The sequence below is a fragment of the Rhyacophila brunnea genome, unplaced genomic scaffold (assembly GCF_057557595.1).
Source record: "Rhyacophila brunnea isolate RB1 unplaced genomic scaffold, BYU_Rbru_1.0 scaffold_24, whole genome shotgun sequence".
Taxonomy (NCBI): Eukaryota; Metazoa; Arthropoda; class Insecta; order Trichoptera; family Rhyacophilidae; genus Rhyacophila; species Rhyacophila brunnea.
This window is the reverse complement of record NW_028232904.1, coordinates 12,649,935-12,722,023: the sequence shown is the minus strand read 5'-3', so window position 1 is coordinate 12,722,023 and position 72,089 is coordinate 12,649,935. Positions and strand designations below refer to the sequence as shown.

At 36.3% G+C, this 72,089-nt stretch overlaps 3 protein-coding genes and 1 pseudogene across 4 annotated transcripts; 2 read left to right on the top strand and 2 right to left on the bottom strand.

The window, feature by feature from the left end:
* Positions 1-640: 640 nt before the first annotated feature.
* LOC147069065 (cuticle protein 19-like) lies at positions 641-9,896 on the top strand. The gene is made up of 3 exons (XM_085951596.1): positions 641-676; positions 9,089-9,185; positions 9,754-9,896. The coding sequence occupies exons 1-3, from the start codon at positions 641-643 to the stop codon at positions 9,894-9,896; spliced, it is 276 nt and encodes a 91-aa protein (XP_085807722.1).
* A 17,482-nt stretch (positions 9,897-27,378) lies between these two features.
* LOC147069064 (4'-phosphopantetheine phosphatase) lies at positions 27,379-34,967 on the bottom strand. The gene is made up of 5 exons (XM_085951525.1): positions 34,397-34,967; positions 31,026-31,231; positions 30,759-30,901; positions 29,754-30,042; positions 27,379-28,438 (listed from the first exon to the last, which is right to left on the bottom strand). Exons 1-5 carry the CDS (start codon positions 34,636-34,638, stop codon positions 28,248-28,250), a joined length of 1,071 nt encoding a protein of 356 aa, XP_085807651.1. The 5' UTR covers positions 34,639-34,967; the 3' UTR covers positions 27,379-28,247.
* Positions 34,968-51,085: 16,118 nt separating this feature from the next.
* On the bottom strand, positions 51,086-63,200 carry ebi (transducin beta like ebi). The gene is made up of 8 exons (XM_085951647.1): positions 63,035-63,200; positions 61,188-61,337; positions 59,474-59,835; positions 58,896-59,026; positions 57,352-57,472; positions 56,278-56,430; positions 55,478-55,669; positions 51,086-53,443 (listed from the first exon to the last, which is right to left on the bottom strand). The coding sequence occupies exons 1-8, from the start codon at positions 63,090-63,092 to the stop codon at positions 52,943-52,945; spliced, it is 1,668 nt and encodes a 555-aa protein (XP_085807773.1). The 5' UTR covers positions 63,093-63,200; the 3' UTR covers positions 51,086-52,942.
* A 2,124-nt stretch (positions 63,201-65,324) lies between these two features.
* LOC147069062 (TAR DNA-binding protein 43 pseudogene) lies at positions 65,325-67,811 on the top strand (annotated as a pseudogene). The gene is made up of 2 exons (XR_015071273.1): positions 65,325-65,484; positions 65,589-67,811. The product of XR_015071273.1 is annotated as a TAR DNA-binding protein 43 pseudogene (transcript).
* Positions 67,812-72,089: the final 4,278 nt, after the last annotated feature.

Below are 72,089 nucleotides of genomic sequence, written 5' to 3'. Positions count from 1 at the left end.
TAGCGATTTTATTGTATTTTTACATATTTTAAAATGTTAATATGCAACTACTTAAATAACGCGCAGGTGACTTTTTCTTTACTATTGGAGCAAATTTACGGTGTGTGTTTATTTCAGTTATCTAGTCAACTAGTCAACCCGTCACGCGTTGACACTATAGTTTTTTAAATACAGCAAAAACATAGTTACATTGCGAAGCAGGATTAATCATCCAAAACATACCATTCTTTTTAAATCAACATAATTTTAAAGACTTGTACACGAAACAGCTTTGACAAATGTAAAATATAATTAACTATTTCTTTTATTCAACGAATAATTCACAAGATTTAAGAATATATCATTCTGATTATTGAACATATATTATTTTGAAAAAAACACTTTCTGATATAGTATTCGCAGCATGGTTTTCGACTTAGGCGGTCCACAGTAACAAATCTTATAGTGTATAATAATTTTATTTCAAATTCCATGGATAAGTCAATTCAAGTTGATTCTGTGTACACAGATATTTCCAAGGCATTTGATCGTGTTGATCACGATATTTTATTACAAAAGCTTTGTACATTTGGCGCGTCATATAGTATAATATGTTTTTTTGCTTCTTATTTGAAAAATCGCCGTCAATTTGTTGATTACCATGGGAATGAATCGCGGATTTTTAGAACAAACTCTGGTGTTCCTCAAGGTTCAAATCTTGGCCCAATTTTGTTTTTAATATTTTTTGATGATATTGTCAAAGTTATAACCAATTCTTCTTGTTTGCTATTCGCAGATGATCTTAAACTTTTTCGAACTATTGAAACCCCATTATGCTGTGCGATGTTGCAGTCTGACCTAGATGCTATCTCGCAATGGTCTATCTTAAATAAACTTGAATTCGCTACCTCCAAATGTAATATTATTTCATTCAATCGTTCAAGGCACACCTTATTGTTCCCATACACATTGTCTGGTATAATATTGAGTAGGGTAACGGAGATAAAAGATTTGGGAGTATTGTATGATACAAAGTTCACTTTCAATCAGCATATTCTTAACATCAGTACTAGATCTAGCAAAATGCTTGGTTTTGTTATGAGGGTTTCAAAATCATTCGAAAACGTCCGAGTGCTACGTACATTATACGTATCATTTGTGTTGAGCATTCTTGAATATGCCAGCATTATTTGGAGTCCTAATAGGTTCATGCACACAATTAAGCTGGATCGAGTCCACAATAGATTTCTTAGATTTCTCTACTTAAGAACATACGGGTTCTTTCCTTATGATAATGACAATAAAATGAATTTCCCGACTCGTTTTCTTCTGGGTATGCTATCAATGCAATCCCTGTCTACCCGAAGAGTGATTGTTCTTTTAAAGCATTTCTTTTTACTTCTTCGTGGGTTCATTTACAATCCGCATATACTGGCAAATATTAATTTTCATGTTCCCACCAATATCACTCGCAGCTCCACGGTCTTCAAGATACCTCGTCGCAGGACAGATGTTATGTTTCATGATGCTGTGTATCGTGCAATTAGCTTATTTGATGGCACCATAAAGGTTGATTTGTTTTTTATTAATTATATAATGTTTGTAGACGTTTTAAATAGGATAAATTTATAATTGTATATATTATCATATTTCTTTAATATTTACACATGCTGTCTTTTCCTATTTCTTGTCATATTAGTTGTTATTTGTAATTAAGATATTTTTATATATTTGTATGTATTATGTATTATGGCGCATTGGCCAAAAGCTGTAATGCCGTAATACTCTTTTTTATAAATAAATAAATAAATAAATAAATAAATAAATATATAATAACCAATAGAAAAAATCTTTTTTTGAAAAAAGTAAGTCACCCCGACGGGGAATCGAACCCTGTATCTCCCGAGTATACGCCTCATCCGTCGCATTACCATTATGCTACGGTGTGACATACTAATAGCGAACAAATTTTAACTATTGGTCAATTACTATACCTACCCATCAGCGTTCCTTCCAAATCAGCTACTTTGCCAATCGATTTTTGTTTCTTAAATCAAAGTAGGTATATATTACTATTACTTTTTGATTACTAACCGACGTCGTGGAATTTCTCCAATATTTTATAGATGTAGCTACTTGCACTTGCTAATAATTTATAATTAACTATTTCTTTTATTCAACGAATAATTCACAAGATTTAAGAATATATCATTCTGATTATTGAACATATATTATTTTGAAAAAACACTTTCTGATATATCTAGTATATAATAACCAATAGAAAAAATCTTTTTTTGAAAAAAGTAAGTCACCCCGACGGGGAATCGAGCCCTGTATCTCCCGAGTATACACGGATGAGGCGTATACTCGGGAGATACAGGGTTCGATTCCCCGTCGGGGTGACTTACTTTTTTCAAAAAAAGATTTTTTCTATTGGTTATTATATACTATATCAGAAAGTGTTTTTTTCAAAATAATATATGTTCAAATGTAAAATAGTTTTTTTTATCAAGGACGAAGCATATTCACAGAAGAATGAACCCGAGACAGTAGCAACCGTGGGTTTCACAATGGCTTTGCATTCAGGCATCCATTTGCCACTCATGATTTATGACATCCATCTGAAGGAAGTTCTTTCTCACACTCTTCAACCTGTCCAAATACCACGAATTTTTCCATGGCATCTATCTCCCCGGTGAAGCCAAAAATTACAGCGCCCGGCACAGTCAAACGAATGTCTGGTCTCATAATTTCATCCAACTCGAAGACTTTCAACATCCATTCCGCGTCCTGACACCACACTTCAAATACGTCAAGTCTTCGCCTTTCTGTCGCTTTTACAGCACTAGGTTCAAAAACAAATTATAATATTAATGTATATATTAGTGACCAATAAGCTTTTTTATGTTTTTTTTAATATATTACAAGATAACATTACTATTTCATTACGTGTGACAATCAAAAAATGTCACGAGAAGAAAAATCATTGTAAAAAAAATAATATTTGAAAAAAGAAACTATTCTTTAGAGCAGTATTGCCAATTTTAAAAGTGTCATAAACAAATTAATTATCAATGTCTTTTCATCAACTATTAATATATGAATTGGAGAGACAACGATAATGAAATTGTTAATATATTACTGAATGTGTTTCAGCCGTTTTGGTGAAATATTTACCGATTTATATAAATTAGTTGCATTTTAGACATACCTACAAAAGAAGAAGAAATAATACTGTTTGATAATAGATGCATGTACAGACCTACAAACTTATCTGAAGAATGTGATGGGGGAGCCACTGTCGAAAACTACCCAATCAAGACTCGTAACTGGACAGAACCTAACATCCGAATGACGTTTTCAAAATGGCGTCCATATGATAGTCCGTAGATCCATTTTTGGCCATTCTCCAGATAAGTTTGTAGTCTGTAAAATGCAATCGCTGGAATCTGAACTAACAATAAATTACTAGCAAGTATTGACAGGCGACAAAACCATCTATCAACATTATCATAATTGAACGTAGTTATGCAGAATGTAGCTAAAATTGTAAATAGTATTTTATTTCAAGAATATTTTTTTTGTGGCTTGACTATTTTCAGCAGTACGTAGAGAAAACCTTCTTGCATCTGATCTATATCATATCTCATTTTTTATTTTTTGTGGACTGGCTACTTTCTGCATAACCATGTCCAATTAAGGTTTCGTTAAGTTTCCCTAAGTTTTCAATATAACTATCGATAATATTTTTTGGTGGAATGATCACTGTGTGAATAAGTATGTAAGTAAATAGGCAAGTATTATGCAATTAATGTTTTATTTGTACAATTATTATGCTTCCATAATTTAGGACGTTTATGATAATATTATGTATGCAGGAATTCCGTCGACCTTTTGCAGCCAATTAAAACTGCAACTAAATATGCCTTTCTTCCTGCGCCAATATCGTTCGAACAAAATAATACCTTTTAGTAATAATTATATAAGTAATAATATCACTCAAATATTCGGTTAAGTACGTCCTTCAGAGTCGATTATAATTTCTGATTTTAAATCGTGTTAAATGATACTTAGCAATTCTAATTGTGCATGTAAAAAGTGAAAATTAGTTCACACATATGCGTTTAATTAACGGATGCAATATTATTACACTTTATTCGATCATTGGATACCTACCTATATAAACAAATAAAATCAATCTAATTTTATCAGTAGTTCAACATTTTTGGTGGAATACAGTCATCATTGGTTACCTAATCAAAAATCTACAATGGTGTTAATCGTGGTAAATAGAGATATAACTTTATGTATAGCATTTATTTTTTAATATATCTTTACAGAGTATTTATTTAACTCGTTCGACGCAGACGATACGGCTGCAGTGTCCCCGTTAAACGGCCATTAGATGCAACTAGCATGTTATTTAAATGTGGTAATTAAAAATTAATTATAAGGTAGGTACGCAGAGATTGTGCTTTAATTATGTGGGATTGCTGCCAAAAGTTATTAAGTCGATAATTTATGTATCTATAGTAGTTAACAATAGATTATGTGTTTATATATAAATATCAGTAGCGAAGTGGCTGTTTCGACATAAATAGTGCACACTTCACTTTGTCAGTAATACGTATTTGTTTTCATTGAACTAATACTGGTATATTATGTCGATAGTATTAATTGTTAGTTTATTTAAATTCAATTATACCCTGCCTAATCCAAACCGTAGTAGGTAATAGTCAAAAGTATTCGTGTATCTATAAAATATTTAAAATTATGACATTAAAACATCCATACTTTAAAATATTTTATAATTAGAAAAATATTTTTTATCAATTATGGTATACAGGGTTTAATGAATCAAAAAAACTAACCAACAACATTTATGTAATATTATGTATTCTTAATTCAACGGAAACAAATAAGTATGACTGAAAAAGTGTGCACGATGTTTGTCAGATTACCCATAGCTAGAGTTGGGTTTCGGGAATTTCCCGACGGGAATCCTCGAGAAATTTTCGAACTTTTCTATCCCGAGTCTCGAGAATTGTAATTTTTAACATTTCGGGAAATCCCGGATCTCGAGAATCTTTTCTCGCGATTCGGGATTTCTTTATTATCAATTATTAATTGAAAAAATGATTTTCTATATGAAAAAAGTGGACAGAAACTCAAAACATTCAAAGACTGATCGGGGCATTTAACACAATTAAGCGAACGTCGACTCAAAATGAGCGCAATTTTTGCAACATCAGGGAATTTTGTGTCTCAAAAGCGTACGCAATTGTCAGACGCAGCGATTGACAGTCTGTGTTTTTTCAATTCTATTTTAATAAGTAATGTTTAGAATTATTTTTGTTTTCCTACTTCTATTTTGTTTGTCTTCTTACATAAATACAAAAAAACATAGTGTTTTGAAATTTGTCTGGTTTTTACACTGATTTTAGGATTTTTACAGGTTTCTTTTAAATTTCTCGATATCTCGAGAATTCTCGAGAACTCTTTTTTGGAAATCCCGAATCTCGAGATTGAGATTTTCTCGGGAAATACCCAACTCTACCCATAGCATACCTAAATTATTATGATTGGTTGAGGCAGAGTTTAATTGAATTTTAAAAACTAACCGGCACAATCTGCAAATTGTATTTTTAGTTTATTGAAAACAAATAAATATGACTGAAAAATTTTAGTGTGCACTTTTATATCAAATCTTAACAGTCCAACCTTCGCCACTGATAATTATGTAGGTATGCCAGAAAAAAAGTCATTGTCATCTAATATATAGAACATGCGGAAGAAATTAGCATTAAGCCTGATTTTAGAGAAATCATAACATGATTTCGAAACTTACCAACTGTTGGCAGTAATCCTACGAATTTAGCTTTACAATCCAGCAAGGATCTTGACGGTTCCCTAATATTATTTAATTAATATTCTCTCATAAGTCTCATAAATATGTTTTGCTAAATTTAACAGGTGTCTCTCTGCGTAGTGGCATTAGCCGCAATGTCCAACGGCCACGCAGTTGCAGTATCGCATAGTAACATTGTACGAGGACACGTTGGCCACCATTCACTAGGACTCATAAAAAATCATTTATCGGCCTACGGCGGTTTAGGATACAGCGACCTTGCATACAACAACATCGGGTACAGTGGACTGGGACATAACGGATTAGGTTACAATGGACTGGGATACAACGGCTTAGGTTACAATGGACTGGGGTACAACGGCTTAAGTCTTAATGGATTGGGATATGGAGGACTAGGATATGGCGCCGTTGGACATGCGTACGGAAAATATGGATTATATGGAGGAGATCACTATGTGAGTAGTCTACGTCTTATAACCAGACTTATAGATATCTCCAAAACTATATTTTAAAAAATAAAATGCTACATTCAATCCTAAGCGAAGCAATGCGAAACACATTATCTCCTTGCACTGAATCAAATATATATTAAAAAACAACATGCATTTTTGACCAGCCCAAGGCTGACTATATGTATATACAACCCGTGACACTGAATTGCGAATTACGATTACTTACATATTTTGTTCAAATTATTATCATTTATTTCAATATGCAACAATAATCTTTTTTTTACAAAACATTGCATTCGAAATATGAGCAATAACTAGTTCTACCATTGATGTTTATTATAGTGGGTGGATCAGCTGCGGCGTCTAATACTCAACCCATGGCTTTGTATTTACACAAATACGGCTGCCACTCTAGGCACTAGTGTTTCCCAACCTTATTTGTGCCATACCCCACCCTACTTCAATGCTTCAAAAATCTCCATGCGCCCCCGCCTATCGAAATTTCATAGTTAACTAAATTCTGAAAAAAATGAATAGCGTCAAATAAAAAATGCACATAGGCAATGCTATTTTATTACAACGTTTTTCTTGGCTCGTATTCTTATTTGTCCGGTACAAATCTTGCAATCGATTTTTAACTAACTTCCCGACTAGCTAGACTTTTGAAACTTTTATAATATATTAGAACACGATGCCAATGCATTTTTTAATACTTTTAGCTATTGTCTTCTTTATATCTATGAGTAGAATTGATTTCATTTTCAGTTAATTCTGTTTTGTATGAAAAGTTATTTTGGAAGAAATCCGTAAAAAGTTAAACTATTATTGGTTGCTAAGTGGATCCTAGCAACTAAATTTTATCAACTTTTTCAAATCTTACTTTTCGCATCGCTGTCAATATGTGGAGTATGCAAGGTGTAGATCCGACGTCTTTCAAACTTATTCAGGTGTTCCCCAAGGATCAAATCTTGGTCCAATTATGTTTCTTATATTCATCAATGACATTGTCAATGTTATAAATGGAATCCAGTTTTTACTCTTTGCAGACGATTTAAAATTATATGCGTCAATTCACAGTGAATTAGAATGTCACATATTACAAAATAATCTCAACCCAATTGAAATTTGGGCGAAAAAAAAATAAACTCGAATTTAATACTGATAAATGTGTGTGTATTAGCTTTTCGAAATCAAGATCTCCAATTATTTTCAACTACAGTATGTCAAATAGATTACTGAACCGTCAATCAGAAATTAAAGACCTTGGCATATTGTTTGACTCACGTTTATCATTTCGCTCGCACATCACTTCTACGGCATTGCGTGCGAGCAAGCTTCTAGGATTCGTCATGAGACAAGCCAAGTCATTCAAGAATCCAACTGTTTTACGTACACTCTATGTGTCGTTAGTACGGAGTATTCTTGAGTATGGCTCCATCATCTGGAGTCCTTATGAAGTTTCCTATAAGCTTGTTTTAGAGCGTGTTCAGAAAAAAATTCTTCGTCATCTCTATTTTAAAGTTTATAATTATTTTCCTTTTGACACCTTCTCAAACGAGTATTTTCCGACTAACTTTCTTCAAGGCATGCTCGCCTTTCATTCTCTTGAAGCTCGTAGGTCACTTCTGCTCTTAAAGCATTTTTCCCTGCTCTCACGTGGTATCATTTTCAATCCCGATATTCTAGAAAATTTAAATTTTTACACACCCGTCAATTACATGCGTGGTCGCAGCCATGACCTATTTTGGGTGAAAGCTGTTTCCTCATGTCAGGCTCACCAGGCACCAATAGCGAGGGCTGTGCGGTTGGTCAATGCACTCCCTAGAGATGTAGATATTTTTGGCGATCCATTATATATTCTGTTTTTTAAATTCTATTTTATTGTTTAATTTGTACTTTTTGAATCATTGTTGTTTTCTTAAATTTTATTTCTTTTGTATACAACTATTTTTGCTTTCTTTTTTTCCTCCACTTTGTTTTTTCTGATTTTCCTAACTGATTACTTGTAATTTTTATTCTAAATGTCATGTTGTGAACGTCCTGAATTAATAATTTGTTATGTACTCAACGTGTCTTTTTCAAATAAATAAATAAATAAATTATTAATATTAATATATACGTGCGTTACTATGGAAATCAATATGACATTTCAGTATTATTTCTATCAAGTACATTTTTTTTTTTGATCGATTAAGCTAGTCAAGTCAAGTTTATATGATTCAACAGAAAATTTAGAAACGTTGTATTTAAAAAGTTCTTTTTATCTTGTACTTATTTAATTTTACTTTTATAAGTAAAGTACCTACGTACATTAAGTATATTATTAGATGTAGGTATAACTCTCAACAAAATTAGTGCGATCCTTATGCTTGATGTTGGGTGCAAAGAGTTTTTCAAGCCATATGTGTCAATATCAATGTGAAGTACTAATTTGGTCAATTTTAATCTTAAATCTCCACAGCTTGTGATATTATATATCAAAATGATTTCTTTTTTTCAGTAACAAATCATTTACAGCGCTAAAGCGCCGCATTAATCTATATATTATGATGCGAATAACAACAGTAATTTTCTCGGAAAGTCATGGTTGCAACATCAAAAAAATATTTTAGAAAATGCGTTTTTCAACAAAAATAGGACCAAATATTAATGATTGCACATTTCCCCCCGTAACATTCAAATTGCCCCACATTGGGACACACTGCACTAGAACAATATGGGTGCATATTTGCCGTGTAATAGGTAGTATTATTAATAAGTTATTAATTACAATTGTTTTATATTACAGGCTCACCCAAAATACGCGTACAACTATGGAGTAAAAGACACCCAGACGGGAGATATCAAATCACAACAAGAAGTCAGAGATGGAGACGTCGTAAAAGGTAAACAAGTTATATGAACAAAAACAATGCATGCATTTAACAGTGCAAGTGTAACTTTTTCTTTTTAGCCGCTGCTCATAATAGGGATGGAATGCATGCTTAGCTCAAACCTGTCTCTTGATGCTCTTGGGCCAAGGTGTTTAATTTATTATTCCATTGAATAATATGCATATGTTGATATATCTCGAGATGCTTCATGATGCTCTGGCCATTTATTTGGTCTTTTTCATCCTCGAGATCACCTCAACATCCATTACGTTTTTTTTCCAGTTCGAACTGTTTTTTTACCGTTGTTTCTTGAAAGTGTCCACGCCTCCACTACATATAATAAAACCAAAAAGTCATATAATCTCACCGTCCTTAGTCTCAAATTTAGGTTGTAGCTACATAGTATTTTCCTCAGTAGTATAAAAGCAGCTCTGGCTTTCTCGATTCGGCATTTCAGTTCAATAGTAGGTATGGTCCCAATTACAATCCCGAGTGCTCTCTTCGAAGACACTCGATTAACTTCGCAGAAATTAACATACCAATCGATGTAATAATCAACTTTCTATTATTCCATCTGCAGGTCAGTACTCCTTGGTGGAGCCAGACGGTTCAGTTCGCGTCGTAGATTACACCGCTGATGATGTCCATGGCTTCAATGCCGTCGTCAAGAAAAGTGGACCAACAATCCACGCTGTGCCACATAGACACTATGGATATTATTAAAAACAAATAATAAACGCATTATAAGTACTCGACGATCGATGGAAAACTCATACCATTGACTAGGATAATTTCACTGTAAATGATTATCATATTGTATGTATTAAACTACTAAGTAGCAATATCTGTAAATTATATATGATAACAAATAAATAAATATATCGCTATGATTTTAAATAATGTTTTTTAATGTTATGTTAAATTGGTGAAGTCATTCAAACCCTCTGAACTTTCAGGCTTGCTAATCCTATGATCTAAATATTACTTGCTATCATCACAAAATGCATAGCAGGAGATGGCCATTGTCTCAACCAACCTCTCTATTTGGAACAGGGCTCGAAATGGACCGGAACGCACCGGAGCGCCGTTCCGGTTCGTGACATCGATAAAATAATCGCTCCGTCTCGTGGAAAATATATTTTGACCGTCTGAGCTAGATAGGCCATGTAATAGAAAATGTAACACATTTATTTTTATGAAGTAGGTACACATAAAATTTGGTAACTATGTAATATCTTTAGAAAATTCTCGAGCGCTCCGGTTCGTGAACTTTTCCATTTCGAGCGCTGATTTGGAACAGTGGCGGTTTGATTAAAACGTAAGAGGCGCTCGCTTCATAATAAAGTTAAAAAAAATCTTTTAATCTCAAATCAATTTGAGATTTTGAAATGTAAAAAAAATCCTTGTAGAACATCCCTATTACTTGTTACACAGTGGTGACTAGGGAATCCAATCCCGAGCCAAAATTCTGATCCCGGGATTTCGGGATTACAGTTTGACAATCCCGGGATTGGCATTTTTTCCATTGTTAATATAAAATTTTTATATTTACAAACATTGGCGGCTACTCCCTTAGGTCAATTGGTCATTGACCCTCCAAAAATAAATATCTTACAATCTATGTAGGTTATAATCTAAGATGTAGGTACAATGTCTAATAATTATCGGCTAACTCGGGACGCACGCTAACCGTGTGTATAAAATTTAAACAGAAGTAATCACGATCGGTTGCTGTATAGTGTATACCTTGGGTCATTTCAGAATCTGCCGTGATAAAATATTTATAAATATTTCTCTTTCTCTCTCATTTTTCCTATGTCAGACGAAGAGAAGAACAGAACCTTTTTCTTTTTCTTCATATTATTTTGTCGCCGTATTAGGCGTCACTTAGGTCATTGCCAGAAATGAAAGAGATGTACATTTTCAATGTGTTAAAATGAAACAGGTATAAAATGAGCGAGCGTGTTTTGTTTTGGTGAACCTTTTTATACTTATTTGCTATCGCTTCCTATTGTTTGAAATTTTCATATGCAATTTCAATGTTTGTATGCAGTTTAGTTTAAATCCAACCTTTGACTAATACGCATTGATTGCATTCATTGTGTTAAACCATTGTATACAAGTTGTCGATTAAAATGTCATCTGCTATATTTATCATAAAATTTACCTTCTAATAAAATCAGTGGAAATATAAAAAGTGTTTTATATATATAAATGATCCCGCCGTTCCATAACAGTAGGTACACAACACTTTTTCTGACAGTGACAGTTATATGAAAAATGAAGCTAAAAAGCTACGGTGTTTTTATTAAATGTGTTTGATTGTTTGATGTGAAATGGACATTTTTTGAAGGGTAAGTAGGTACCTATCTATAACAATTTCTACCACTTTTTTTATAATGTTTAAAAACCCAATTTGCAATACCTACGTTTTTTAAGTATACAGCGAAAAGCCAAGTTCCAATAATATTATTACTTATTTAAAAATGACCCCCTAAGTGTTCAAGCCTAGGGCCGCCAATGTTTACAAATAACATTGATAAAATCGGTCAAAAATAATTCTAGTATAGTAATAATTTATACTATTTAAGACATTTATTGTTAATATTGTATACGTTCAATTTTGGAAATACATGAGATTGCTGTTTTTGATAGAAAAGACTTCATGAATGGGTTAGCGAGACTTAAAATAGTAAAGAAAATCATGGTGTACTTATGGCCTTTTCGCTTCATAAATCTAATTAGTCAGCCAAATATGAAACTGCCGTAAAACGTATGAGATTAGTGCGAAGCATTGTTTTTTACCAATCTTTCTCATTTTTATTAATGTATGTGAAAAAATAAAATGAATCGGCAATGGGTATAAATCAAGCTTCATTAAAACTCAGTTTATTTCTAATGTAGTTATTTGTTATTAAAAGTATTTTTTTCTGTTATATTTTCGTTTTTATTTTATTTTCCATAAAAATTGATCAACTGAGAAAAGAAAAAAATCAATCCAGAAAGTTTCGGGATTATGTTTATCAATCCCGGGATTCATAGGTATCGAAAATAGCTCGGGATCCCGGGATTGGAATACCCAGTGGTGACTTATCACAAATAAAAAATAGCAATAGAGACTCCAAACCTGTCATAAAATACGATCAAATAATTCAAGTAGTATATTATAATAACTACTATAATAAATTTTGAAAAAAAAATACTACGCCGAACGGGGCTCGAACCTACATCCGTCAGATTCCGGATAATGTACTTTGCTAATTGAGATTAAGCTACCTCAGCGCCATCTTTAGATTAATAAAGCCTGAGTATATCTTTTTGCACAAGCAACGAGTGATCCACTGTTCAGCTGTCAAAATCAGATCCCAAATTGCTTGACATATTGATTCGCCCTTTCTCGTTTCAAATTGAATATGTAAATAGAAATATTGAAATAGAAGATAAATACAGACAGCCAAGAAGTTTTCACACATCGTTCAGAATGTTGAATAAATCGTCTGAAAACGATCTTCTGATATTCGAACAAAAAATCCTGAGACCGATTACCATGAAGGAATTTGGTCAGTCGAACAGTCGCTTTCGCTGTCCGGTGCAAGCAGGTGGCTTCTTTGTATCGTTTTTTTTACTGCTTTGGCTCTCTTTTCCCATCTTCAGGCCATGTCCTTTGGTGAATTAGGGCTCTTCGGCGAAAGCGTATGCGAAACCGTATACGAATGCCAGAGACAGCGTTTGCATTATACGATAGCTGTTCTCTTGAATGGTATGTCATGTCCCCACAAGGGGGGCTGATAGGGCTCTAGCCTAGGGGCCCGGGCTCAGGAAGGGCCCGGCGTGACGAGTCGACCAGATGAGTGAGATATACACAGACCACAAATTTCCTCTAATAGTAAAAAAAAAAGTCGCCTGCGCCGCTATTTTACTTTAATAATTAAAATATTTGATTGTACGATGCAATTTTTAACTGTGTGCCGATACTTGACAACTCCATAATTCAAATGGATGTACATATTAAAAATACAAAAAATCGCTAAAAATACACCTTAATTTTACCGCGTAAACCATGGAAAACACTAATGTGGCGCGTCACACTGCTTTTACCTTTTGTGATAGGTAGGGGGGGCCGCCAAATATCATAGCCTGGGGGCCCGCTTCAGGATGTGGGGGCCATGGCATAAGTATTTATATGCCTTTAATACCAATATCTGAACGGTTGGTAAGTTGTTGAGGTAGCAATTTTAGTATAAGAGTACTTAGTTTTTCCGGAGTGAAGGCCGCAATATTCTATTAAACACACGGCATTGCTGTTGAATGTAGAATGATGTGCGTCGACGCAGGTCTTATTTGATTCCAGTTACATCCAATTAGAATCACCAATTAGATAAACGAAATCTAACTGGTAATTCTAATCGGATACAATTGGAATCAAATAAGACACTGCGCCGACGCACATCATTCTACAGCAATGCCGTGTGTCTGCAGCCGAGTAGATTTGATCCCTACTTGTCAAACAGACTATAGATTTGGTTTATCTGGGATGTTGAGGTTGAGGATACGGAGGTACCTACGCCTAATTAATCAGTAATAGGCAATGTTGCTTAGATAAAAACGTTTTAAAACTGTCATGTCCTTACAGTGTTGCCTACCGTAGTATAATTATAGTATTTGTACTATAATTTTCGTCTGCGTACACATATAAAAATACTATAATTTTGAAAATTCGGAAAAAAGTTGGCAATAGATAAAAAAAAAAATAGCGCTAAAGCTGTTCGGGAGAACTAAAATACTTTCTGTCCAACAAGTTCTTCTTGGCTAAGTGTTAAAACTGTGAACTAACAAGCTCCTCCCACATTCGATTAAAGCGCTTTCCGGTTATCCACATCTTAAAATTGTGAACTAAACAAGCTCCTCCTATTTAGTCGACGACAGCGACTTCCGGCTTGTGCCTAAATCTTCTTGTTAGAGTGTTAGACAGTAACTTTTGAATATTTGTCTAAAAAAGGAGACGTTAATTACTATCCATTTGAATTTTTGCCTAAAAAAAGATGACGTTAATTACTTAATACGTAATTTTTTTGAAAATGCATAAAACATTGGTAATGACCAAAATTGAATGCAACGAATTGAATGAAATGAGTTGAATGCAACACGTACTATATTTTTTGCCGAAATACTATAATTTTGGAGCCTCGGTACTATAATTCCACTTTGAAAATATGGCAGCACTATGACCTCATCACTTAACAAAAATCACAGTGAACTCAAGTCAGTAAGCAGGCAAGGGTCTAGAAGAAAAGTGGGAACGAAAACATTAAGAACGCCCGGTCAAAAAATGAAGAGGGTAAGTATTTGAATGAAGAATCAAACAGAGCTAGGGGAGCGTATTGAAACATGTCAATTTGCAGTGCGCGTAAGTACTATTCTAGCTAGATTGACTGACATCAGATTCTTCTGGTAGTGCAGGCAACTCATTTAGGTGTCGGTATCGTTGTATCGATACTTTGAAATGACATCAACACCGTTCCAATGTGATTTCATCGTGGCCGCAATGCCAGAAGAATCGGTCCTTCCTCTACAACACTAATTCCGGAATCACTCACATCGACATTACCCACTGACTCCGTTGCAAAACGGATCAGCAGTTGGAAGATTTATGAGGACGCTTCCATGGCTGACCACCGGTTGATGACTTGACCTGAACATCGACTCACGTTCACATGTTTTATCTCAGCTGCCTCTCGACTGACTGCAGATGTTACCTCACTCAGAAGCTGTAAGCCCTAGCCTCCTGGCCAGTTGCCATGGTGGACGCAGCATCTCTCAGACATGCGCACACTCTTCCAAAAAGTTCACAAAGACCGCCAGAACGCACGCTGCACCTAGCAACCACCTGCCTCAATTGAACTTCTCGCAGCTATGCATGTTTCTGCACGATATACAAACTTACAAAAAAGGAATCACTCCAAGCCAAAGGGACTACTGGCGGAACTTCGTTACTAACAAGAGGGCTCTGACCCCTGGGGTCCTCTATACCGAGCAATTAAGCTGGGACACCCAATAGCGTTGTGTGCAGCATTGATGTTATAACATCATCCGTGCATTAACATGTCCGGAAATTTTATACATATGCAGTTCGCCGTAGCACACTTCACCTTGAAATGTCGTATCGGAAATATAATATGGTCGCACATTAAAGGCCGTCCAACCTCTTTGGGTCGTATAGTCATCATCATCATCATCATCAGGGGCGCGACAACCCGGTGTGGGTCCTGGCCTCCTCCAACAGCTCCCTCCACCTGTCCCTATCCAGTGTGGCCGCTTTCCAATTTGGTACCCCTAGAATACGGCAGTCACTGGCAGCTCCATCTAACCAGCGAATCTTTGGCCTCCCTCTTCTTCTATGTCTTATTGGATTGCTGGACATCACTCTCTTTGCCGGTTCAATGTCATTCATACGGTGCACATGACCTAGCCATCGCAGTCTCCCAATCTTACTTGATTGAACTGCGCTGCAATCTTCGTACAGCCCGTAGAGCTCAGCATTATATCTTCTCCTCCAATTGGTGCCATCCCTGATCGGTTCATATATACGGCGGAGAATTTTTCTTTCAAAGATGTTCAGGGCTCGTTCATTTCGCAGAGTTAATGTCCAGGTTTCCGATGCGTAGGTGAGCACTGGCTTTACAAGTGTCTTGTAAAGAGTGCTTTTAGTTCGGCGAGATAGTAAGCGAGACTTAAAATGTCTTAACAGACCAAAGTAGCATTTATTCGCAGACATGATTCTCTTGTTGATTTCTTCTGTAATATCATTATGTACTAAATACATGCCTGTCTATGTCATACCACAAGAAGTGGCTCCAAAGTTAGATATTGGTGCATACAAGTTTGATACGGTCGACAGTTTCATATACCTTGGATCTCTTGGGTCGTATATTACTGAAATAAAATTTATGTCTAAATAAACACGGTTCTTGTCGGTTTACAGGAAGCCAGTGGCAAACAAATTTTAAAAATAGCCTATATACTGAATTATTTGTTAGGTTAGGTTAGGTTTTCATTCTTGAAAACCGACTTGTACCTAAAACAACTTACAAAATATGTAATAAAAACTACCAAAATCGATGACCGTATAGTATACAGTCATCTCTTTCCGATAAAAAAGCTCACGGTGAAATGTAATACGTACAATTTACATTAAAAGTCCATTAAAACCTGTCCTTGTCAAGAGCGCTTGGGCCCTTGTCGCGCCAGACATGACAAACCTCTTCAGTGACTACATCAAGAGCGACACATTCCCCGACTGCTGAAAGCGAGGACTTATGATTTTTTTACGGCTTTGATTTTACCACTGGTTTTTAAAAACAATCACACAAGGAAAGAATAAAAGGGAATTAGTAAAATGCTGTTTATTTTATAAATATTTTCTTACAATAACATAACATAATATACCCATATATTTATTTATGTTACCCAACATAAAATAATTAAGTATGTTAATCTAATGGTACGTTTACATTTGACACTAATATCGTCATATTTATGTATGACACCATATTCACTTAGTGTAAACAGTAATTATATTTGTATCAGCCACTTACTTTGCGTGTGTAAATGTAAACACCGCATATACGACAAGTCCGAACTTGCAGCGATATATCACCGAAGTTGAGCTGCCGTCTACTTTTATGTCAAGCATCTGACACATTATTCGTAGTTTGACAGCTGGTGAAGTTGATATTATTTCGGAAACAGTATGCAATAAATTATTATCCATGAAGAATGATAAAAAGAAAGTAAAAGACAGATAGACAGATATTGACGAATTAATTGATCGATATTATTTAATATTATTAGACTTCACAGTAAAAGTGCACTATTCGGAACGGCCCTCAAAAATCAACTTTTTTAAAAGTAACTGCTATAAACACTAGATATATGGATAGAATGACATTTTGGCGCTTTATAAATATACTCAATTCATAAGGAATAAGCATCAATTTCACGTAGAAATATAGTTTCTCCAAGTGGACTCATCAAAGTGATTGATTTTTGAGGGCCGTTCCAAATAATGCACTTTTATCGACTTCACATTTAAAGTTAATTTAAGTGGGTAGGTAGGTATGTAAAACTATCGATTTCAAAAACTATACCTAATTTATTAGTTTTTTTTTAATTTTATATGTAGTAGGTAAGTACCTATAATATTTTATATTGCCAAGATAACTCTCCTTGAGAACTGTCAAAATATTCCCAAAATTCTTCTCGTACATCTTTTGCATCCAAGGAATAATTAATTAATACTTCCTTGCTATTCTAGAGGTAATAGGTTATGTGTTGATTCCTCATTTCGCCAACTTCCATTTTCTATTTCACCTGTTTTGATATTCTCTTTATCAAAAAATATTGATAAGAGAATACAACTGACAATGTTTTTGAGAAGTATACGAAATAAATGTCCGAATAAGTTACAATGCCATATGTAAACACCGCATATATTTATTCCAATGTTGCCATTGAATAAAGTGTCGAGACTTTATTTCAACGAGAAGTATACGAAAATTTTATGTCAGATCCATGCAGGTGTAAACAGTAAGTGAAATTTTATGTCAGACACATAAAATAAGTATAACGGTATAAGTGTCAGATGTAAACGTACCATAATAATATATTACAAGAGATGTCTGAATTAGACCGAAATATAACATAAATAATCACATTGAAATTTATCCTCCAAACAAAACAATATAATATAATTAATTACATTTTTTATATATACATTCACACTACTGTGATTCATTACAACATTGAATATCAGTTTGACTAAAACACGGCCGTGACTTAAGTCAGACATGTCCAACACGTTGATACAGGGGCCTTATGTTAGAACTTGCGAGTTGAAGTCGCCCGGTCGAAATGACGTCATATGACATCATTGTGACGTACTACCGGAGTGATAATAAATTAACGCTACTAAAATACTGGCTTTACCCATTGTCCCCATACACAAATAGGTGTTTCAGCATAATAATATCTATGGTGAGCAGTGTGCGTTGGCCGGCTTGCCTCGAGCGTGTATTGGCTTACGTCACAATTACGTCATGTCGTCGGGTGACGTCATATCACCAGTTATAACATAGGCCTGCTGGTCGATCACATCATAGAAATTGATTCGTGAAAATGTACAAAGCGTGTACACTCAGTTGTAATATCGTGGGGGGTAATTTCAATTTGAAGTTTGGCATGCCCTCTAAAATCAGGCATAACGCTAATTTCTTTGTACTTTATATGCATGTTGTATAATATATCGGATGATATTGAATTGTTTTTCTAGCATACATATTTATATCTAACTAATTTATCGACTTTTTTTGGCAGCAACTGAATATGAGTCGCTTAGTTGCCAGACTTGCTCTGGGCGATTTTTCAATAAAATTAGTTTTGAATGTAAGTATGTGCTATAGGTCTACTTGCCTATAGAGGTGAGTTTTAAATTACGCCCTGTTTCGTCAAAAAATTTTAATTAATATTGACTTAAATTGCCAAATCCGCTCTAGGATAAATAACAGGTCACTGAATCCGTTCTACATAACCAACCAATCAGACGTCGCGATTCAAATCATGATTATTAGCATACGTTTAAATCGTTATATAAACGTCACCACTACTAGCATCAACATCATCGTAAATGCATAAAACAAACATTTTTCGTGATTTACTCAAAACTCAAAAAACTTTCAGTGCATCTATTCTATACACAAGGCTCCTATCGGCGGCTATCGAGGGTAGTTTTGCATATTTTTGTATTGAAATATTATAATAATTGTTACAATAAGTGCTATGTTTTAACAGCACCTCTCTTGGCTGGGCTAACTTTTAGAGTGAGATACAGTTTTGACTGTTTAGACCAGGGGTAGTCAACCTTTTTATACCTACCGCCCACTTTTGTATCTCTGTTAGTAGTGAAATGTTCTAACCACCCACCGGTTCCACAGTAATGGTGATTTATGAAGTAGGGAAGTAACTTTACTTAACACAATTTATAACGCAGAGTTACAGCAAGTTAAAGCATATAATAATAATTACTTACCAAATACTATATGTCAGACTTTCACTAAGTTTGGCAGAATAAATCTTTATAAAACAACTTACTTTAGTTAAATCTATCTTTTTATTTATACTTTGCATACATATAAGGATGAAGTCTGATGAAATTACATTTAATTAATTAAATTTAAAATCAATTAAAAACATAATGAAAATGTTTTTAAAACCCCTACCGCCCACCATGAAAGCTGGAACGCCCACTAGTGGGCGGTAGGGACCAGGTTAACTACCCCTGGTTTAGACGGCTAACTTATAACAATTATAATACCTCAATACAAACATTTGATAAACTACCCTTGATAACCGCCGATAGCAGTCTTGTGTATAGAATAGATGCGTAGATGCAGGTTTAGCGACTAAGCGACTCATATAATATGATCACATTGAGATTTCGAAAGGGAAGAATTCTGTGGTTACAGGGTTCTTAAGTCGCATTTTTAGGAGATTAAGATTTTAATGTCAATGTGTGTAAAGAATTGTGCTCTTTTTTGTATATCATAGATTTTGTCACATGTAATGAAATAATTGATATTTTAATTTGTAAAAATAGCTCAAATTAAGAAAATCATTTTCAACTCTAAAATTACACCCGATCCTCTTTTTGCACGGTTTCATTATTTTTTATTTACACTGCTTTTTTTGCTTTAACACGGTTTAAAAAAACTATAAATAAATAATAAATATAAATACGTATGTATGTACATATTTATGAAAAAATTGCGTTACAATGGACCGCACACCACTGGTGCATACATATGTGAGTGACAACATGCCGCCCAGATATATATACGTACATACATGGCGCCACTAGTCAGTCACTTCGGGTTTGATAAGAGAGACGCGCCGCGTGCATCAGCGTCAGCGTCATTAAATATTTCCAGCAATGAGAGTGATTTCTCGCCAGTGAAAAACAGCAGTAAACGGGCACTTATATTGTCAAATAGCGACACTGAATGAATATAATAGTTCTCTCTACTAAATTTATTTTAAATGGAAAACTATGTATTTTTATGTATAAATAATAAATAAATTCGATTTATTTTTGAGTTGAAGAATTTCGTATTTTGAGTTGATTTTAAGTAATGGAACCTATCTACCATTTTTGTATGGGCACCTAATCTTTTTTTACACGATTTTGTTTTCACGGTAGTCTTTGGAACGTATCCCCCGTGCAAACAGAGGATCGGGTGTACTTATTCAAAACATTGAATATAACACAATATCAAAAATAAAAAGAAATAAAAAAAGATACCTACACCAATTAACTTCTAAACAAGAGTATTTTGAAAACTGTGATTTATTTCAAAACCGATTATCTCAGCTGCAATCAAACTGACTTAAGCACTTTTACACTGAAACCACAGAATTAACCATGAGTAAGCCCGCGTGACGTTGTCGGATCACTTAATTCATATTGCATCACTTGCGGTATACCGCAGGAGTGAGATAAAGAGAAGATGTGAATCTCTATGTTTTTAACTGAGGTATAGTTCACCTTACAGTCACGTAGTAGGCTATTTGTACAATATCATAATATTTTGACAATGAGTGCCCAAAATAGGACAACGACAGATGGGAAATTAAGTATTTCTTTGTGATGATGAAACACTTCAGTGTCAAACAAATATAATACGTTTGTTCAAGTTGAAGAATAAAGAATGTTTTTAAGCTGAATAGTAGCTGATCCTTCTTGAATTGGACACGCCTCCAATATACCAATATTATATTTTACATCATTCATTAAGTTAGGGCATACGTTCAGACCTTGGATTGCGAGCATAATTCATTCCGGATACGTTTTTGTAATCCAAAGTTAATTTCCCCATAAAGTTCTGACCAAATTGAGATGCATGTCGCGTACTGTCACGGCGACAAAATTAGTCTATGGTTTCATCATTTTGCAGAATATTTTGAACGAACATGATATCTGTATTCAGCGATGAAGTAACCTAGTAACGAGTCTTTGTAAATTCAATAATATTTTGAACGGAACCCAACCCGCAGACCATAGACAATATACAACACTCTTATAGAAAATACATAGTGGCAATCGCTAAAAACAAAAAACACGCGATTTTCACATGATTCGAAAATGTGTAGGCATGTGAAAGTGATAAAAAACGTTCAAAAGGTCATGCAGGTGTCGATGCAGTGCAGTACAACGTGAGGTAACCTCATTGTTGTTTTGGTGATTTCGGCGGATTTTGCTAACTTACAATGTTCGTTTAAAAGTTCAAAATGTGCTATGGGATGGGAGCATTCGTCATTAACATTTTAAACACCAAGAAAAACGACATGGCACACTTTTTTCCTGTAGCGGCAGCTTACTATGACGTCACGTGATAGTCCGCGACATGCACCATAATGGAAACTCAAATGATTCGTTCCAAAACCCAAAAATGATTAAATACAAAACATCTTTTTACATTTTTATTATCTACATTATTATTATAAAATAATCGAATTTATTAATTATTGTGTACGATGACTTTCACTCTCGCCAACAGAATCACTGCTATGTTACGGCTAACTAGATTTTTTTTCTTTTTGTGTGACTTTAATAAGGACCCTATCCAATGACACTTCATTTTGCCTCCTCTTCAGTTCGGCATACAAAACGTATTCTTCTTTTTTTCTTTCGACCATGTCCGATCTTAATAGGATCATATGGGCCTCCACAGAGTAGAGGTTTGTATTGACAGATTTTGTTTTTTACGAGAAATGGATCTCAGCCACTTGCTCAACCTATTAAGTCCATACCCTGACACACACAAATTGAAAAACAATATGTGTACTTGCCAGACCCAGGATTCGAACCTGGCACCCACGGCGTTATAGTCCAACGCTTAAGCCGCACGGCGACCGTGGGCGTACAAAACGTATATCAAGTTACTTGTAATCCAAGGTTTTACTGTACTTTTAAAGTGAAACCGATACCGACATATTTTACCTTAATAATCCGTGAATAATCTTTGCACATTACGATATTAAAGTCATTTACAATTAGTCAGATCTAGAACGGGCAGCCATATGCATTTTCATCTTTTCTAGGGTTTAAAGAAATACGGGATAAGACATACTCCTCTTAAATAAGAATGGCTGTTCACGCTAGAGGTGAGTTAGAAATACTGTCACCAGTTTGCGTACTCAAGTCTCGGCATGTTCTACCCATACGCAGTACGTGCATTAATTTGATCACAAATTATGTGTGAAGCGGTTTTAGCGACCATATTTACACCTTTCACCATATTTATAACAGTAATGCAGCAGATGTATTAATTGTCCACAGATGCATCGACACTAATTCCGAACATGTATTGTCTGGCATTTGGGCTGTTACCGTGTCAGCGGCGAAGAGTAGAGGTAGGCTGTGGAGATCTGACAAAAATAATCAACATTGTCAGTCATACTTATTTGTTTTAACTAAAAATTATTTAAACCCTGCCTAACCATAATAGTGTAAGTAGGAGGCGGAAATCAAAAAATAATAGTGTACTTTGTCAATTGTAGTACTTGTTTTCATTGAACTAAGAATTCAAACTAGAGATGTTGTTGGTTAGTTTTTAAATTTAATTAAGCCCTGCCTAAACCAAACCATAATACAGTAGAACCCCGTTAATAAGAACATGGATAATTCGAAATTCGCCGTAATTCAAAATTTTCGCGAAAAAAAAGTCCCTTGAACATTATTTTCATATAAAACCATGCCTTTAATTCAAATTTCATAATTCAAAATTATTTCAGAATCCTGGCATATAAAAATATTCAATAAATCGTAATAAAGTACACTATTTCATGAGCTAGTCATTGAAAATTGTGACAGACTTTTCGTAAAACATCATAAATTACTTATTTTAAGGTAATAAAAATAATCCTGACATTTTATGACCCATTAACACACATGGCACCGGAAATTTGGTAGGCACATCTATGATTGTAAACAATATTGATGAAAATCAAAAAAAAAAAAAAATTTTAATTTTAATATATTTCCCCCATACATTTCATAATTCGTAATTCGAATTTTTTTTCGATTTTCGGTCCCATGGAATTCGTATTAACAAGGTTTTACTGTAGACAACAAATATTCTGTTATTTATAAAATATCTAAAATCATGACATTAAATCATACATAATTTTTAGAGAATTTATAGATTTATGTTTTATGTATTATGGTTTGGTTTAGGCGGGGGTTTAAATGAATTTTAAAAACAAACTAACACGATTTGCAATCTGTATTTTTACTTAAATGAACACAGCCTACCTCCACCCTCCGCCACTTAACCATATAGACCAATAACCTGTGTATAGTTTAGTACAGTAGCTTAATTTATAATACAACCAAACCTCGTGTATACATCACAATCCGGATGGTGAACTTTACCGATTAAGCTACTGAAACATTTACTTAAGGCCATGCATTAGTTGAGGCACGGTCTAAAAAGATCGTAGCTAGGCGATGTGCGGATTGCGGGTCGCGGGTGCAAAAGACGCCTGTCAAACGAAATATTATTTCTCATATAAATCCAACATACGTCCATTTTATGTTCTGTTTATTATTCTATTAGTAACAATAATAATATATTCATTGTCATGTTTTCTTTTTAAAGTAAATGGGTAACGTTTTTAGTCATCTTTACACGATTTTAGAATTAATTGGCCCGTCGCCATCACGCAGCAAAGTGACGTATGTCTGACTCGACGTTCTCTCAATGAATGCGAAACGAGTACAAAATTTCGTCGCGCGTACAGTTGAAAATTATTTGGCGTTTCACTGATGCGTCACCTTAAATGTGAAAATTTCTATACATTTATGGTATTATTTGAAGTGAAGTGAGGATATCATTGGGACACGTCGGTACGGCGAACAGACGATAGAATGAAAAAAACTTCTGCAGAAACAACTCTACAATGAAGTCGAAACCGAAAAAATAAGCACAGTGCCATACCAATCACCAAATAAAATGAACTTGAGCGAGAAATCAGCAGAGCCGTTTTTATAGCCTGACATACACGGCGAGTTTTGCCTTTGGGTTTAGCACATGACAGGCCTACAGATAAATACAGCAACGAATGCGAATTTGTTATGTACCGCGATAGTTTTTCGTCCAGCACTCGTTTTGACATGTGCCACATGCCAGAAATCATCATATTGTGTGCAATTATGTGGTGTTACCAAAAGAAAAAGGAAGGCCCTGGTGCCCGACAGTTTCGAATTCCAGATCAACAATTTAACAACAAAAATATCCAGCTCCCCTGAAGAATGTTTAGAACCTCTGACTTACACGAAAATATTACAAATAACATTTCGTAAACGGTCATTCACAAAGATGCATTTTATTACCCAGCCCGAGAGTAGAAGCGGACCGTCGCAAATGTTTGTCCCGTTAGTCGGTGACCTGCCCCTTTCTCTTCCCCTCCGTAGAATAGCCCCCGCCAAAATTAAAAGATGCCTTTTAAAATAGCGTCAGTTCAGATCTACCCTACAATGAAGTGATAACATAAAACAAGTGTTACGCGTAAATCGTATAATCAACCGTGTTTCTAGCCAATTACTAAATCAATTTTTAATTATCAATAAATATTGCGATGAATGTCAAAGTGTTCGCGTAATTAAATTAAGTGTTACGTAAATACGTCCCCGTGGAGAAAACAATACTGTGTAACGCGCCACAAACCAACCTGCCCTTGAATGTCGGCGCCGTGCGAGGTGAAAGCTCTCGGCATCCTATTGAAAAATGTTTATCCTTTTGTAATGTAATCGATGTCTGTATAATTTAGTGTAAATAAATCCAGCCTGCGCAGAGCTGATAAATCAAAAATATGTGTTATCTATAATTATATCTCGCGATGTCACACTCCCAATCGAAGTGATGCTTATGAAGAATTCTGCCAGTCCACATGTGAGTCCCTCCATCTCCATTCTTCTCGGTATTAGTGGGTATGATCTTTCTTGCTCGCTCACATATAATAAAGTTACGAACACGAGCGAAACAAAATGAAAGAATGACGTAACATTCTATTTATTTAGTATTTTCGTAATATATTACATTAAATTGTTTCTTTTGTTTAATTCCCTGTAGGTCACTTCCGTGATCGGTTACCCATAGTTTGGAGATGGATTTTTGAATAAATCATAATTTTAAAGTGTTTTATGTTTAACAGGTTCGCTGCCGCCCTATATAATATAGAATTGACCCCATGTGTCAATCCACGAAAACGTAAAAATTAGGTCAAGGTAGACGAAAATAAGTCATGACTATATTTTTTATTAGTCGATAACATGTAAATACGTCAGTAAAATATAATGTCACCGCTCGGAGCAGCCGGCACTGCCACTTGCACTTGAAAGTGAACTGTATTTGTTATAAATAAGTTATGTCATAACAAGTTATAAATTATAAAAAATTTCACAGTAGCTACACATTGAAAACATTCAAGTGGGTTTTGTGAATGCTGCCCTTGTAAATTGCTCCAAAATATTATGTTATGCAATTTTGTTTTATGGTTTTTTTACGGCCTCTCAGATAAAACAAAATTAATTGATTCCTTAATTGCTTTTATGGGATTTGGTGCTCAACATGTTATGAAAACTATCAAATTTCAAAGCAATCCATTTGAGTAACACTAATATGAAGACCAATTAATATTTTCTTTGCACAGTGGCGTGCTTGACTAAAAAACTTTTTATCTTTATAAAGTCATATTGAAAAATAATCTAAATAACCTAATCCTGCCACTGCTGAACATGTGATAAATGATAATGATAAGTGGTAGGTAGGTAGGACCTTATAAAACACAGGTGCCGAAAAATGTCTATAAAAAATCTAATTATGATGCAAAATAAAAACCGACTAGCGAAAAATATCGGTAACGTATTCAACTACGATGCCAGCTAAGAAATAAACCACTCAATGGTAGTGCCAATGAAAGAATGACATCTTCGTGATTAGTATACAGGTGGCTCCGATCGGATACGGCGGCACTGACTCTGAGTGGCTACGCGGCTCCGATAGACGCCGGCGGCAGCGAACCTTTTAACTTAAAAACATCAGTTTTTCTAAAAAATAAAAATTTGATTAACTTGAAATCCTCGTCATTTATATCGAATCGAGCTTCGGTATGAACCCAACACCATAAAATACGATCTACTTTAAAAAAGGCTGTTCAACAAACGCATATTACATTCAGGTTTTTTTAAATCGCAGTGCAACCCGATTTTACATACCCGTAATTCATTTTTTCCCGCTACTTGGGTGCAGGTCTATAGTCCTGTTTTGTTTTAGTACATTTTAGTAAATATTTAATTCCCATTTTTACGTTTTCACTGACCACAATTTACATCTGAAATATTCAAAATTCATTAAAATTGAATTAAAAACCCAATTGGTTTATTCAATTCAATCATTGAAATACTTTTTTTTAAATAAGTACATCCAATTTAACCCTTTTACTCCCATTCGGCCGATATTTCGGCCCACCATACCTATGCGAAAACTCCATCGGCCGAAAGTTTGGAACCAAATTTACGATTTATACCAAATTTTTTCCCGTCATATTTCGTCTGGTGTAGACAGAGCACTATATTCACTCTGTGTTGGGTGTGACTAATATTTATTTTAGTGTCTGCACTTGTTTATAATTATGTCATACCCTAATAACTCACAAGTCATAATTTTATTGCTCTGCTGTCAAACTCATGACCAAAGAGGGTCATAAAAATAATAAAACATTATTTTTATGACACATTTTAAATTCTGATATTTTTTTTAGTTGTTTTATGATTCATATATCACATTACAAAATGAATTTTGTAATTTTTATGAACTGACTGAACAAACAATGGATGCCCACTGTACTTTTGGTAGGATGGTGAAAAAATACATGAATAAATATTATTATAAATGATTTAGTGCTTTGAAACTTATTTTTTGAAATTACTTCATTCCCATATCAGTTAGTTTTCGATACTGTATCGAATTCTCGTGCGATTTCGTGAATTGAATAATATTCTTGAATACCTTGACACTATACGATTTTTTTTTGATTACTTTATAAAAATTCTATTTCATAGAGAAATAATATGTTTATTTTTTTTTCTGTTATAGATAAGAATAGATTATATTATAAAATTTGATACATCAATTATAAATAAAAAAATGTCACACTTGTTTTGTAGTTCAAATATAGTTTTATCCGTTCATTTCTAAATAAATATTGATACATTATTTTTTTCTTTTGTTTTATTGATGTAAACTATCAATATTATTGCTCTATACACCATTGAGAACAAACAAAAAAGTTTCAAATTTTTAAAACATGTGTAGAATTATTTATTTAAAAAAAACTAAATCAACGATTTTTTGGCAAAAAACGCTTGGGAGTTTTCACATACGCTAGGCTAAATCAGCTGGGAGTAAAAGGGTTAAACTAAATCCCCTTATTTATGTTTTTTTTGTCAGTGCCTTCAAAAACGTAGAATCGGGATTCCACTGTATCTGCAAATCTTTCGAATTTAATAAATATTTTTTTTTATATTTTGAAGTATGTACCTATTGACGTATAATGAAAACATTTTAAAATTCTAATTGAAAGAAAATTATACTAAATTTAATACTTCCTATTCTGTTGCTAGATACCGCTAGTAGCGTTACACTCCCCCTTGAGGTGGCTTAACTTCATGCGCAAGTCGAAAGATTATTAATAAACCGCATCCATTAATTTAACAATCTTTCTGCATATTTTACTGTCCTAAACGAAACCTTGAGATATATATATATTATAAAACTCATCATGTATGCCGGACTTTACAACTCAAAATTATTTTCATTTCTTACGTCACACGGTACGTAATCTATAATTGTACACTCACTTTTATGAGTTGCGTCATCTACGGGCGATGATGGATCAACCAATGGAACGTCATTCACAGACTAACAAATTTACAACGGATGGCGGTTGAATCGCTCTGTCTCACGTCTCGTACTGACATATGACGGAGAATATGGCTCCGCCCAATCTGTCTGCCAGCCACTGGTTCTTCACGACGGCCATTTTGAGGGATTCGCACTTGAATTTGGCTTTCAGGTTCGTGTGCAGCGCCCGGCCCATGCCTTCGATTATTACTAAATCTACTTCTCGTTTGCGAATTGTCGAGCACAGTTCTGGAACAAAGGAATAAAATAGATAAGATACTTTAAACTTTTAATTAACTAACATTTCTCAGTAGCACAGCACTGCTCATTATGAAAAGACTTACACCAACTGTCAATCAATATCGCACAGTGCTTCACGATTAATAATTATTACCTTAGTAATATAAATGTGTATAACTTGAAATCCTTTTTATTTATATCAAATTTTATTTATGTATGGTCCTAATATTGCAGCTTAGGTGCAAACCCTGCAGTATAGAGTGCGGTCCGATTCAACAAATTCACATTTTATTACATTTTTTACAATTGTAAGTTTATCTTTGACTTAAAATAAAAAATATTTTTCTTTTTAATATTTTCAGATACATAATATTTATTCATTAATACAGTTGAAATTGTAAATTATCAAAAAAACGTCTCAAATTGCAAGCTTCGTATTTTTCCGCTAGGTGCCTCTTTAAAAAAGGCTCAGTGAAGACTTCGCCTTAAGCTGTAAAGCTATAAATTTATTAATGTAAAGCAAAGATGCAACAGCAGGTTTCGCATTAGTTCGTTGAAAAAAACCCATTGTTTTTGTTAAATTTTAATTGTATCAGACTGTTATAAGTATGTATATTTGTTAGTTATAGTTATGTCCATCTGTCACAATATAAGATTAAGAAAATATTATGTAAAAAACCATTTTTATTTCAGTATTAGTGGTCCGTGAAAATTTTTTCCTTATTTTTACCGGTCCGCAGGTGTAAAAAGGTTGGGGAACACTGCTCTAAGTAATTCGTAATTCCTTGCACGACATTGCCTGATATTATATTTGGCAAATTGTATTGTTTGTGCGCATTTTGTCAAATTAATTATCTAATTGTTTTCGAAGCGTGCACGCACACCAGAGAATAATATTATGAAATGCAATTGACTAATCGCAGTATAGTAAATATGTATCTATTTGCTTCAAATTATAAAATGACAATGATTGGCAGATGGATGATTGACACTCATGAATAATTAGTGCAATTATCTGGGGCAGCCAATGTTTGCCCTAATATTCTGATGCGGCATGTCAAAAAGACAAAACAGCGAGGACAACACAAACGGACATAACCATTTGTGGATGTGACAGATCGCAATAACTCATAGGTTGGTTAGCACCCTTAGCTATACCTGCAGGCAAGTGTGGAGTGTAATTATGGATATTTCCCCCCCCCCCAACCATTTTTCTGTGTAAGCGTCTGGGCGTATATAATACAAACAGAAAAGACTAAAGATCTGAATAATCTGGACGTAATACAGAAAATAGAGAAAGAAAAATGATTTTACTGAATTTTACCTGGGTCTAAAGTTCTCAAATCTAAGCAGGGTCCCTTCTGTCCATTTTCCATAACTATTAATCTATTTTGGGCGGTGGCATCCTTATACGTGTCGCATATCCTGCCGGCCCGTTCGACAATGCTCTTTAATTCTAGGCAGGTGGTGTCGTTGAGTGCAGGCTGAGAATTGGCGCACAAGATAACGTCTGTGTTCCTCAGCAGGAGCTGCCTCACGAAAGGCAGCACGCCCAGGATAATGTCCACGCCACTGTTATCTACAAATATCGCCGAACATTTATGCGGGGTGCCCTGAAAAGAAAGCATTTCAAGAAAAGAAGTCATATTACCGACATTAAGCTTTTACCAAAGAATTTGACTTAAACAACCCACAGGTGGCGTGGAGAGTATGTGGAATTTGTTAGACTCTGGCAGAAGGCGTACATGGTATGATCAACACAACGCCAGAGACGCTCGCCACTCTTCACAGTTCAGTCGCAATGTCATCATCAGTAAGTACCAAAGGTAGTTTTCTAAAATGTGTCTAGTTACTGACCCACGAAGAATCTATCAGTGATAATCGATAGTATCAATAATAAAATAGGTTTAAGTAAAACACACTAGTTGGGTCTCAAGGTGAAAAAAAATCGCTCAACCACAGTACGGTCCCCACCACCTCCCACGACAATGTGTTATAAATTTACATTGCGGTTTGTGCGAGTGGTCACACCATTCACCACTCACATCTGCGCCATTACCTCGCCACGTGCTGTTATCACACGCCTTATGAAATTTTTGTATCAATATTTTGTAAGTTGGTGGATTGGAATTGAAACATGGCGGCTGCTAACTGCTGCTGTAACGAGTCATACGTCCGAGGCATAGATGGTTTAATGATATCCAGGATTCGCGCTTGGCAGCTTGGAATTTATTACTTAAAGAGGACGGAGCCCGTCCTTGCTTGTGAAATAATAATGATGATGGTTTAAATATTTAAAATTGTAGAATGCTTCTGAAAAATTAATTACCTGCAATCTTTCAAGCCATCGATCCAACCCGTCAATCAGCCAAGGTCTTTTCTGGATTTTTTCAAGAGCCTCCTTAAGACCAAAGTTTGTGTTCGATTCTAATATATCCGATATAGCTCGTGCCCCCCAGTCAAACATATTTCCTGTAACAATAATGCAACACTATAATAAGTGGTCTTCATCTTCAGTAGACTACTGTACCGTATCTTCGGGCATCTCAACGACCCAGTCAGGATGGAAAAAGAGATACATATGTAAATTTCTCACCAGCTAGTAATCCTCGGCACAGTTCTGTCCATTTGTGATTGTGATCTTGGATGAGATCCACTTCATCGAGTCGTTCCCGAAGTCTCTCCATGGCCGCGTCGTTCTCCACCGTTTTCTGCTTCATCCACAAGTCCACGAAGCCTTGCGACCGGAGGCATGTTTCGTTCAAGTCTAGCAGCAATCTCATCGAAAGTCTTCCAAAACAACTGAAATAGAAGACATTTTTTTTTGACAATTTTTACTACTAAGAAGATTATACATTGCTAACTACACCAGTGATATAAACCACCGGAATACTAGGGAAAGACAGGAGAAAATAGATAGGTAAATCAATTAGAAATACAATCATATCGTATATGAGGCGTCTAATTCCAAAAAGCCATAAGTCCACATTTGGTCAAAATCGAGAAAAAGATATGCACGTATTCTTTGTATAATTTTACACAATATGTATTGATCTATAAATTCCAAAACGCGACATAACCCTACGAAAAAAAATATTTTAAGTCTCGATTTATTACAAAAACCGCCAAGTCCGTGTTTCATATTATTTAAAGCTTGGTTGATTTCGCGCGTGTTTAAATAAGGGAACGTTCAATATTGGAAATGGCGTCTCCCATGCTGTAGTATCTGGTAAACTCATGACAGTGCCACGGAAATATGTGCCGTGCCTTATGTGGAATAAATTAAAAAGTGAGGTACAAGTAGCGCTACGTCCAATTTTATTTTGCCTATATTTATTACATTTAAGAGTTTATCGGCTGAAAGAAGTTGTCATTTGGTTCTAATTTCGACATATAATACAACGGAAAAAATAATCTCACGTTAAAACAAATAATTGAAGCTTGAAAAATAAAAACGTTTTTTCCCGAAAATATTGAATTGTGGACTTGTCGCTTTTTGTAATTAGACGCCTCATATATTTAAATAAAATTCTGGTAGGTGCTCAATAATGCAGGCGTTATTATCAGATATCTGATACTAAACAATATCAAAATTAGTGCTATTACTGAATCTAATAAAATCGGAATATTGTCTGCAATCAGCGAACACAAAATTAATGAGAACTGGCTTACACTACCATGTATGGTATAACAGGCTTCGAAACTCGAGTGTGCATAAATATGGTATAAACTTAAGTAAATGCATGTTATTTTCAATTTAGTTATGTCTGTCTCATAGTATGAATGCATATAACGCCATATAACGTTCGTCACGTAAATATAACGCGCATTTAATGTTTGCAGACAGTCGGCAAGCTTAGAGTTCTTTGGAAAATAATAAAGCAAACCCTGCTTCAAAGTGCTACCATACGGCCATTCGCTCATGTGAATACTCAAAAAAGACGAAACTGAAACTCCAGTATCTAGCTAGTGTATTTCAAAGGTGGCTCGCTGACGGGCAAGACTGGAATCTCTCAGTTTCAAAATGTTCAAACGCCCGCAACTGAAACCGACGAGACACAACATGCTAGTCTCCCAGTCTCTCTGTTGCCAGTCACCCATTAAACAGTGGTACCAATCAGTGGCAGCCGGTGATTTTTTGGATTGTAATTTTTGAGGGTGCGCTGGAAACTTACCTTATTGAAAAATGAAATCAATTCGGCGATGTTTTTGATTTGACAAAACGTTATTGACATTTGGGAAATTACCTGTATATTTTATATTTTTAATAAAACATGATGCGAGTTACTTATCTTTATTGGATTAATTTTAAGAAACGATTGTATCTCTTATAGTAGATAAATACCTCTTACTTCTAACGGAAGCCATCTTATTCTATATAAGTACATTAGGCATATTTAGCAATTTGTACACTCTATGAATAATGATTATTATGAAACTGCACTTTGTGAAATAGTATTAAGATTTATTAGCTTATCACTAGAATTCATGAATTAATAATTTTCTATATTATAAATAACCAACATCATTTTGCATTTAGTCAACACACAGGAAAATGCAATATTAATTTTCCAGAAATGCGGTAGGTAGCAAAATTATTTTTATCTTCACTGATTTAAATTGGAGTACACATAAATCAAAATATCTTACCGACATTGTATTTCCTACCGATTTTAAATTTAGAAAATAATGAATTCTATTGTTTTTAGTTTTACAGGCATTTTACATACAAGATTGCTAAATATGATACTAAACATAATTTGAGCATGAACAGTAAGCTGCAGTGTCTATAATAACAAACCATAATTCAAATCTGTAATTGCTCTCTACTCAGATATTCCGGAACTTACGCATGGCGAAAACGATTAGCACGGTTTAAGTTGTTTTATAATGGCTTTAGTTCATACTAAGCTTTGGGTTCATTTTAAGTAAACTAAATATATTGCCGGGGCGCAAATGATTTCAGTGAGGATGACGTATACGGTGCATAGTGCCTGTATTATCGCCTATAGGCAATATGGACACATCAGTTTATGGTTTGCATTACAATAAGTGACCAATAATATTAAAAACCTATGAAGAAAAATATGATTTATGATGTTGAACGATGTTTCATAGTGAGCAAGCAGTGCAGTGCCAGTAGACCAGCCGCCGCTGGCACCAATATCAGTAGATTCAATGAAAAATCATATTTTCATACCAAAATTGGTAGCACTGAGCTGAAATAAACAAGCAATAACAAGTCAAGACGTCAAAAGTTAAAGATGGGTGAACCGTGGCTAGGCGATGCGCGGATTGCGGGTCGCGGGTGCAAATGACGCATGCCGAACGAAATATAATATGTTGTCATATAAATCCAACATGCGTCCATTTAATGTTCTGTTTATTGTTCTATTAGTAACAATAATAATATTATATTCATTGACATGTTTTCTTTTTCAAGTAAATGGGTAATGTTTTTAGTCATCTTTACACGATTTAAGAATTAATACCCCCGTCGCCATCACGAAACAAATTGACGTATTCATATCTCGACGTTCGCTCTCCGAATGCCAGCGAGTCCAAAATTTCGTCGCGGCTATAGTTAAAAATTATTTGCCGTTTAACTGAAGTATCGTCTTAAGGTGGCTCACGATGAACTGTGATATAGCAAAATGTAATATAAGTATACAATTTACATTTAAGTGACTTCCATGAGCTGGAAAAAGTATTCAACCTATTGAATTGAAATGATTCTTCGGTACAAGAGGGTTATGGGGAAGCCAGCGGCAACACACATTTTGAAAATAGCTGATATACTGGATTATTTGTTAGGTTCGGTTAAGTTAGGTTTTCATTCTTGAATTCATGAATTTTGCCAAAATCGGCTATGACAATTAGCGCGGTTCCCGCCTGACTTCCCCATAACCAACTTGTACCGATTCTTTTTGCCTGTGTGGAAGTATAAAGTATCAGGTAGGCACTTACAATGGATCCTCTCGTATCTTTCCTATGGCTTCGACGTAGCATTTTTTAAATTCCTCTGCTCTAGAATTGACCGTGGGATCATCTGGGTTGTTGTGAAGGGCGTACGTCATATATTTATTGACGAGATTCTCGAAACAATCCAGCCAATACTTTCTGGCTTCCGTATCTTCGATCAAGTCCAATGTGTCGGGATTATATTTGGCGGAATCCTCAAGAAGAGGACACACTCTCAACTCGTCCATGCCTCGGACTATAAATAATTCATATAGTTTACAGAACACTAGCCGGTGCTGCGGATCGGATTCCAATTTAAGAACGGTAAAACAAATTAACTGAACAAACAAACTCGATCTGACACTGATAGGTAACCTCTAAATAGATTAATTAAATTATATATTCGAGGAAGACAATGGCGGGTTATAAATTATTGAGAGACACTATCATTATGTAAACACATTTGGAGTCTTTTATAATCCATTTCGTGGCGTACAAACTTATCAGATACCGCCAAAATAATATGTTAAAAATTATGAAATATGCGCTGCCAACACTCTCTTCTCACAACAAATATGGCGACATTGTACAAAATGATAATTTATACGGCTGTACAAATTAAATAGTGACAAATAAAACCGCTGTATAACGAATATTATTTTTTATAATTGACCACCAAAGATATGGTGACAACATAATAATATTTTGTAGTAAAAATACGATATTGTTTATTAAAAATATTGTTGTGATCCCATTTGTGGTTAGTAATATTATATTATTATGACTGTAATGTAAATAATTGAAATCGATAGAGTGGAAATTTTTTACTTTGAACTTAAAAGCAGATGTGATATCTTCTAGTAATAATATTACTAGATTATAAGAATTACTCAATTGGTGCAGCTACGCACACAAGGATAGGGGGGGGGGGGTACAAGTTCCTAATCAATCAGTAACATATAGCCCTAAATGCTCAGCTAAGCAGCACGCTATGACGAAAGACCTATGATAGATTACTCGACACAGCCTTTTCCCATATAAACTTTGGCAAGGACCATGACATGGTTGCAGTTATCCAGACTACTGGCCTGTCTCTGGCGCTGTTACAGGAACCATACTACTAGGATCCTGAAAAGGGTCCCTAGTTCGTAGGGTTCGGAATGACGAGCACATCCGACCGCTGTTCCGGCTCATGAAATCAGCAAAGTTATCGCTCGGGGTTCCAGCGGCTAGCTCAGGTGGCCATCGAACCCCGGATTCACAAAAAAAGATTTTTTAAATTGAGGAGAAATTAAATGAAACCACGTCTGTCTCGTGCGTAACTTGGTATTATCTTATATTTTGCATTTTCTTTACACGTTTACATATTTTGTTTTAACAATAAGTTTCGCAGGTCCATACATGTTGGAAAAGGGACGCTCACTAACTTTCTTTTTTTTTCCAAATTTCGCGTACCCACGCCGTCCAGCAAAAAGGACTCTCGTGATTGGCCAAATTTTATCGCATGATGCTTTTGATTTGACGAATCACGAGGACCACCCCGGCGCAGGCGCGTGGAAATTTGAACGTTGCCGGCAAGCGCGGCAAAATTTATTATATTTGAATAAATACTTATATTTAATCTTAAAATTATCTCTTTCATCCATCATCATTTATACTTTTTAAATTAAATTAAATTTATCTTAATTACACCTCCGCCCAATATGTGATTTTCACACACCGGACGAAGGCCTTTACTTATGAATAAGAAAAATTACGTAGTTGAGCAAGGAATCAGATTAGATGTTTTATGAAGCCGTTTCTAGAGGTCAGGGTTACGCTTCGACTTATGACTACTAAATGATTATTTTACACCGGGAGAAGCCCGCCTGTAACAGGGGTGTATCACTACCTATGTTAATATTTTAGAAAAATTATCGAGCACTCCGGTTTGTAAAATTTTCTATTTCGAGCGCTTGGAATTTGCTAAAAAGAGATTTACTAAACCCACTGAACACCTACTCCTTGATCATCAACAATACTAAGGACTCTTCTCGAATGTGACCCTGGCCCGAGTACACTACGAAAAAAAAACCCCTCCGATACGATCTCCCTGGAATCACCGAAGATAAAGCACCCAAAAAATAAACTACCACAAGCTCTGGAGGCATCTCCCAATGTGTGTCGTCACCGGAGATTAGTCCTTCAACCTCTCACATACAGGCAATAACCAGCAACTTGACTTTCGAAAATGACAGATTAGTCGCCCACTTAAAAATAATACAGGAAGCTCTTAAATCAAAGTCAAAGAAGACTGATCTGGAACAAATTCTTAGCTCCACTATGGCCATAATTCAGTCTGAACATAAACATTTTATAAAACTTCAACAACTGACTGAAACACGTCGAAAATAGAGGTCATGGAAAAGTAAATTACCGTCAATGATGAGTTACTGGTGGAATGTACTGCGATTATTTAGGAACTATGAACTCAACTTCCGGTATTGAAAAATGGCCCAATTTGTACCCCTTCAGTTAGTATGTGCCAGCATGTCTACCATTGTAGAATGTCAATTATAGACGCCTAGAAAACTCAGCCCTCACCAAGCCTCGACGCTGGCATTTTCTAACCTTCCCATACCTAGGAACTGTCTATGTTTCTTATTCTTCGCCATAATGGAGGGCGACAAAACTTCAATGTCAACTAAGGCTATCTTCAAATCAGCTATTGCCCCCTTAGCTCTGGGCATTCCAATTACAGGAGGACCTCGACTTTCGCACATAATTGGTTCCTGAAAAGGTGTGCGAATGTTGAATGTTCGAAAGTAGAGGGAAGTAAAAAAAAAAAAATTGTGTGTATTTTGAAATATGTATTCATCAAGTAAATATAAGATGTTTAAGTGGGGTTTGCGGATGTTTCCCTTAAAAAGTTATCAAGAGTTAACTGTTTGCCACTATTCTTTTTCTTATTTTAAGTGGTAAATTATTAACTTTACAATATTGCTTAACTGCTGGCATGAAATGTAAAGTGAACCAATCTTTTAATATTAACGCAGTAAACCCAGGTTTTTTTTTATCTTTATTTGATTACTGGATTCAATTCTTTATCCTTCCCTTTCAATGCCCTGGTATTTTCTGGTTGATAAATTAACATTGGCATCAATTTTAAATCACCAGCCAAGTTTCCACCAAGAAGCAATGTCAATCGGTTTTTAGAAGGTTTATGCCCAGGGGCAACTGATTCTTCCTTAGATAAGAATGTACGACTAGGCATTTTTTCCAAAATAAACCTGTGTCATCTACATTAAATATTTGGCTAGAGGAATATTCTCCATCTTCAATAATTTTGGATAATGAGGAAATAAATTCTCCGCGAAAATCAGCCGATTCTCCAGTGAATTTAATATAAACCAACCGTTACTTGCTTGAAAATTGTGTTAGAATCTTCTTTTAATCTAGCCTTCCAATCTCTGTGCAAACTAAGAGCCTTCGCTTGAATAATTGAAATATTCAGAGGGACATCTTTTTGATGTTGGTCGTCGATCCATGATGACAAATATTTTTCCATTTCATCCATAACTATGCCGTGTCTTTTGGAAACAACCTTTAAAGATATATTTCCACAATTTTGAACGTATTCCTTAATTTTTATTTTATTTTTCAAAATTGAACATAATATAGTAGTAGACCTGTTTGTATCATACGAACGTCCGATTGAAGAAAAAGATTCACCGCAATCAGAACGTTGTGCGAAGTTTATAAGTCCTTGATTTCTCTTTGTTCGTACCTATCAACACTGCAGTTTTTCTGTTTCTCACTCTTGTCTATAAATCTTATTATGTCTTAACCCCACGGCCAGCGCGACGTTTTGAAAAAACGTTTTTTTTGAAATGTGCAAAATAGCGAATTGTGCGAAAGTCGAACGTTCGTAATGATACACCCCTGTTACAGGCGGGCTTCTCCCGGTGTAAAATAATCATTTAGTAGCTCAAGTCGAAACGTAACCCTGACCTCTAGAAACGGCTTCATAAAACATCTAATCTGATTCCTTGCTCAACCACGTAAGTATTTTTTTTAATTTAAAAAGTAAAAATGATGATGGATGAAAGAGATAATTTTAAGACTAAATATAAGGATTTAAATATAATAAATTTTGCCGCGCATTGTGCGTGAAATCCTCGCGCGCCGGCGCCAGGGTCAGGCTCGTGATTCGCCGAATCAAAGATCACGCGATAAAATTTGGCCAATCACGAGAGTCCTTTTTTTGCTGGATGGCGTCGGTACGAGGAATTTAAAAAGAAAGAAAAAAGGATGTTAGTAAGCGTCCCCTTTCCGATAGGTACGGACCTGACGACTACAACTGTAAAAATCCCAAATATAATTTGTAAAACTAAAAATTTGTAAAATATAAACAATATCACGTTACGAGCACGAAGGACTGTGTTTTATTTACACTCCAACCGTCGAAATTATTTTTTTTTGTGAATCCGGGGTTCGATGGACACTAGAGCTAGCCGCTGGAACCCCGGGGATCTCAATGGCGCCCTTGGCAACGTGAAGCTCGAAGAATCGCATGGATTCTTCCGAACCCGCGAACGCTAAATAAAAGTTTATGATCCAGGAGCCGGAACAACCAAGAAATGGTTAACTAAGAAGTGGACTCCGACGTAACCCTTATCGAAGAAGAAGTGCTGTCTCCAACATCAAACCGGGAGAGCCCTCTGGTGTTCGAAGACAGTCCACATACGGAGCTGACCGCGCCTAGCGTCGTGCTGGAGACCGTAGCACCGGCGCGTCTCCAGTACGACGAATGGCTGCACAAATCCCACCTATGGAGACCAGACGCATCATCGACGGTATCCAGCGAGGAGGGCTCGTAGAGGCCACGGCCCACTCACGACGAAAAACGGCGAGCAAAATGCCGATTTTCCTAGGGTATCACTAACATGTCGTGTACCCTAGTCGACCACGGGATGTTCGGTGAGGAGAGAAAAAGGAAACGCGAGGCTAGGGAGCCTCACAAGAGGGCTGAGAAGGCGCGCAAGCTGAGATGAATCGAAGAAGCTGTACGGGCGCAGGCTCGACCACGAGGAGATGAAGCAGGACCAGTCGCCAACCCTCTAGTCAAGGGTGAACGCCGAGTTGCTGTTGGAAGTTTCAGTGTAAACAGTGTAGTTAAAAGTGAAGATAATAATCGTAAATATCAGGAAATTCTTCTAATTACGGATATAAAGTTAATTAAGGACAAACTTTCTGAGCCTTGTAATCTTAAGTTCGTTAGGAAGAAAAATGTACATTATAGTTTTAAAAATAACGCTTCGCAAAGTGACGCCAATTCTTTCCGTTCAAATAAAGTAAATATGAATGAATTCGAAAACATTAACATTGAAAATCGCAAACAATTTTATAAACGGGAAAGAGGATATTCTACAGTAGCGCGAAACCTGTTTCAAAGTTACGCCGTGTTAATAATTTGAATCCAAAGAGAAACGAGGAAAATAGTATACGACCGTCACTATTATTTCTTTACAAATTACCAATCGTAAATTTAACACAGCGAAAACGGAACGGGAATAATAAGGCATCATTCGACGAAGTGTTAGTTGTTATGTTAAATTTTAATAATAAGTTAAAATTAGGTATAAGAGGATGAAAGTAGAGATTGTATGCCTGTGATAAAAAAAAAAAAAAAAAGGATGAGTCAATAAGCCGTAAATTTCTCAACGGGGTTTCAATAAATAACAAAACGTGAGAGGCACCGCAAATCGGCGCGGCGCGCCTTGGAATAGGATGTCGGGCGCGTAAAACGAAACAACAATTTTTTTTTTTAATAAAATAGGTTTCACTAAAAATAAAGTTAATTACACAGTTTTAAGTGTACTGATTCAGAAATAAATATAATGAGAGGGTGGAATATTTCAATTTTTAATATCAATGTGATTTATACAGTCAATACAATGTTGCAAAATAATTATGGGTATTAGGGTAAAATATTAAAAGTGATAGTAAGTACCATAAGTACAATGGGAAGATTTTATATAAAATTAGTAGCTATTTAATGTATGGGGTAGGAGTAATTAATAAAGTAAACTCGAATAAATTTAAAGTACAGGAAGTCTAATGAACGAATAAATTACTAAAGAAAGAGAAAGAATAAATACAGATGAAGACAATTTGGAAGCACAAAGGGAGCCACCTCTCGAAGTAAGCGCATCCGAAGGCAGCGTAGCCGAAAATTCATGATACCAAAGCTTGATGGTGTGGAGAGTGCGCACTCTCCTTTCTCGCGCAGGTTCATGGAGAGACTAGGGACGTGACGCCTGAAAGATCGTGAAACAACAAGAGGTACTTCCGAAGTGTAACCATCTATAAAAAAAAAAAAGAAAGGGAAAAGGATACTTATTGTAAACATCCATCCTATTACCTGTGGGAGAGCCGTGCCGCCGTCAACGAGCCTGGCCGTTGTACCGCTATACGATGCCTTGCCCGCAGTAATAGGAACAGATGGAGACACAGTACCTGTCCATCTATGAGGTGATACTCCAGAGACCAGCAGATCAGTGGAAAACTTTCCACAGAAAGATATCCGCTGCTCGGAACGAGCCTGGCTCAATAGTAACGCCACTACCACGCCCTGGTTGCAAAGGCAGACGACGCCAAACGAGGTACGCTCCTATTGCACCAGAAGAAGTAAAACGTAACACGAAATAATAATTCCGAACGAGGGCCAAACGTCTACAAATGTAGCCCTTAGGAATACAAAAGAAAGATTGGAAAGCGCGAGAGTCAAAGACTGCAGCTTCGCGACCCCTCCGCTGACTAATAAAAACGAATAAAATAACAAGAAAACCTAATTAAAACAAAGTAACACAAAATAAATGTACTACACTGAAATTAAATCAAACTCTGACCTATTCAAAAGTATCGCGAAAGCATTGCTTTGAGCTGAAAATAAATATAGAAAATAATAAAAATAGAGCTAAAGTATAGAGTTTTATGTTAGAATAGTTAGATTGTAGTTGAATTCTTTTATAAACTGTTTATCATGCCATGTACTTAACGGATGAACAAGGAATTGGATGGGTGGCCGATGAGATCAGGGCGTACCTTTCGACTTTAATCCAGATGGGGCGAATTGATACACCCCTGTTACAGGCGGGCTTCTCCCGGTGTAAAATAATCATTTAGTAGCTCAAGTCGAAACGTAACCCTGACCTCTAGAAACGGCTTCATAAAACATCTAATCTGATTCCTTGCTCAACCACGTAAGTATTTTTTTTAATTTAAAAAGTAAAAATGATGATGGATGAAAGAGATAATTTTAAGACTAAATATAAGGATTTAAATATAATAAATTTTGCCGCGCATTGTGCGTGAAATCCTCGCGCGCCGGCGCCAGGGTCAGGCTCGTGATTCGCCGAATCAAAGATCACGCGATAAAATTTGGCCAATCACGAGAGTCCTTTTTTTTGCTGGATGGCGTCGGTACGAGGAATTTAAAAAGAAAGAAAAAAGGATGTTAGTAAGCGTCCCTTTTCCGATAGGTACGGACCTGACGACTACAACTGTAAAAATCCCAAATATAATTTGTAAAACTAAAAATTAAGAAAATATAAGAAGACCACGTTACGAGCACAAAAGACCGAGTTTTATTTATACTCCAACCGTTTGAATTTCTTTTTTTTGTGAATCCGGGGTTCGATGGACACCTGAGCTAGCCGCTGGACCCCCGGGGATCTCAGTAAGTCGAGGTCCGCCTGTATTACAGAGATTCGTAAATTCTTATGGAGGAATCATTGTCCATCCCCGGACGGAAGAAGAGACAAAACACCTCCTCACTGCCTCTGACATTGGTGAGGCTGGGCTACACGCTGATATTGTGGTACACAAGAGACCCCGAGTCGTTATCTTCAACCTGCCGGCGACCACAACCAAAAAACAGCGCCAGGAGGCAATATACATATCCGCAAGAGACAAATTGGACCTTATTGAAACAAATTGCGTTAAATCAACAAGCCTCAGCAATAAGGCAGGTCCAAAGGACCACAGGAATCTGCCATTGGAATACTCCACCTCCCATCTTTCCAATGAATATGTTGCGTGTGCGGAAATCACCGCCTCTGAAGGTAGTGCAGTTATAGTAATCTCAATGTATTTCAACATCACCAGAGGACGCCATAATGAAAATGATTGCCATTGCTGAAAATTACAACCACAAGTAGGTACGTCCATTTCAAAAGCTGCGGCCCAAAAGATTACCAGGGAATTTTTTTGCGTTCATTCAAAGTTACTTCAGCAACAGATCGATCGAGTTTCGAGTTGGTTTAACCGTGTAGAGAGGTGCGCCAGCATGAGCATTAGATTCTTTTCTTCAGTAGTTCATAAGGACACTTCACTGTAACTCCAAGATTACCAGTGGCCTATCGCTTCTTCCCAGGTCATACCAGCATCTCATAGCTAGATTTATCTACTTAAAGGCATATGGATAATAAAACAAATTTTCTGACTCGTCTTCGACTTCTTCTGGGTATCCTATCAATGCAATCCTTATCCACCCAATCATTTCGTGTTCCCACCAATATCACTCGTAACTCTGCGGTCTTCATTATACCCCGTCGCAGGACGGATGTGATGTTTAATGATGCTGTGTATCGTGTGATTAACTTGTTAATGACACCATAAAAGCTGATTTTTTTTTGGACTATATAATATTCGTGGATGTGTTAAATAGGTTAAACTTATATTTTTTTTTATCATTTTACTTTATTATTTACATAAGAACATACTTTCTCTTCTATTTTATTGTTATTTGTAGTTAAATCATTTTTATATTTTGCATTTATTATGGTGCATTGACCAATCTGTCTTCTTTTTCGGCCATATCTGCCCCTAAGTTGGAACATATGGACACCACATGGCGCTTCCAAGAATCTCTCTTTCTCACCAGTCTTCTTGCATCATTCCATGTCAAACTAGCATCCCGTAGTTCCGCTGTTTATACTCTATAGGTAGTATTTAGAGGCCTTCCAGGACGCCGGAATCCAGCTGACTTAAAAAATAGGCAAGCCAGGTTAAAGTTCTCTACTGGTATTCGCAGCACGTGGCCGAGCCAGGTCCACGTCGCCTCTTCACTCTCAGTGTGATGAGAGGCTGCTTGGTATGTTCTCTTATCTCCTCGTTACTCCATAAGTCATACCCACAACACACCCAGTATCCGTCGCAAACATCTGTTTTCGAAGCTCAATATCCGGTTGCTCTGAGCCTTCGTAAGGTGCCATGATTCGCTACCGTAAAGCAGCACAGGCAGAATGCCAATCTCTGTAATGCCATAATACTCTTTTTCCTAAATAAATAAATAGCTACACCACTTGGTCTTCGGGATCCTTGACAGAGATATAAGCCAGGTTCAATAAAACATATCATTCACTGGTTAAATTATCATTGTTTTAGGGAATAATAAAAAAACAAGTTTTTTGAACATATTTTTATTTAAAAAATGAGGAATACTTTAAATTCATTGAAGTAAAGGCATTACGAAAATAAAACACATATATAAAGATTTCCAGAGAAAGTATTCTAATGCATTGCTTAGTTTATTTTCGGACAACAGGCAATAATCATTTCTATGATAATAAACCTATTAGAATATTATATTACATTAAAATGTACATAAATCAAAGAGAAATGTTTTTACACTAAAATTATTGAGATGTATTAAACTAAAAATAAATTCTATAGTTGATTTGGCGACAGTGTAGATGGCTAAACAGTACAGCGTCGCCAAGGAGTTGTTGTAAATCTATAGCAACAAAAAAATGTATGAAATTTTCTACTATATTCATGTCGTGGCACAGAATTTGCGAATTATGTATGACAATAGTGCTAATTATTGATTATCTTCAAATGCAGTTCAGTTAATGAAGATTTTCGAATGCATATTGTTTAATTAAAATTATTACTATTAATTTCAATATGCAACAATCATTATTGTCTACAAACAGTTTACCATTCTACATTCGAAGTACAGCTATGTCCACATCTAATCACTTCATCATCCACTTTCATTTCAACTTTTAAATTCTGGTTGTATAGCGCCTGTACACGTGGATTTACTTGTACCAATAGTGTGTATTTTAAACTATCGCGATAATTACTGTTTACACGTCACAGTGCTGATGTCTCTCTAATCTTATTCTTCAAGCGTAAGCGAGACCCTATTTTGCATTGTATGGTGCTATTTGACAGGTTCGTAGATAATCGGTAAATGTTAGAATATTCTGTGCGGTACAGTTTGTATTTCTCCCAGCAGGTTCGCCACTATCGTTCTACTGTGCATGCGCACCCACCATACAAGTACCAATTATTGCGTGAAAATTCAGATTGCATGCATGAATCAAAAAAGGTTCAGAAGCTTCGCAGTAGAACGATAGTAGCAAACCTACCGGTTAAAAACGAATCACACTGCGCAGACTCATTTTGAGGTTACCTGATCTTCACGACATGTCAAATAGTACTTACCTACCATAAAACGACAACATCATACCTCGCTTACATTTGAAGAATGAGATTGGCGAGACAGTCAGCACTATTACGTTTAAACAGTTATTATCGCGATACTTTAAAATACACACTATTGGTGCAAGTAAATCCATGCACGCGTACATGCGCTATTACATTAAGTAGTTATGTGCATGCGTTAAGCAGAGGCATTCAAGGGTATCAGATCTACCTGCGCTAGTATTTTCATCACAAATAACAGCCATTTTGAAACCGGTCTGAGTCACGCAATGCGCAGACTACGCATGTATTGTAATGAATTCATGACACGAACCGAAAAAAGCCCGTATGTGGACATGGCTTATGAGCGATAACTAGCACTACCGTCGATGTTTACAGGGTCATGCCACGGCCTGGCTATATAGTGGATCCTGTACAAACCTATAAAATAATAATTATATTATAAATCGTTACACTTAACTAAAAAATCGTCACTTTTATTAATACCTAGTGAAAATAAGGATTTATCGATAGTCTCTCGATTTACCAGGGTTGTGTTAATCAGATGGCAAAACTTATAACATAATAATTAACGATTTCACACTTTGAACGATTAAATTAGCAGTTTGTATATTATGATGAATAAAAAAACTCTGCATTTGAATCATGCTATTATTTTTATATTTTTACAAATTAACGATTTCCTGAGAGCGTGATTGCAATCTTTAAATAATCAAAGCATGTACAAGGTAACCCCCATTTGATCCGTCGAATCCATTATATCGCGATCGATTTTTGATATTTTTTTTGTCCCGCACTTTTTTTGACATGTGCCACATGTCAGGAATCATCACAATGAGTGTAATCACATGCGTAAGATCAGACTATTTGACAGTTAAATTTTACATAACAAGTGCAGACAGGTCAAGCAAGGTAAACTGAGTAATTTTTTTTTGTAACGTGGGAGGTTATATTATTTTAATATTATGTATTTCATTTATTTTGTTTAGTTTATTGGTAGTGTTTTCATATTTTAAATTGTTGTCTTTGAAATCTCCGTTGATTATGAAATTTCACTTATCGAGACCGTGTCTAAAACGTATCCCCCGGCAATTGACAGGGGGTTACCTGTAGTGAAATTATTGCAATAATAATTGACAGATAATTCAATGGATCAGTAGATTATTTGTGTTGCTTTTTGAATTTGTAAAGATTTATAAAGATTATATAATTGAAAATGTCCCTCTGAGGCGGACAAAACCGGTCCAGCGCATCTTTTCTATACACAAGACTGCTATTGAAGGAAGCTTTTCATATTTTTGTATCAAAGTATTAGCACTTATTGTAACAATTACAATAAGTTAATTATAATTGTTACGATAAGTCCTATGTTTTAACAGCACCTCGATTGGATGTGCTAAATTTTAGAGCGAGACAGTTTTGACTGTTTAGACAGCTAACTATTGTAACAAAATTATAATACTTCAATACAAACATATGATAAACAACCCTCGTTAATCGGTGATAGCGGCCGATAGTAGTCTTGTGTATAGAGAATAGATGGGCAGATTTATTTATTAAAAGTGGAATAAGTACTAAAAAAATTTTTTCCTTAAAGTTTTGTATTAAACCACAAATCGATTACCTGTGGAATAGATTCTCCTATGTACCCTGTGTTGCAAACTGTCATTCACAAAAATATGCCAAATAGGGTAAACAAATAAACTAGACAGCAGAAAAGCATGCTCGAAACTATTATTTCAAATAAATATGTGATAATTATTAACATTGTTTTTACAACAACATAGATCAAAGAAGAATTTCATGTTTTAAAACTAATAAAATAAGTCATAAACTTAAAAATGAATGCAGGTAAGAAATTTAGACATCAGTATAATAATATTCTAGCTTTTGAAGTTATACTTCTTTAGGCGCGTTTTTAAAATCAGATCAGGATGTATTTTTGGCGTGTGACATGTAATACATAATTTATTTTTTCACACGAATAAAACCTCACTTGATTGGATTCGAACCACGATTGTTCGGTTATCAGCCGAACGCACTGCCATGCAATCGTGACGATTATACAGTATTTATTCCGTTGCCTAGGCAGCGAATTTATTATTATATGTACGAAGAATTGTTCCGTTGCCTAGGAAACAAATTTATTATTGTCGGCCATTTGCAATTCCTTACGTAAACAAACTATCAAACGTCATAGTGGCAGTTGTTACTTTAAAAATAAAAACAACGATAAATAATTATATAATTTAATAATATAAGTTAAAGTGTATATAAATAAACCTACGGCATTCCAATAAGCGGTTCTTTTTTTTGATTGTGTAATTTAACAAGATAATAAAGAGCTAGTCAAAGAATCTAGTTTATCACAAGTTTTGTTTTGTTACGCCAAAGAAGTATAACTTCTAACGCGCGTACATAAGTACACACACCGATTTTTTTTTATGAGACGTTTTAAGCTTACAAAAACTCGCCATATGCCAGATTCAAATTTTACAAACTAGATGCCAATTCAAAAATGTGTGGACCAGAACCAGACTTGTCCAACCCACAATTATTATTCAGTTCTGAGATAATTATTGTTAAAGTTATAGATTTATTGAAAAAAAGCTCAACATTGTTTCCGCAAAATAGCTGGCTAGAAAAACGTTAAGTTGGCAACGATGTATCTACCCCACTAAATCGAGAGTTAATACAATAATATAAATCTATTCAGTGTCTGTAAAAATATTTCTAGCATATATTGTCAGGTCGAATATAATTTTAACTATATGTGGTGTTATAATCACGTAGTAATGTTTAGATTTATTTGACTAATATTTGTATGTATAGTTTTCGTTTAAATTTATGGTTTCAAAATGTTATAATACTTATGTGATTTTATTTTTAATTCTTATTACGATTTAATACTATTGTAAGGCTTTTTTTTTAATTTGTCTTCTTGTCATACCAAGAGATGGCGCTTGCCTATTTATTTATTGGATAGAGTACACTCCCAGTAATCTGCTGCTCGATTAACCGACAACTACTATAATCCGCCGTTATTTTCACTAGTTGAAACCACAAAATCGTTGAAACCACAAAATCAAACTCTATAATTCGCTGGAATTCGATTGTCAAATTCAGTAGTCCGCCGCGAACAAGTATACAATGCAGATGAGACGGGTTTATTTTGGAAGCTTCTCCTTCGTAAAACGTACGTTCATCGTGAAGCAATGTACCAGGGAGGAAAGTGTCCAAGGACCGCATCACAATTATGCCGTGCTCCAATGCAACCGGGACACACAAACAGAAGCTTTTGGTCATAATCGAAGCCAGGAATCCTAGGCCATTCGAGAATATCTGCCACTGAACAACTAACTGGTTGTGTCGAAGTGATTTACTGTTTAATATTTAGTTAATAAATACAGTCGAGCTTGGTTATTACGAGGAAGATGGGACCGACTCAATTTGCTCGTTATAAGCCGTATTCGTTGTGGTACAGTTGTGTCAAGTGATTTACTGTTTAATATTTAGTTAATAAACTTAGTTTATAAATAGATATATATAATTTAGTAAATACTTGATTTTGATAATAAATAAAACCGTAATTTGCTAGTACAAATTTCTCAAAAAAAAACTATTTTTACAAAATACCTGTTTTAATTTTTACAACGTTTTTCTTAGCTCGTATTCTTATTTGTACGGTGGTTCTTTGTCCGGTACGGTACAAATCTTGCAATCGATTTTTAACTAAAACGTCCCGACTAGCTAGACATTTGAAACTTTTAAAATATATCAGAACACGATGCCAATGCATTTTTTTAATACTTTTAGCCATCTTTAAGTAGAATTGAATTCATTTTCAGTTAATTCTGTTTTGTATGAAAAGTTATTTCGACACCATTATTGGTTGCTAGGGGTCTGGGGTCCTAGCAACTAAATTATTAATATATACGTGCGTTACTATGGAAATCAATATGATATGTCAAGTACAAATTTGTTTGATCGTTTAAGCTAGTCAAGTTTATATGGTTCAACAGAATTTAAAAACTTTGTATATAAAGTTATTTTTATCTTGTAATTATTACCATATTTTGTATGCATGCACTATAATCCGGCGCTTTCACTAATTGGTCACACTTGTCTGGTTTTTGGAGTGGCAGATTACTGAGAGAGTACTGTACTTGCAGATGCATCGCCGTGTTTATGTCCCAATTTTTTATTAGTTATTAAATATAATCCACATTCGTACAACCAATATTGTACAAGATTTAAAAATGAATAAGTGATACAATACAAAGAAAACCGAATATCTTATCGACGTAAAGCAGAGAGATAACAAAATAATTAGAGATTGTTGGATTATGTGTGGCTTATAGACCGATTTGGAATAACCAGACCAACAAATCTATTCAAACTAGTTAACTCCATAACACCCAATAATACTGATTCATTATATTTCCGAGATAACCCCTATGTCAGAGATGGCGAACCTTTTTACGTACGCGTGCCAAAATTCTCCAAATATTGTTTTTTTACTGTCTGGCATGCTGAACAGTTTTTCATATGGAAAAATAGTTATAAGAATTCTATTTAAAATGTTCAAAAACTATAATAGAGTTCATAAGTATTACTGTATTACTTAGTTTGGTTCTGTATGCACAAATTGAGAATTGCTCCGATAAGATCAGACATTCTTTTGTTACAGTGGTCTCGAGCATTGTATATCGATCAAAATTAGAGGTTGGCGGCGTGGCTTCCCCCGACGCCTGGTGAGGTCAGTGCAGTAATATTATCTGTGACACATAAAACCGAAGGACCGACCCATGCAATTTAAATTAAACGTAATGCTTATGCTTGAAGACTATCCGCCTGCTATTTTTTATACAATGCGATCTGTCATTTATGCATGAATTTCATTGTTTTCGTTTGCGCATCGATTGGTAAATATTATTAAAAATCGAAGGAAATACTCATGGCTACGTTGTCATTATTTTTTAATATTATATAATAATTATGTAATTACTTGTAAAACTTTTTTGTAAAAAAAATATTTTTTAAATTATTATATCTAATTTGTTTTCTCTCTTCAACATAAAACATTCGCGTGCCATGAAAAATCATCTCGCGTGCCATGGATTCGCCATCCCTGCCCAATATGTTACGGATGTAATCTGTGTGAAAAACGGTTATATGAGGGCTATGTAAAAGAATTATCTTTCAGTTAGTACCCACAGTTTATCCTTCTTTCAAACTCGTGCATGCTTAGGACACTGACATGGCGGCCCTTGTAGTCCGTTTATCTGAAGGTTATCGCGAAGGCGAATCTTTGAGTTAATACCCGTGAGTTACCCCTAGTTCAAGCAGCCCTTGTAGTCCAGTGCGTAAAGCCAGCGCTTCCATCTGGGGGCTGCGGTTTCGATCCCGGAGAGGTCACAGTATATGTATGTGATTTCCTCAAAGCCTGTGTGTTTGTGATTGTTTCTCTTTTATTACTAATTGCACTGTTGTTTCACTACACTACTGTCATTGGGCCTCATGGCCTGTTTCAACTAAAAAAAATTAGAGCCGACTAGGCTTGTACGTAAATAAATGATTCGTTTTACAGCCAACTTCCAACGAACGTATCTCGGATGTAAAACAATTTATATCAGTGTATTAAATTCATAATAGTATATAAAATGGCATAGTCAGTGACGTTCCGTGGGGGTAGGCAGATTGAGCGTCGCTTGGGGGCGGCAAATCGAGGAGAATCATTTGGTACTTACATATATAAATAGCTACCTAAACTTAGTAACAACGAGAATATCTTTCCATTAAAAATTTCAGCTCACTGGTTGGAAACAAAATGTATTAATTAGCATAAAAGGTTTAACGGGACTGCAACTTTTTTATCGGGTTCGCGATATCTAGTTTACCTCCGTTGCTTTTCGGCATCCTTGGTGACCGTAACCGACACGTGCGTATTTGTGAATAATTATAGTCTGACTTATTAACCAGTGTGCACGGAAGTTGCGTTATCGAAGAGTCGCTCCGTCATTATGTCGATAATCGATTTAATATTGCCTAAACCTTTTAGATCTGAGGCTAAAAATATCATTACAAATATTGCCTAGTATGAAGAAGAGAGCCACTGGATTACCAACAACGTCAAAAAAATCCCTACATTCGGGGAAAAAATATGTAAGTAAGCATAAATTTAATTTTGTATATTTTAGTGGTATATATTTTGTTAGTAATGTATCCATACAACACATATCTTAGAGTCATGAAAAGATGATAAAAATACTGTACAAAAAAATGGGGCGGCATTTTGTCTAGCGACATCACTGGGCATAGATGACTGGTTTAAATTGCAGAATTAGAGATTAATGTATTATTACATATAATATATAAACAGAATAAGTCTTTGGATAAGAGTATTGATATTTGATAATTGAAATGCTGAGGATTGAACAGATACAAATGCACCGGTGACCGAGTCGAGTGAATCGACTTCAAACTTAAATATGCGATTCTAAATTCCACATGCATAACTGCTTTTAATATTCTCAAAATTAAGAATTGATTTCAAATGACTTATTGTTACTATTCTATGAAAAAATATTGACAATTATTTTTTTTTAGTGTTTGAAAGGATAGGGAAAGGCATTCAAATTATAATACACCCACGAAATCATTTAAGTCGAATTCGCGTAAGTCGGGGTACAACTTTGGATATAAATTTTGTTTAATTGGGACTAAGGACTAACAAAAACACTAGTTTAGAAGAAATATATTTAATGAAATTGCAGTTCTTTGTACATATTAATATGTACAAAATATTTAAAAAAAAAGTTATTGCAATGTCGATGTCTTCATAAAATCTAACAGATTTGTCTGATGACACAAAGCCTTCTTTGTTTCAAACAGAATTTCTTCGTAGCAAGCTAATAATTTTTTTTATTTCTTGATTTGTAGCTACTATGCATTCTCCGTTAAAGTCTGTTTTCTAAAATTTTTAAGCCATTTTCAATTGAGCTGAGACCTTCTGTCAAGCTTGTAATTGTCATCTGGTAAAACCGGGTCTGAAGTGTCGGAAACTTCAACTGCGTAACTGCGAGTTCGTGTAAGTCGGAGTATTACTGTAAACGTTGCTGTGAAAATAGAGATGGATGAACTCGAGAAAAATTCAAAACTATAACCGATTTGGAAAGCAAAAATATTACCAAACCGATTAAAATATGTCTAGTAAGGTATCTCGTCTTCCTGATATATTACCTGATGTATACATACCTCTTGACAGTTGGACGGTAAAGGCAAGAAAAACCCGAATGCTAGACGCTTTTGAACTGTGGTGTTGGAGGCGGATACTGAGAATCTCGTCGATGGCAAAATGTATCGACAACTCCATAATCAACAAACTACATCTACTCGATTTGCTGATTATTGACAGAGAAGATGTCAACCTGGAAAAACTCGTGATGTTGGATCAGATCGAAGATGACAACCCTAAATCAAGAGTCACAAACCTCAGTCATGAGATTCTATCTGACAGAAATCTATTTAAGTAGTATAATCAATGTTAAAAATAAATTGCTTTAACGCAAAGCTGTTGCGTATTTGACTGACCATTCATGCATAAATAAGTCACCTCATACTTATTATGAGGTGATATGATGCTTCTAACTCAATTTTAATTATATCACTTGTACTTGTTTAATCCTCAGTATCTCTACGTGGGTTTACTGTCAAAGGGTGTGGACATAGTGAAGTTAATAGTAGGTATAGCTACCTCCGTGTACATAGTCACCGCACAAATATGATATTGAAAAATCATTTTATTATAATTATTATTCACTCGGGACCAATTATTTATTGTTTTTAATGTTTGTTTACACTTTTCTCAGCAGTGTGTGCTCTAAAATGGTTGTTACTTTGTTATTATAACAGAATTCGGTATAGTCTTCATCGTAAAAATCGTTGAGTTCTTGCGGATAAGTCCGCGCGTCGCCAAATTGTCAATAGAATTACACTTCACGTCACGCGCTGAATGCAACAAATGCGGTTGGCCCCGCCCTCCTCTTCCGCCATTCACAATTTTCTGAGATCCAGCACGAAGACACTGCCATCGGAGGCGCTGGCGCCCACCTTGGACCCCCGCGAGTTCCAGCACACTTCGAATATGCCGCCCGTCCCTTTGTAGCTGTGGACCAACTGCCCCGTCTGAGTCGACCAGATGTGGACGCACTTGTCGAAGGAACCGCTCGCGAGGAATTTACCATCGGGGGAGAACGCCACGCTGTAAACGGGCTCCGTGTGTTTAGTCAGCGTGTGTATGCAAGCACCTCGCTCCACGTCCCAAAGTCTGACAGTCGAATCGAAGCTCGCGCTCGCAAGTATCAGATTCATGTTGGGGTTCTGAGTCCCGGGGCCCGTCGGGGACCATTTGATGGTGTAGATCTCTTTGGAGTGCGCCTGCAGGTCATGCACGCAGGTATCCTGCTTCATAGACCAGATCTTTAGGGTCATGTCATCGGAGCAAGACGCCAGGAGTTGTCCTTGTGGGTCCCATTTTATAGCGTTCACTTCATTCTGCGATAGAGAGAATTCATATATTAGTTGCTGTAAGTGGATCGTCTTATGCATTAACTGATAAGTGACAAAACCATTTATTAGTAGTGTACATAAAAAGTAAATGAGACACATTTAAATATATATAAACATCCATTGATTTCAATGCGAGAGTTTCAAAACTTTAATTACCATAATTTAGAACATTTTATGATAGCCCGGCACCACGCACCAAAACCAATGGTTATATGCCGCACCGCATGGCCGTAGTCACAAATTTTCAAAATAATAGAAATTATATTATTTAAAAAATTATGAGAATTACGAGGGTGGGTCAATAAGTCCTTAGAAAAGCCGACAGGTGGCGCGACTAGTACTGTAAGCGGTTTGTTTTCATGCAGCGGCACTACCGATTCAGTATGCTGCGAAGTTTCAATCAGATTGGTCGGGTTGTTGTTTTTTATTTTCGTACATTTAAAAAAAAAAATTGCTTGTTTACAAAAATGGAGAAAATTGAGTTTAGAGCTGTTATTAAACATTTTAATATAAAAGGGTTAACAGCAAAGGAAATAAAAAATGAGTTGGATTTAGTTCACGGCATATCTGCTCCTTCACTTGCAACTATTTATAACTGGTTAAATGAATTTAAACATGGTCGTACATCAACAAAGGATGAACCACGCTCAGGACGTCCTGTAGAGGTGACTACACCAGAAATGATCAATAAAATCCACGATATGGTGTTAAGTGACCGAAGATTAAAGTTGAGTGAGATAATTGAGGTTACAGGGATCTCAAAAGGTAGCGTCATTTCTATTTTACATGACAAATTGGGCATGAAAAATATTTCTGCAAGATGGGTGCCGCGTTTGCTCACAGTTGACAATAAACGCAATAGGGTGGTGGCCTCTAAAGCCCTGTTGTCGCTCATGCAACACAATCCGGATGAATTTTTTCGTCGCTTTGTGACTGTAGATGAAACATTGATACACCACTATACTCCCGAGACGAAAGAACAGTCAAAGCAGTGGATTGCGAAGACAAACCATGTCCAAAGAAGGCGAAAACCGTAAAATCAGCTGGTAAGGTTATGGCTACTGTATTTTGGGATGCACGTGAAATTATTTTCGTTGACTATTTGGAAAAAGGAAAAACAATAACAGGGGATTATTATGCATCTTTATTGGACCAGCTAAAAAACGAAATTGAAGAAAAACGGCCTCATTTAAACAGGAAAAAAATCCTCTTTCATCAGGACAATGCCCGTGTTCACACATGTTTACGATCAATGGCTAAAATTGAAGAATTGAAGTTCGAATTGGTCGACCACCCACCGTATTCGCCAGATTTAGCCCCCAGTGACTTTTTCCTTTTCCCAAACTTAAAAAAATGGCTAAGTGGACAACGTTTTTTTTCAAATGAAGAAGTCATCGATCGGACAAATGCTTATTTTGAGGACCTTCCGAAAACTTATTTTTCTGACGGTTTAAAAAAAATTGAGAAACGTCTAACCAAGTGTATTGAGCTCCAAGGAGATTATGTTGAGAAATAAAAAAAAAATACAAAAATAAAAACTGTTTTAATGCTTTTTTCTAAAGAATTATTGACCCACCCTCGTATGTCGAGATGTGTCACACGATCGTGAATGATTTCTTTGCTTCTTGAATTTGACAACACATATTTCAAATGAAAAACAACATCATATTTATTTAGTATACATATGTATTATGCTTGTCGAATTGGTGTTTCCGTCAATGACTAACGTCGATTAGCGGCGTAATTGTAATCGCATGTTAACGCGCGTGTTTGAACATGTACCAACCCGAAAAAAACTGATATTATTTCGGTTCGGTTTCGGTTTTCATTTGGACAAAAATAAGTTTGGTTCGAAGCCCTGATTGAAACGCTATACTACAATACTGTAATGAAGCTTTTTTTATTTCAACAATAATCATTGGCACAACTTAAAGTCACAACACACTGTCCACAGCGCACATCGTTGCTAACAGTGTCACGCAAGAGGAGGGTTGCTATAGTGGTCTAGGGGTATAGTACCGTGTGTCCCTGAAAGCTCTTGATGGGTTTGTCCACATTGAGCTTGCAGACGTGGATACACTGATCCGTTGAGCAGCTGGCGAAGGAGGTGTTGGTCTGCCAGTCCACGTCGAGGGCGGGTGCCGAGTGGAACGAGAACTGCTGGGTGCATTGCCCTGACGCAGCGTCCCAGATTATCGTTGTCTTGTCAACCTGGAACAATATATCACTTTATTAAAACCAATTTCAACATTCATCTATTCGGATATTTCTTCTCTTTGCTTTCTCCAAAGATTACGCATCTGTATGAATTCTGAGCTCTGCTAACAATTTAAGCCCGATATAGACAATGTCTTGAGGGCACGGAGGCTCAGATGGCCCGGTCACGTTGTTAGATGCGATGGATCCAGAGCTCCATAATGTTTTAAAGGAACCCTTGTAGGCGCTCGGCCCCTGGGCCACCCCCGTAAAAGATGGGTGGATAACGTCAAGAGGGACAAGCCGAGTATGACTAGAGAGAGAGAGCTCGAGATAGAGGATGGTTGTGCAGTTGGCTATGGACCTGAATAATCTGTATCACCAGCTAAGTAAAGTCAGTAAGTTAATTGTTAACACTCACACACAAAAATGTGCTTACTGAATTTACTATAAATTGGGCCAGACTTCGCTGTGATAATAGCGGAGAAAAATAGATTATAATTGTATGAGCAACCCGACGAGTATAAAGATTGTATGACAATCTAATATGTTTAAAAGTGTTAAAGTTAGCACTCTTGTCAACCAAATCAGTTGCACAGTTTAGCATATATGGATTTTCTTACCCCAGCACTAAGTATGAAATTGGACCGCTTGTTCCACTTGAGAGAGAAGATAGGGCCTTTGTGCTGGCCGAGAGTAGAAGCTAGCCGGCCATCAGTTGTCCATATTCTCGCATAACCATCGTATGAGCCTGTCGCCAACAATTGACCATCACACTGAAAGAAAAAACCATGAAAATTAGAAAAGGCTAAATTCACATATTGTGTTTTTAAGTGTCTTCATGGTTGAAAATCGTGACCACCTTGACATTCTGTCACCTTTTTTGCGACTAAGGTCAGGTCCGGTCCGGTCTGCGCCGAACAAAATGTCCAAAGAATGCCTCAGAATGCATCTCAAGCATATTGCCGAGAGCCGTACCTTTACCTGTAGTCTCTGGATAATTAACTGATTCGTCCTATGCTCTACCCAAAAAATACAAAGCATTCGGCGCCAACACCACATTTCGAAGGATCAATTGCCTTCCGCTCCCTTGTCCTCAGGGACTGAGATTGTTTGTGTGAACATATTCTCTAATATTTACAAAACAGTTTACCATATTGTATTCGAAGTATGTGCACTAAGTAGCACAACGATCGGAGTTTACAGTATCGTGTCACGCCTTGACTATGTTGGGCAATGGGATGACCAGAGAACTCAGAAATAATGGGAACTGGGGAATGGGTGTGGAGTAACAGGCAACCGATCTCGAGTGTGGAAGAATATGAGATAAACTTAAATACGTTTGTATTTCGTTCTGACAACAGTACTGCTCTCAATTTCTGCACTGCTCACTCATTCAATATTGGTGTATTTGAAGGTTGCACACACTATTGCATGTCTATGTGTGGTTCATTTTTGTAGGACACTTCAAAACCCTGTGTCAAAATGTAGTGTATTGGGGAATAGCCTATCGGAATTCTATTTATTAATCTGTTCTGTGGGGATGACCATAGACTAAATATACTATATGTTGGCGAACCAAATCAGAATAGAGCAAGGGAAAAATGTGAATAAATTTCTTCAATGTCTATTTACCAAATTATTTACATTTGTGAGAGAGTTATATAGTTTCTCAATATTTCAACGGAGTTACTTACATTCCAATCCAGTGACGTGACATCTTTGTTACTGGGCACCTCAGCGCCGCCTCTCTGAATACAGTGACGTAGAACCAGCTGGTTCGGCGATGCTGCAGGATTATCAGACATATCCCAGATCCTGAAAAGACAAATAAATATTTGTGATTGGAATGTCTGAAATGAACATAGAGGTATTAAATAAAAAGAGGGGCAAGGAATCGGCTTTCTCATACAACTAATGAAGCAAGCCAACAATAGCCGACAACTTACGAGAAAGAGCAACGCGATAAAAAAAAATGCTGAGCATCATAGAGGATTTACTTTGGCCTTTTGACCGTCATTATAACGTACTCATATACGTGGAAGTTTTGCCGCAACTTGATTACCAGCCTGCCTCACCATACTTTTATAGGAACATGCCTGCTTCACCATACTTTCATATAACCTGCCGCCCCTAGGAAATGAATGATTTTTTGGCAATTACAATTTTACTTTTTGAATTGTAACTCTCATGAATACAAATATTTTCATACTTGCAACTGGATGTTGTATGAAACTGACCAACAATTTATCATGGATAATCCATAATTTAGAGCCTCAGAAAAATAGGCGTGTATTAGAAAAATCATTTAAAACATCCTAAACCAAATGGGATTCGAACCCCTATCCAACGCGTGCTGGGTGAATGTTTACACAAATTATTATGTTACCGACTCAAGTTACTATCCATGCAAATATTTCCTAACAACTAGGCATCTGAGACATTTTCAAATTACATCAATTCAGTTTGTCATTCTTGAGTTATTTTTAGATGCGTGTTTTTCAGATTTGATAGCGGCTACCAAATTGGCCACCCGGTGGATCTTGAATTAAATGTGTCATTTACAGCCTGTCACCGAGTGAACAAAAAAATACTAAGCTAGAATCACTAAAATCTTGCAGTGTCTCTAGCTCGCTTGGGCATAATAAATGATCCTGAATGTCAATGCCCAAGGCTTAAGTGTCAGCCTATAGTGTCGTGGGTCCCAGGTTCCCTGACAAGTACACATATTGTTTTTCAATTTGTGTATGAGTCAGACCTAATATGGAACTAATAGGTTGAGCAAGTGACTGACATCCATTTCTCATAAAAAAAACAAAATCTGTTAATACAAACCTCCACTCTGTGGAGACGCATATGATCGTATTAGGATCGCACATGGTTGTTAAAAAAAAATTATGAAAGACGAAGGCTCCTTCAGAGTCAAATTTATAAAACACCACTTAATCTTGAAATGTTTATAGCTCAGCCAAACATCAAAGCGTTTTGGTGTATCCAAATGTAACTTGCAAGTATAAAATTACAATACCACATGGTTGAAAATAACATGTAATATTATTATGTACATACCTATTATCAATAGCATGTTTTTTGTTTTTATTTAAACATTAAAATTACATAAATGTACAGCTAAATAAGCCAAAAAATAAAACAAATAAACAATCCTATAGTTTCCGCTATAGTAGGGAGATTACTGGGGACACTGGTACGTTAACATAACAAATGATGTTGTTTTGTATACCTCGCGGTGCTATCTCCTGAGCCGCTGGCCAGAAGGTCGGTGGAAGGATTCCATGCGCAGATGAATACCTCCGATTCGTGTCCGCGAAGTACTGTAGCTTTGTTTGCCGGTATTTCAATAGATTGGTCAACCTGGAATAGATAAACAAGTTAAAAACTATAACAACATTGCAGTCAAACCTAGATCGTCCTAATATCTATATAATAGCTATTGTAAATGGATTTACTGTCTCCGGACTATCATCATGGGATAGGGATTAGCCTCGTAGTCTACTGCACAAGGCGCTGACCTATCATCCGGGGGCTCCGGGTTTGATCCCGGTGAAGTTACAATATATTTATGTGATTTTCTTATTGTTTCACTTCTATTACTAACTACACTACTGTCATTAGACCTCATGGGCTGTTGTAGTGGTATGAAAATTTACGCCCATTCTTCATATCTGCAATGCTCGTTACCATATCAGTTTCCAGCAATCAATCAGGAATCAAAAAAAGGTTTTCATTAACATTTCTTGACCTTTGAATAGTATGTTGTGACCTGAAGAAAGTTGTGAAGCACCGTTTAAGATACCTTACCTCGATTCCTTCGGGTGGCGTCGGCGGGACAGAGGTGGGTCCGGCGTTGGCTGTGTTTCCGCCAGCCTGAGCCTCTTCTCCATTTTGATCGGGGTTGGGGGTGCCCCCCGCCATGTTACCCCCTCCTCCCATCCCGATCCCGCTGCCGGACTGGGCCCCCGGGCCTACTCCGGGCCCTCCGACGCCCGGGAGCACTCCTCCCGCGCCCACGGAGCCGCCGCTGCTTCCGACACCAGAGCTGACAGTACCCTCCATCTTAACGGCCTGCTTCTGCTGGTTCTGTTGGTTTTGGCGGGTGGCCACTACCTCCGGCATGACAGAGTCGATCAGACTGAGACTCTCGATCAGTCGATTTTCACTTCCTGTAAAGATTAAAATTAATTTGTAACTTGGTAAGGTTGCAACAGACCACGTCTTGGCATTGAACAAAACACCAGTCGTTTTTCACGCACACTGATCCCCGCACATACCTCACGAGACTGGCTGCATAGCTTTCTGCGGTCGCATGAGATGTGTGTGGTGATTTGTGCGCATCAAAAATGACTGGTTTGATTCATTCATTCACACTACTGGCTCATTGAAAATATCTATGTGAATATAATGAAAACAATTAAATTTACTGTAATACATAAACACTATTTCAATAAGAACCGTTCAAAACCAATCAACGCATCTATTCTATTCACACGGCTGCTATCGGGGGTAGTTTATTATATTTATGTATAGACGCGGTTCATTGTTACAATAAGGCTGGCCGCGCAATAGGCAGCCAACATGATCTTCAAATTTGTATTAAAATGTATTCAAGCCAACGCACTCGGCAGCCAAATATCGTTGGCTTCGGGAGCCAGTCGAAACATGCCGATTCTTCATGAACTTAGACTAACTAAACATAAAAGTTTTATGTACATACACCTGTGTGACAAATATTTTTTTTTCGGGAGTTATACAAGCTCACATTCGAGTATCAGTTCCCAACGACTGCACTGACATTCTTGCATTGTCAAAAAAGTTTCCAGGTGTTTTTTAAGATCATTAATGTGGCTTTCAAATACACCTTTTGAGTGCCGCTCGAGAAACAGAGGGTGAATACAAAGTTTATAATAATAAATTTTTTCTTTTTTCTTCTTTGGTTCAAAATGTAAATAGTTACTGCATCTTCTACGTCCATCTTGAGGCAGCGATCAGTGCGAACTGGTGACATTGGCTTCTGGCTGCTACAGCTGGCTGAAATAATTGGCTTCCACAGGCTGACTGCCTAGTGCGTGGCCAGCCTAAGTTAACTATGCTATGCTTTAACAGCACCTGTCTTGGCTGTGTTAACATTTAGAGTGAGATAGACAGTTTTGACAACTAAATTATTGTAACAAACTCAATACATAAATATGATACTACTACTCTCGATAGCCACCTGATGTATAGAATAGATGCGCAGAAGGTAATATGCTTTATGATCAGTTAAGGTAAGCTTTACTGTAACAGACATCTGATGGATCAAATTTAGTTGCCAGCGTTCTTGTACTTATGAATACTTGGTGGAATTTGAAATAGCTCATTTTAAGCGTAGATATAAGAAATAATTAGCATGAGTCATAGATGGATCGATAGATTAGAAGCCAAATATGTGAATTCGGGTCACACTAAATCCAACTTAGGTTTTTCCTATAATAAAAAGAGTTTGACGGGCGCTGCAATGATTTTGGGAAGATCATACCGTCGTCTCCAATACTGATCTCCGCTTCGGTGTACTGCAGTCCCTTCTGTAAGATGTGTAGAAGCGCAGCAGGAGGCACCAGGCCCCCATTGATGTTGCTCTGCGATATGTGAGATTCCACTCCAAAAGTGTACGCCGAGTGCTGGAATCCTGTTGCCAAAGTATTCCACAAATTAATTACATGTACATCATAATGCTCAATTTGTAGCAGGGGTTATAACTGCAGGTTAGACGAACGCACATAGTTTTTCCAGGACCATACTATATAATACTGGACGATTTTTTCAATAAAAAATGCATGTCACCAAGGCCTGAACAAAAACAAACCATAAGTGCGAGCGAGAAAGAATTCGGCACACATATATCTCCGTTCTTCTTCTTATTATTGTGCCATCTCATAGCGGAGGTCGGCCACCATCAAGGCAATCTTAGATTTGTCGTCTGCTACCCGGAACAGTTCAGTGGAGCTGCACTCATACCAATCACGGAGGTTATTAAGCCATGAAATGAGGCACTGTCCTCTGCTACGCTTACCATTGATCTTTCCTTGAATGACAAGTTGGGAAATGCTGTACTTTTGTCCTCTAATAATGTGGCCGAGGTACTGTAGTTTCCTGGTTTTGATACTACGCAGAACTTCTCGGTCCTTCCCCATTTGATTGAAAACTTTAACATTTGTCACCCGGTCAGTCCAAGGAATTTTGAGGATGCGTCTATATAGCCACATCTCAAAAGCTTCAAGTCTCTGTGACATCTCTAGGTTTAGCGTCCATACTTCCATACCATAGAAAAGAATTGAGCGAACATAACAACGTACCATACGCAGTCTCAGACCTAGGTTAAGATCTCGATTGCTAAGGAGGCGTCTCATTTTGAGAAAGGCACTCCTTGCGATCTCAATTCTAGTTTTTATTTCCTAAGACTGGTCCAATTTCTCATTGATATATCTCCATAATATGAGTAAAATAGAATTTCCAGGGCTGAATAAATTGTTTTTTTTGAATAAATTGGATTTGACTGATTACATTTATTTAAAAACTGCGAGCATGTGTTGCTGTAAATTATTATTTTTGTGTTTAATGTAAAGTTAGTGGTAAGTAATTAATTATTTTTAGTTATTTTAGTAGAACATAATATGGTTAACTATGTTGTGTTTAAATTTGGTAGCCGTACTGAGAAGCAAAACGATCGTATAACGTTTCATAATAAAGTTGATAATAATAAAATCGAGACACAGTAGAGCGTTTAACAGGGCTTCATTTTGCCGAACAATAGCCGCTCTCTATATATCATATCAGATCTGGAGGGTTATAGTGCCGCAGATGACCACATGACCATATATCCTTTTTTTTGGCGGAAACAGTTTTTGATACATTTCGATGCTTCATTATCACACACTAAGATTAGATTGGGGTGATTAGGTTAGGTTGGGTATGGTCTAAAAAGAAAGTTATAAAAGGTTATCTCTATTACCACCTGGAGTAAGTAGGTACTAATTACCTAAAATTAAAATATATTTTTTGAAAGTTAAGCACCCGTGTCATGAAATTACCATGAATTAGTTTCAACCAGCAGAGCCCGAACCCACCTTATAAACAGACATTATAAACCGCATCTCCAATAATTGTCAACATAATTACAGAACCGGTAATTTAACCTCACACATTCCATCAAAAAAACTCAAGTTTCCTCAATTAGAACAATAACAATTCGCTTGATCTGTGTAAAGTTAAAATGGTGTTATTTTTCCACAACGGATAGGTTAATTTGATATTATAATAGGCATTGTCGAAGTGAGAACTTGAAAGTTTTTAATTCGAAAAAATCGTACACCAGAATGAACATACCAGACTCTTGTAAATAGCGATAGACGAGAAAATTCACTTCATCGCTTGAGAAACTCATTGTAGACGGTTCGGTCGATACCAAAGAATTTTGTTTTTAATTCTCGGGCCAAAATATGATAATAATAACACGGCGACAAATACCGCCCGTCAAACTGCACTTGACTGTGAACATAGACAATATACGTAAACTATATTATAGTCTATGGTACTGTGTCCATTATCTATGGTACTGTAGATAATCTCATAGACAAAAATAACAACATCGGCCTGTTTCAATCCACTGCTGGATGAACGCCTCCTCAATCTCCCTGTACTCATCTCGGTCCAATTATTTTTTCTGCCACACATTTCTGCACAGTGAAATTTGATTAGGTAAAAATATCTATGGCTACATTTACTTAGTTGTAACTTCAAATAATAATGGCCTTTACACACACATGCTTTACCGCATGCTCAGGAGCGTATGCACCGGAACCCGATATTGAGCGCGTAATATCACACGTGTCAGCTGCTACAATTTACATGTCAACTATATCCTGCGCGATAGCACAACGTTTTGAACATGTTTTGAAGAGTGCGCGCCGGGATTGAGTGCCTAAAGGCATATCACGCGTTCATTGCGGCGTGATCGTGGAAGTCGTTGGAGCGTACAACAATAATTCAACGGTTTTAGTAAGAGTGTGTTATTTTGACACACTGCATTTTGACATTTAGCTCAAACACAGTTTCGTAAACAAACCATTCTTGAGATAAAACAATTCAATCAAATCCCTCCGCACACGACATACCAAACCAAAATATAACATGTGAACAAGTTTAGCTTTATTTTTATACAAGAAGGCATCTGTAAACACTTAATTTGTACATTATAAATGGATATACAAAGAAGAAATGTTATACTTACTAGCTGAGCTTGTGCAGGCGCAAGTATATGTTTAAGTCATAACAAAAAACGAAAAGTCTGGGTTAAAGACTATAGACTGTGTTTTGATCACCTACCCTTAACTCGTGAATTACGTCAAAACTATCCCGATGATTTAAAAAAATATTTAAGAATGAACAGTAGTTCATCATTTGATTACAGATTCATTCTCAATATCCCCGATCTCCTAATCCATATTTGACGTGTTTGCCGTTGGAAGCTCTTGGTTCTTCGTGAAGAGCAACACATCGTAATACCACATTGATGGCTCATATACCTAAACTCTTCCGCCACCGCTACGTCGACTTTCCTCTACTTTTTTTTAACTCTTTCTAAAAGAACCCCTAAGGCTTTGAATTAAATTTGTTTACTACAAAGTCTCTATTAGCCTCGGGAAATCCTCTCCCTTTGAAGAAATTATTTATTTTTGCATACGCCACGTCGCGTAAATTTCTATTTTCATATGCCGCCGATTTGATTCTCCACAAACATGGGAATATTTTATACATGTCTATAATAAATTGGCGAGAGAAATTGCGAACGTCCATTTGTGATGAACGTAGTAAAGCGATTTGACGTACGGCACACGTGAAAGATTAAACGTGGTAAAATGAGTTAGGGCTTGCGCAGACAGAGAGCGGTCGAAGTTCTGCGTTCAACCGACCGTTGACCGCTAGCGTTCAGGGACAGCAGACAGGTGGCGGTCAACAATAAGCGTTCCATTTGTTTACAAACGTTGTAGTGACACAGGCGCTGCATAATGCGAGACCGCTATATTCCGCCTGCGAGTGGAAGTGAGAAAGCACCGCTGTTGCGTACTCACTCCCCCGTGTGGTTTCGCTCTATGTTGTGTGACTGCTCAAATTCCTATGACGGGACTGGACGGGAGGTACGGCGTTCTTTGTAATTCCGGGAATAGAACTCTAGAACGCTAGCGTTCCAATTGAGCGGCGCGGTCTGACCGCTGGCTGTGTACCCATACAGTATGAAGTCCATACAGTACAAAGAACTCCGAACGCGGAACGCAGACCGCCTGACCGCTCTCTGTCTGCGCAAGCCCTTAATAAACGACTTGACGTACGGCACGCGTGAAAGATTGAACGCGACCAACCCCACTCTTTCCGCTGTTCGCTACGATCGACACACGATCATTCCCGTGCGACATCGCGCACACGAGGCTTTCACGCAGACAAGTTAGTGTGTGTGCAGGCCGAGGAATAATTGACATTTTTTTATTCATTCTAATTACCTTTATCTAAAAAATTTCCGTTATTATTATTTTGACGAATTTATTTAGGTATCCAAAAAAATACCTAGGTATTTTATTTTTATAATCAAAAATACTGGCCACAGATAAACTTTGGCGCTAGTAACTTTACGTATATTATTTATGCTAGCAACTTTAAAGTTATAATTTTGCGATTTGCATATTTCGCAATAATCATTGCACCATTTTGTGAATTGTATTTATACATGTATAATAAAACTAGACAATTTTTTTGAAGATTCAAGAATAGTTTTAGTGAAGGTTGTACACTTGCTTACATAGATAATATACGTACTTGCACATTTACCCGGCGACAGGTGCCTGTCCCGCACGCGTAATGTGTGACAGTGTTCCTTCCATTCCAGGTTGAAACACAAATTGCCGAAATGTCGGTCGAATATCTGCAAGTCGCCGAAGAAGAGAACGAGGAGCCGATAGAGCTGCCTCTGGAGAAAGACGCCACCATGCTGCTGACGACAATCAAGGGCGTCTACCCTGGCGCCTGCGGAATGAAATTTCGCAACGTCGAGACGAACGCCGTAAGGGGTGTCCGGCTCAGCGATGGTCTGCTGCACCCTCCGAACGAAGGATGGGACTACAAGACAGTATACGTCTGCGTATTCCCCAAGAAAAGGAAAATGGACGACGCCGCCGATAATTCCGTCGCTAAGACGAAGCGGTTGGAGAAGAAACTGACGTGCTCCGACCTCATCTGTCTCGGTCTGCCGTGGAAGGCCACCGAAGAGTCGGTGAGGGAATATTTCGAGCAGTTCGGGGAAGTGGTGATGGTCCAGCTGAAGCGAGACATCTCTGGCAGTTTTAAAGGGTTCGGCTTCATCCGGTTCGGGACTTACGCGTCGCAGATGCGAGCCCTCGCTCAGCGACACAACATCGACGGACGATGGGTGGACGTCAGGATCCCGAATTCCAAAGAAGGTCTGGTCCCGCAGATCCCTTGCAAGGTGTTCGTCGGCCGCTGCACCGAAGATATCTCCGCCGACGATCTCCGGGAGTACTTTTCCGAATTCGGCGAAGTCACCGACGTCTTCGTTCCGCGACCCTTCAGAGCGTTCGGGTTCGTCACGTTTCTAGACCCAGAAGTCGCTCAGGGCCTCTGCGGTGAAGACCATGTCATTAAAGGAGTGTCAGTGTCAGTTTCCAGCGCAGCACCCAAGACGAAACCCAAACCGAACCACAGAGGAGACGGTCCTCCGGGAGGACCTCCCGGAAACTGGAACAATCGCGGGGGCGGCGGAAACGGTGGAGCCAATTTCGACTCGCTGAACATTCAAAACTTAGGAATAAATCCTAACGGCGGAGCTCCCACCGCCAACGTCAACCTGCCGATTAGCTTAGTGGCCGCGGCGCTCAACGCCGGACTTCTCGGCGGAGGCAGCGGCGGACAGCAAGGGGGCCCGCAGAATTGGCCCCAGAACTGGCAGAATAATCCGCCGGGGGGACAGGGCAATAAGAATTGGAATCAGGGCTGGAATCAGTCGGGAGGTCAACCGCAGGGCAACTGGGGACAAGGTGGCAGCGGCGGAGGAGGGGGAGGAGGCGGCCACAAGAACTGGGGCGGGCAGGGCGGAGGGGGAGGCTGGCCGCAGCAGCAGCAGCCGTCCAACACGTGGAACCAGGGCGGAGCCTCTGGAGCGCAGTGGACCAACTCCAACAAGCCTTCGTCCACTTGAGGAGAGCCGGGTAAGACCGCCGGCCGACTCAATTTTTTGCCTGAGATTCGGTCGGCAATAGGGTGTGGACTTTTCTCCTATTGAATTCATTGACTCAATTTCTACTCTACTCGATAAGTTTACGAAATCATTAAGCCGGTGACCTCCAATTTACACTGTCAATATTAATATAAGATACCTTTTCCAAGGTATAATAATCTTCATCCTACACAAGGACTATTTATAAGATCCGCACAGGAATTTTTTGACTTCAACACCCTTCTCAACTTACAATAGGTATCTCGTAATCTCAATATTAAGGCAGCTCGCATACAGAGAATCAATGCAACATCAACAAAATCTCCCACGTTCAATTACGAATATACCGCAATTTGCAATGCCGGATTAAATATTCTCAAAAATTTCAATTGAAATAAATTGCAATTCAAATCATAATAATTTTACGTCAATTCATGAAACATTATAAGCGTCATGCGAAGAATAGTGCTTTCATTAATAATATAATATTCAAAGTGTGTATAGCCAAATAAAAAATCACTATATCCCCCAGACACGAGTAATCATAATATGGGGTCAAAGAATGCATAACAGTTAATATTGAATAATCAATTCAAATAATTACGTAAGAAAGTATATAAATGTAGCAATCAAGAAGTTTTTAGTTTTTTAATCTGACCCTCGTGAAAATAGAGGTTGCTCATTGGCTGATGTGTTTCATGCATAGATAAAATCGATCGAGCTGTAGTTGTATTGAGTTACTGCGAAATATCAAACACAATCAAACGAACCAACGGATGAAACCGTTTGAATTATTCGGTCGCCATAGATACCTTCAGACAGTTCACTTGTTTTATTACAACGTGATTTGCAAATCGTAATTCAACCATCGGAAAGGTTTTCAAAACAAAAAAGACAAAAAGGAATAGATTTGTATATATTTTTTATATAAAAAAAAATTATTGATTGTTTTCCGTGGAGGTGAGCTAACTTTATAAAATTATGTATATTTCCTAACACGAAACTCCAATCTTAGGATAAATAATTATACTTGTAGGGCGCGTAAGTTATTAGTTGATCAGCGATCTGTTACGTCGCGTTCTCACTTGTCGATTTACGTTGTAATCGAGATGGCGTCAAGTGAATTTGATTTAACACATCATTTCGTCTTATCACTTTAAAACTGTCTTGGATGAAGACGCCATACTTAATTCAGAAACTAAAACACTTTGACGCACGACAATCAACTACATAATCGCATGTCAGTGGCGAAGGTTTGATATAGGCTCTGGAAATTTGATATAAATAGAGCACACTACACTGTGTACCTCTCATACATACATCGACTTTAAATTGACAAATACAAATCGGAGATGGTGCTGGTTAGTTTTTAAAATTCAATTAAACCATGCCTAAACCAAACCATCTTGGTGAAGATAGATTCTTATAGAAATCTGATAAAAATAATGTACTCCATGTCAGTCTTGTTCTTCGGTTAATTTTTTAAATTGCCTAACCAAATCCTTATAGATATAAAATATTTTTCTATCTATAAAATATCTAATATACATAATATTTAATGGCATTTTGCATTGGTAGTTCAATGAAAACAAATACGTTTGACTGACAAAGTTTAGTGTGCACTGTTTCTGTAAAATCTCAACAGCCTACCTCCAACATTCATTATTGTCACATGTAAGTCAAAACAAGTTTGACATGCCAACGCGAGTCGAATGATGATTCATTGTTAAATAGACTCTAAAGTGGAAAGGACCTCAACATCGTTCAGTTCAACTTGGATCATATTTGTTGAACTATGGTTCCCATTTATCAATTGACTTCAATATACAGTTGAATGGGAAAAATTGACACTTGAGAACGCGGCATTACTTGCCTATCGAGAGATAAAATGATTTTTAAATGTTATCTGATTGGGACGTGTGAGGTCTTGACAAATTTTTCTCTGATCTGTGTTCTTTGTTAGGTACATTAAGTACAAAATTATGAGAGTAATGTATAAAGAAGTAGACAATGATGAAAGAAATGTGTGTCCGCTGAATTTTGATTTATACGGAAATCGTGGGATTTCCCTTTTACGTATTATTAAAACTAGTCGATAAGATTGATTGTATTATCCATGATCTGCGAGATTTTTGTGATGGGAGGAGTGTTATTTGTATGATGGTCAACCCCAGGACCATATCGCCGGTTCAAATCTAAAAACTCAACAAGATATTCAACTTACAAATGTGTTACTCATATCGGAAATAGCATATTTCCTGTAGCTGTCAAAAAAGAGTTATGTGTTCACTTGAAACTAATCCGTATTACTCATAATGCACATCTAAAATCTGTCTCGAGTGCCCGAGTGTTTGTTTCTGCTTTTTCGAAAGCATTTAAACTGATATTAGAAAGATTCCTGCAAACAAGCCAAAATCGCAGATTTTCTTAATAAATAATGAGGATTAAACATGTTAAAATAATTGTCTGCTTTAGAATGATTCCAAAAATACAATTGTATAATAATAATTATTATTTTTTGAATCTCATACCTACATTATATAATGTATGCCTGACATTATATGAATACGTGTATTAAATAAGGCTCTAAGTACCAAAAAGTAGTATTGCCTGTAGTTACAAAATACTGAGTCATTGCAGTAAAATTTCATGAAGCAGACCTTTTGAAAAATGTAGTTTTACAGTGTGAAGCAATCACGGCAGCTTCTATAATTTTAGGTATTAAGAACTCGCAAGTGTCAACACACCATCGTCAGCTATTTTATATTGAATGCCGTTGACCACTGCAGTGCCACTTACACCATTATAAATAAAACACGCCAACGGACTTACAACGTCGACAGGTTTAATTATTTTGCTGTATTTTTTTGACTTGCTTGAGGCACTTAGACTATAGTTGAAGTTATTGGCGTTGGTATGTAGAACATTTTTATATAAAAATGTCAGTTTTTATTATTTTGGTACTTAGCGCCTTAATTAATACACGTATTCATATAATGTACAAGGGGGGCGACCCCCATGAAGGCCATGGAAGACCCATGGCACCCATAAATTGGTGCAACTACCAGGGACATCAAATGTTTGCATTAATATTCCGATACGGCGACACGATAGCACGTATGACATAAACGGATATGTATATTTCGTTTAATTAAGGCAAATCCTCTGCATTGAATATATTGACAACATCTAAGTCGAGCTAAAACAGCCTACTAAAATACCTATTCCCACAAATCCATATTCATAAAAAAATATTAGATTTTCATCAAAAATATTTCACATACCGGGAATCGAACCCGAACTTCCTGGGTGAAAGCCAGGTATCCTAACCACTAGACGATATGGGAGTGTGCGAAAGTTTATAAGGACTAATATTAAAATTAAAAATAATTGTACTAACCATTAAGGGGGGACATGCTCGTCGAAGGTCAAAATTGAGTTTTTATTGTATTTTCAAACCATGATCCTGGACACTCCTTAAACGTTGTAGATAATCTATTTATATAATTTTGAAGCCTTATTATCCTTTATAGTTATTTTAAACATTTGATGACTGCATAAAGTATTTTTGTTACATAAAATAGTATTCTTTTAAACCTCTCGCTCTAATGTTTTAGAATATAGTCATATTTCGGTACATAACTGTGCAGTGGTGTTAAGATTTTTTACATTTATTAATTTTTAAACGCATTTATAAAACCATTAACATAATTTATTGCGAGATAATTTTTGTAAAATATTCACGATAAAAAATTATATTGATAATCTCTGTGATCCCAAATTTGACAAGAATTAGGCATTTTATTATTCAAAAAATCGGCAAGATTAACACATTTGAAGATGATTCTAAAGATATTTATTATAAGCTATGTCCTTGACCATTCAAGTGTGATAAACATCTTATGAATAATGATTGCTTTATAATAATTATTGACCTAAGAATAAGGTAGTGTTTTTTTGAAATACGCCATTTCTTTTGTCATTCCCCAGTGGTTAAGCTACAACATACGGCCGTAGCCATAAATTGACAAACTATAATTGAAGTAGGAAGTAAAATGATATTGACGCGCGTGTTTGAACATGTACCTAACCGAATTTTTTTTTATTTTTTTTTAAACGGTACATGTTCAAACACGCGCGTCAATATTATTTTACTCCCTACTTCAATTATAGTTTGTCAATTTATGGCTACGGCCGTATGTTGTAGCTTAACTACTGGGGAATGACAAAAGAAATAGCGTATTTCAAAAAAACACTACCTTATTCTTAGGTCAATAATTATTATAAAGCAATCATTATTCATAAGATGTTTATCACACTTGAATGGTCAAGGACATAGCTTATAATAAATACCTTTAGAATCATCTTCAAATGTGTTAATCTTGCCGATTTTTTGAATAATAAAATGCCTAATTCTTGTCAAATTTGGGATCACAGAGATTATCAATTCAATTTTTTATCATGAATATTTTACAAAAATTATCTCGTAATAAATTATGCTAATGGTTTTATAAATGCGTTTAAAAATTAATAAATGTAAAAAATCTTAACACCACTGCACAGTTATGTACCGAAATATGACTATATTCTAAAACATTAGAGCGAGAGGTTTAAAAGAATACTATTTTATGTAACAAAAATACTTTATGCAGTCATCAAATGTTTAAAATAACTATAAAGGATAATAAGGCTTCAAAATTATATAAATAGATTATCTACAACGTTTAAGGAGTGTCCAGGATCATGGTTTGAAAATACAATAAAAACTCAATTTTGACCTTCGACGAGCATGTCCCCCCTTAAAATTAGCAAAAAAAAAACAAATGGATGATTCTCGGCAAATCGATTTTCTTATAAAAATCTGCATATAACTTTTTATACAATTGATAACTTCTTTCACCTCCAAAGCAGCCGTTCCATAGCCAAAAGCGTATTGATGACTTATTGACCTCATAGTTTACATAAAAAATAACCCATAATGACTTCTAACTCGGTTTACCAAAAATGCCATTTAATGACTTCTTGCAGTACAATGACATATTATGTACTATTTTAAATAGAAAAACCACAGTTCGGATTATCCGTGTTTTTTGTTTGTCACTTAGCCCTGATAATCAATCGGAAGTCTACTGTACTTCATTAAAAAAATGTTATAAA

Coding starts and splice junctions, on each gene's coding strand:
- LOC147069065 (XM_085951596.1), top strand. CDS start 641: ATGGGAATGAATCGCGGATTTTTAGAACAAACTCTG. Junction 677..9,088: donor GATTTTTAGAACAAACTCTG/GTGTTCCTCAAG, acceptor TTTATATTACAG/GCTCACCCAAAATACGCGTA. Junction 9,186..9,753: donor AGATGGAGACGTCGTAAAAG/GTAAACAAGTTA, acceptor TTCCATCTGCAG/GTCAGTACTCCTTGGTGGAG.
- ebi (XM_085951647.1), bottom strand. CDS start 63,092: ATGAGTTTCTCAAGCGATGAAGTGAATTTTCTCGTCTATCGCTATTTA. Junction 59,836..61,187: donor GATCAGTATTGGAGACGACG/GTATGATCTTCC, acceptor TAATCTTTACAG/GAAGTGAAAATCGACTGATC. Junction 53,444..55,477: donor AGAGCTTTCAGGGACACACG/GTACTATACCCC, acceptor TCTCTATCGCAG/AATGAAGTGAACGCTATAAA.
- LOC147069064 (XM_085951525.1), bottom strand. CDS start 34,638: ATGGACGAGTTGAGAGTGTGTCCTCTTCTTGAGGATTCCGCCAAATAT. Junction 30,902..31,025: donor GTGCCGAGGATTACTAGCTG/GTGAGAAATTTA, acceptor TTATTGTTACAG/GAAATATGTTTGACTGGGGG. Junction 30,043..30,758: donor GATGGCTTGAAAGATTGCAG/GTAATTAATTTT, acceptor CTTTCTTTTCAG/GGCACCCCGCATAAATGTTC.